This window comes from Dendrobates tinctorius, unplaced genomic scaffold (genome assembly GCF_039654945.1).
Source record: "Dendrobates tinctorius isolate UK_male_01 unplaced genomic scaffold, ASM3965494v1 ptg000036l, whole genome shotgun sequence".
NCBI classification, from domain to species: domain Eukaryota; kingdom Metazoa; phylum Chordata; class Amphibia; order Anura; family Dendrobatidae; genus Dendrobates; species Dendrobates tinctorius.
In genome coordinates this window covers 28579782-28651870 of record NW_027361704.1, presented here as the reverse complement: position 1 = coordinate 28651870, position 72089 = coordinate 28579782, and positions in this window count along the sequence as shown.

Genomic DNA, 72089 nt, shown 5'->3' with positions numbered 1-72089 from the left:
CTTGCATTCTGCCCCATCATGTCTTGCATTCTGCCCCCATGTCTTGCATTCTGCCCCCATCATGTCTTGCAATCTGCCCCGTGTCTGCATTCTGCCCCCATTATGTCTGCATTCTGCCCCCATTATGTCTGCATTCTGCCCCCATTATGTCTGCATTCTGTCCTCATCATGTCTTCATTCTTGCCCCCATCATGTCTGCATTCTGTCCCCGTGTCAGCATTCTGACCCCGTGTCTGCATTCTGCCCCCATCATGTCTTGCATTCTGCCCCCATGCCTTGCAATCTGCCCCCATGCCTTGCAATCTGCCCCCGTGTCTGCATTCTGCCCCCGTGTCTGCATTCTGCCCCCGTGTCTGCATTCTGCCCCCGTGTCTGCATTCTGCCCCCATCATGCCTGCATTCTGCCCCCATCATGTCTTGCATTCTGCCCCATCATGTCTTGCATTCTGCCCCATCATGTCTTGCATTCTGCCCCATCATGTCTTGCATTCTGCCCCATGTCTTGCAATCTTCCCCCCTTGTCTGCATTCTGCCCCATCATGTCTTGCATTCTGCCCCATCATCTCTTGCATTCTGCCCCATCGTGTCTGCATTCTGCCCCCATGTCTTGCATTCTGCCCCCGTCATGTCTGCATTCTGACCCATGTTTTGCATTCTGCCCCCATCATGTCTGCATTCTGCCCCATGTCTTGCATTCTGCCCCCATTTCTCCATATTTGCCCCTGTGTCTCCAATCCTGCCCCTGAGTCTCCATTCTGCCTCTGTGTCTCTCCATCCTGTCAGGGAAACATTTTGCCCCTTTCAATAATAAGATAAAATAAAAACTTTTTTCTTACCTGGCCACGCTCCTGCGTTGAAGATGGGAGCTACTGCTGTGTGAGCTGAAAGGACCTGTGGTGACGTCATCATCATGTGATCAGGGGGCGGGCTGATCAATGGTGAAGGTCTGTGGTAATGATGACTAATAAAGTAACTTGGCACTCAACTGAATGATCCTTTTTGAAAATAATTTTATTGTGTGCAGTCTTAGAAACGTTTCGGCCCACAACAGGCCTTTGTCAGTCTGCTATGACAAATATGAGACAGACATATGAAAATCATGACAAGTCCTCATATACAGTACATAATTGACAAGTGTGTTATATCCAATAAAGAAAAAAATACAAGATCACAGAGATTGCAAAAAATCATTCCATAACATGTAATAATCATGTGACCAAAGGACTAGGTGGAGAGAAAAGAATGAAATAAATAAAAAAGGTGAAAAAAAAGGGTTGGCCTACCCGACTGCAGTCACAGTATGGTGACTAAATGTGAATCCATAAGAAGGAGAATAATTTCATCTATATTGATTCCTAAAATAGGTAAGTGCAATTATGTAAGATAATCGTGACTTATAGCACTCAGTATCCTAAAAGGAATGATAATCTGGATGTACCTGCTATAGAGATTGGTGCAGGTGTGCACTGTGCACTCACTTGATGTTATAGCGTATTATGCTATAATACAAGTAAAAATAACATTAAAAGATACGTCGTGGAGTGTGAAATAAAAGAAACTAGTGGATAATAAGTGTGTACCTGGTAAACCAGCCAAATTCAATATGTGCTGGTTTAGGTGTAATATATGTCTCCTTAGGTTCAGATTGAGATCATGTAAATGTAAGATGCTTGGCCTGGAAAAGTTAAAAGAGGGTCAAGGTAGGGCTCTGGAGCAGTTAAATAGAGTGTAATGATAGAGTATACCTGCTTAATTTTTCTTAATAAGGCTTTATATTCCAAGACGGCCCGTATGGGGCTGAAAATGAGAAAAAACGCATGTCAGGAAAAGTTAAAACATGGCAGTATCAGTTAGTTAGAGACAAAATGTCATATTAATGCTTACCATAAAAGGCAGGCGTTAATTACATAGAGTTATGTGTTCTTGGATCAAATGTCCATATGGGATTGTAGAACAGAGGGAGCACCGGTATGATTACGGTAGTGGCATCCTCTGGAGCTGTAATTTAGTAATAGCACAAGTGAATACTGATGACATCAGTGGTGGTGGTGGTTAGAGAAAAAGCGCACTAATCATCAGAAATGCTTACCATGTGGAGGACGGCTTGGGGTGTGCAGGTCCAAACACGGTATCCACCGCTAGTATGCCAGCCCCATAAGCCATATCCAGCGTGTTTTTATATTAAAGGGGCGGGACAAAGATTGTGCTAACCGGAAGTAGTAGACCAGAAGTGCCCGGCCGAATCTGTCAATCACATTGCGCTGTGTGTGCAGTCATGAAAAGCATAGGAACTGCCATGCTCCAATGAAATGAGTGAATCAGGGTCACATGTCAGGAATAGAGGGAGTAATAGGACTACATGACAGGAGGAAGTGCCTGGCTAAATCTGTCAATCACATTGCGCTGTGTGTTTAGTCATGGAAAGAATAGGAACTGTAACGCTCCAATGAAATGAGTGAATCAGGGTCACATGTCAGGAATAGAGGGAGTAATAGGACTACATGACAGGAGGAAGTGCCTGGCTAAATCTGTCAATCATATTGCGCTGTGTGTTTAGTCATGGAAAGAATAGGAACTGTAACGCTCCAATGAAATGAGTGAATCATGATCACATGTCAGGAATAGGAAGAGTAGTGGGGCTCCATGTCAGGGTTGGTAAATAGCCCATTGTTGTAAAGGGAATGATGTAACATTCCAGGTAAGGGAATATAGCTATGTAAAATAAAGCGCATATGTATTAGAATGAGAAGAAATATGAGGAAATGGTATCAAAATTATAAATATATTTTTTTGAACCATTAATTAGGAAATATACATAATTAAAGGGAGGCTAGGTTTACCAGGTCACCTATAAAAGTAATAAATGGTGAAATATAGGTTATATATTGTATCCCTATATATATACTAACCTATTATGATATTACTACAATAAAGTATAGTGAAGTGAATTCGTAGTAGTCGGGTGAAAACAGTGATACAGTGAAGTCCAGATGGACGTGACTCGTGAAGACAGTCGATTTGATATCAGCAGAGCCGACTCTAAAAGAGAAAGAAACAGTATTAATATTTATAATAACAGACATATAATCATAGGAAATGGAGGTATAGACCCCCTATACAACCCTCTAAATTGGAAGAAAAAGCGGTTGCTGTGAAGATAACATACACATCATTGTACAATGGTGTCACATTATAGACAACAAGTCGTAATCCCTATTTAATTCCTTCAGAGCCAAAGTTTGCAGCTCATGTATCCAGAATGATTCCCTTTGTTTCAAGGTCCTAATGCGGTCACCTCCGTGTCTAGGAATAGGGACATGTTCTATGACTTGAAACTTAAGCTGAGTGACACTGTGTCCATGTGTATGAAAATGATGGGGCCAGGGGAGAAGTAGATTCTGACATCTGATAGTGGACTTATGTTTACTAATCCTATCTCGTATTGCCTGAGCTGTTTCTCCCACGTAGAGGCGCCCACAGGGGCATTTAATCAGATAAATTATGTAGTTCGTGTCACAAGTGGAATAGTCCTTAATCGAGTATTTTTTACCCGAATGTGGATGGAAGAATGCGTCACCTTTCTGTACGTTATTGCATTGGTGACAATGCAGACAAGGATATGTGCCCATGCGAGGATTTTGTAAGAATCTCTGTGTAGATATTCTATGTTTGGGACCAATATCTGCCCTGATGAGAGAATCACGTATGTTGTTCGGTCTTTTGTAGCAAGGAAGGAAAGGATTACGAAATTCAGGAATGTCTTGGTACACAGTAGAGAGAAGGCTCCAATGTTTCCTTATAGTTTTATGAAGGATGTTGACATATGGGTGGTAGGTGTGGATGAATGGTAACTGGGAGGTTACTTCCGTATGAGAGGTTGTATGTGTGTCCAAGGCTTCTGTGAGTATGTTTGGTGGATAGCCACATTCCCTGAATTTAGAATTCATCTGATGTAGGCGTATTGGTCTTTTCTCAGGGTCAGAAACTATCCTTTCTACTCTTTTAAATTTAGGAATTTACTTTTTCACTGCAGGAGGGTGTAGGCTGGAAAAATGAAGGAGACTATTTCTATCTGTTGGTTTCATGTATAGATCCGAACCCAGATTTCCCTGATCATCCTTGATGATCATAGTGTCCAAAAAACTAATTTGCGTCTTGCTACTAGTGATAATAAAAGTGAAACCTGTCCAAGCTACATTTAAACTGTTAAAGAATGTGTCCAGGGAGTCTGGTGAACCTGTCCAGATGCAAAACACATCATCAATGTAGCATTTTCATGCAAGGCAGTGTGTTTGGAAAAGAGTGTTGGTATATACCACCTCCTCCTCAAATATGGCCATATAGCTGAAATAACCAATGCAAATGAAAATCATAACACGGAGGACCGTGAAATTAAGCAATGAAGAACAAAAGAAAAGGTCCTCCAATAAGAATAAAAAATTAATTTTTATTTGGACATATAAGATAAAACAGAAACGGCAAACCATAGTAGAAATGAAATAGCATGAAAAAACGCACAGTCTCTGGGTGAAAAAAACTTTTCATGAATGAGGTAGAATTTAATTTTATACATAAATATGCAAACTGGCAAATCATATAAATCTCACAGAGCACATGTTTTTAAATCGATAAATAGCTTGTATTAAAGTGCATAAATGAGGTAGATTAGCAAAAAAAAATCACATAGATCTCACAGAGCACATATTTTAATAAATAAACAAACTGCATTAAAGTGCATAAATGCGTTTTCAAAACATTGCTGGTTTCTCACATTCAACCAGTTAAAAAATTATTTTGAAAATTTATCAGGGGTAGATAAATGTGAAAAAATGGCACCCCTTCTGAGGAAGATATTCATATCGAAACGCGCGTCAGGGGGTCCCTGGGTGATCCTTTCTGGTAACGACTCTCATCAGTATTTTATTAATGGAGCCATGAGACATATATCTTTTCACATCCATCCTTTCTCCTCTTATTAATCTGTATATTTTTGTATGACTTTTGTATTGTGGGACATATCCCCTGGAGAGGGATGAGGTGTGAGAAATTTATGGTTTGAAATATCTGTGTATTTTGTCTAACACACAAGGTGTATTTTTTCACATTTATCTACCCCTGATAAATTTTCAAAATAATTTTTTAACTTTATATTGCGGGTTATTTCCCGCATGGGAAATGATTGAATGTGAGAAACCAGCAATGTTTTGAAAACGCATTTATGCAGTTTGTTTATTTATTAAAATATGTGCTCTGTGAGAGCTATGTGATTATTTTTTTGCTAAGCTACCACATTTATGCACTTTAATACAAGCTATTTATCGATTTAAAAACATGTGCTCTGTGAGATTTATAGAGATTTATATGATTTTTTGTTGCCAGTTTGCATATTTATGTATAAAATTACATTCTACCTCATTCGTGAAAAGTTTTTTTCACCCAGAGGCTGTGTGTTTTTTCATGCTATTTGATTTCTAGTATGGTTTGCCGATTCTGTTTTATCTTATGTTACATGTCCAAATAAAAATTAATTTTTTATTCTTACTGGAGGACCTTTTCTTTTGTTCTTCATGGCCATATAGCTGTTGGCATACGGAGGTGCCATGTTTGATCCCATGGCAGTACCTCTGGTTTGGAGAAAAAAATTCTCTTCAAACATAAAATAGTTGCGTGTTAGAATGATCTTAAGGAGGCGTAAAGTCAAATCAATGATGTCCTTGTGTATGTTGGCTCTAGTAAGTAAACTGTGGACACAATCGATGCCTTTATTGTGTGGATTGGAGGTATATAAGTCCTTGATGTAAAAAAAAACCAATATAGCTTCCGTTGGAATGGGACCCAAATCATTGATTCCTTTGAGAAAATCGCCTGTATCTAAAAGAAACGAGGATGTATCTCTGATTAAAGGGGTGAGGATTTTTTCAATGACGATGGATAGAGGAGACAGGATAGAGTCTGTGGATGCCACTATAGGGCGTCCAGGGGGGGTTTCAAGATTCTTATGGATCTTAGGTAATAATATATAGAATACCGGAGTGATCAGATGGGAATTGGTCAGAAATTCGACTGTTTTTGTATCGATAATTTTACGATGGCAGAATTTGGTAAGGACTTCCCTGATTAGATTTTTTATGTCCTGTAAGGGATCTTTCTCTAGGTTAGCATAAACTGTAGGATCATTAAGTTGGCGGTATACCTCTTTCATGTAATCGGTTTTGTCCATAACGACAATAGCCCCGCCCTTGTCTGCTGGTTTGATTATGATATTATTATCTGACTGTAGATTTTGTAGGGCCTGAAAATCTGTAGAATCAAGGTTAGAAGGATAATGAAGTTTATTACTTGTAATGTCCTGTCTCAATTTATTGAAGGATTGTCATGATCACGTGTGTCAGGACGCAGATGTTACCGCAAGGCGGACCCATAACACACGTGACCCTGGATACACCGCCTCCAGTGGGGCGCATTTAAATAATAATACGTGCAGGTGGATACGCCGCCTCCACCTGGCGAATTTAGGTATTACACGTTATACATACAATATCTGGAAACACCGCCTCCAGTAAGGCGCATTTAAATAATAAAGGGGGGAACCTGGGTAACTTTAACAATGGTGGGCCCTGCAATAGGGAAAAGGGAATTGGAGACCTCCTGAGCTCCCCTGAGCCAGTGCCCCTGCACTCCTAACGTTCCCTATGCCGGTTTCGCACCGGGCGCCGCACGCGTACCTTAACGCCCTTGCTCACCCTGACCCTAAACCCTTACTAGGGAATGGGTCGGTGCGGAGACTAATCCCACCACTGCACTAATTACACACATGAGGAAAGAGACAATACAGGGGAAACACCACTTAGCTTTGCTCTGTTGCGTGCGCTCCTAGCAACAGAGCCCTCCACCTGAGTGCATCTTCTCCTCCACCCGGATCCATCACATAACAGGATCCTTCACCTTAGTGCCACCTTGGAGCAGAGTCCAACACCAGTTGCAGCTGCTTAGAACCAGAGTCCCAAGGATGAGTTCAGCTGCTGACACGAAGTCGAGCATGCTTGAGTCCAGCTCAGCAGCCAAGTCCCACATGGTGAGTGCCACTCTCCATAGTCGCCACTCCACCAGCCCATGCAGACACTTCCCGCTGACACCATCACTGCGACTCCACCACGCCATGCCAGCCCTTCGTCCAGACACCATAGCTGACACTCTTCCCCCCTGGCTAAGCTGCGCAGGACTCCTCACCAGCTCCATCCTTCATCCAGGCTCTCCAAAAACAGAGTGAACACAAACTCACAATATCACAGGCAGTAATTGCACACCTCTAGCACACCTTTATAGGCTGTCACACCTGATACCTAATTAAGTGCACAAAAACCTAAAGTGCAATACTGCTAACCACCACCGGGGACAGTCAAGACACCTTGGAACTTTCCCAAAGTAAAAAAAGTTCACTTTGTGCTTTTAACACCGCCAGATCCAACACTGGATCATGACAGTACCCCCTCCTTAATGAGGGGCCTCTGGACCCTCAAGACCACCCCTCATTAGGGAAACACCTACAGCGGGGACGCCCAGACCCTGAGTTCACCCCACCATTCCCTGACACTTCAGGTTTATGACAATCACCGCTGATATTGGCAATATATGTTCCTTTTGGAGGCACCACTCATCTCCACAGCGCCGACCTGGGGAACGAGTTAATGTATGTGTAGGTTTGCTCAGAGCTGATCAGACTCCACAACACAATTCCACAAGATGTTTTTTGGTGGCACCCATACATGCTCGTTCACACACAGGTCCGGACCTGAACGTTTATTGCACACATACATATGTCATAACTTCGTGAACTCACTCTGGACTCAGAGGCGTCCCCCTGTGTCACCACACTCACACCCCCACTATTCACCAAGGGACACCACCCTCCAACCCTTTCACCATGAGGACTGCGCCTCCTAGGTTTGGTTAATGGCGAGGGTAGAGATTTGTCCCTACTCCCCCGCAGCACACCTGCTGCACACACCAGGAGGAGAAGGGGACCGGGAAATGGAGGAAAAATACTCTCGCTGGTCGCCTCCACACGACCAGGAGGGCGGCTTCTTCGATGGTATGAAGATTTGGCGTAAAACCCCGCGGACTATCACACCAGTCTGTTCACCACAGGGGCGTACCCCTTCACCTCGGGGAATACCAGGCAGCTCCATGGGGCACCATTCCTCCCACCTGCCTGGGTGCGCCCGCCTGCATGAACCAGTCCTGCTCCCCAGCAGCGACTCTAGGGGGTTTTAGTACCATGCCGCAGGAATATGGAGGAAAATATATATACTCACTGGTCGCCTCCACACGACCAGGAGGGGCGGCATCTTAGATTTGGCATGAGCCCCGCGGACTATTCACCAATCTGCTCACTACAGGGACGTACCCCTTCACCTCGGGGAATACCAGGCAGCTCCGTGGGGCACCATTCCTCCCACCTGCCTGGGTGCGTCCCCTGTAAGAGCAAGTCCCGCTCCCCAGCAGCGACTATACACCTAGTCTGCTCACCACAGGGATGTACCCCTTCACCTCGGGGAATACCAGGCAGCTCCGTGGGGCACCATTCCTCCCACCTGCCTGGGTACCTCCCCGTGCATGAGCAAGTCCCGCTCCCCAGCAGCGACTCTAGGGGCTTTTGCCAGAACGTAGCCGCCATTTTTTTTTTCCCTCTGGTTATCTGAGCAGAGGCCCCAGACCGTGATAACTGCTGCTGCAGCGGCTCTAAACACCTTGCCGCTCCCCACTCACATCAGTGAGGCCCGGCAGCAATTACTCAGCGGTCTCCACATGGCCAAAGCTCACCAGAAAAAAAAAAACTGTATGGCCTGTGATAATGTCATGATCACGTGTGTCAGGACGCAGATGTTACCGCAAGGCGGACCCATAACACACGTGACCCTGGATACACCGCCTCCAGTGGGGCGCATTTAAATAATAATACGTGCAGGTGGATACGCCGCCTCCACCTGGCGAATTTAGGTATTACACGTTATACATACAATATCTGGAAACACCGCCTCCAGTAAGGCGCATTTAAATAATAAAGGGGGGAACCTGGGTAACTTTAACAATGGTGGGCCCTGCAATAGGGAAAAGGGAATTGGAGACCTCCTGAGCTCCCCTGAGCCAGTGCCCCTGCACTCCTAACGTTCCCTATGCCGGTTTCGCACCGGGCGCCGCACGCGTACCTTAACGCCCTTGCTCACCCTGACCCTAAACCCTCACTAGGGAATGGGTCGGTGCGGAGACTAATCCCACCACTGCACTAATTACACACATGAGGAAAGAGACAATACAGGGGAAACACCACTTAGCTTTGCTCTGTTGCGTGCGCTCCTAGCAACAGAGCCCTCCACCTGAGTGCATCTTCTCCTCCACCCGGATCCATCACATAACAGGATCCTTCACCTTAGTGCCACCTTGGAGCAGAGTCCAACACCAGTTGCAGCTGCTTAGAACCAGAGTCCCAAGGATGAGTTCAGCTGCTGACACGAAGTCGAGCATGCTTGAGTCCAGCTCAGCGGCCAAGTCCCACATGGTGAGTGCCACTCTCCATAGTCACCACTCCACCAGCCCATGCAGACACTTCCCGCTGACACCATCACTGCGACTCCACCACGCCATGCCAGCCCTTCGTCCAGACACCATAGCTGACACTCTTCCCCCCTGGCTAAGCTGCGCAGGACTCCTCACCAGCTCCATCCTTCATCCAGGCTCTCCAAAAACAGAGTGAACACAAACTCACAATATCACAGGCAGTGATTGCACACCTCTAGCACACCTTTATAGGCTGTCACACCTGATACCTAATTAAGTGCACAAAAACCTAAAGTGCAATACTGCTAACCACCACCGGGGACAGTCAAGACACCTTGGAACTTTCCCAAAGTAAAAAAAGTTCACTTTGTGCTTTTAACACCGCCAGATCCAACACTGGATCATGACAAGGATGTATTCACAAAATCAATAAAAGTCTCTAGGGCATGTGATCCATGTGGGGGGATGTATGAACTCTTAGATCGTAAGCCAAAACTAGCAGCAGATATAACACATTGGTCAGTATTGGCTGTTGATGGTAAACGCCTCAATGAGTTTTCTTGAGAAAAGCGAACCTTCAATCTGAGTGACCGATAAAATCTTTGTAACTCCATGTCCATTTTAAAAGTGTCAAGCTTATAAGATGGACAGAACGATAGGCCCTTCTGTAACAGGGAATGTTCGGCTATGCTTAGAGCCCTAGAGGAAATGTTTATGACCAACTGGTTATTACCTGTGATCGAGTTACTCTGTTGGAGTCGGGGGCCCTTCTTTCCTCTGCCCCTGCGGATCCTCTTCCGCGAAGTCTTCTTTGTCGCTGTCCTACAAAACGACCTCGGTTGATAGGGCATTGTCAAGGGAGTTTCAGTCTTCCAATTAGAAATCGTCCAGACCTGAATAAGTAAGATGCTTCTTTATTGGACATGCCGGCATGGAGAGAGAATGACAGCCACACCAAGTGTGGGCCGTCCTCCGTCTAACTCAATACATATTCTTAAGAGTTTAAATAGCAAAACCCAAAGGGTGTTGAAACATATTGCGTTTGCAGAATAGTAAATACAATTTGCTTAGCATTGGGCTATCCTTATCTCTGTTGCCAGAGAAGAAAAGGTATGACTTTTATTTTGTACGTTAGATAAGTTTTGCAACCTAAGCACTACACCCATGTATTACATCAGCTGAAAAGAGTGACTAGGGATAATAATAATGGCAGAATCATGTTCGATATATACTGTGTATATACACACACATACACATATGTATATAGATATATAGATACATACATATATATATACTGTATATATATATACATATACACATGCGCATAAAAGAAAGAACTTTATTACAATTATTATAACATTCCCTCATCTTGTAATAAAATCATTTATCTGTACACATTGGGGACAGATTTCTTTTTGTCAGATTTCACAGAAGATCTTCATATAATCTAGAGGGAAAGTAATGTGTTCAGTATATTTATCATTAAGTCCAAAAATTTTCATTCTTTCGTTGGATTCCAAGGTCTCCATTCCTTGATACATAGTTTTTGTTATGGCAGAGTCAGTCAGTCTTTGAACAAGTCCTCTAATGCATGGAATAACACAGCATCCACAAACAATCAGCACTCCGGCCACGATGGTAAGAGATGTCAACACAGAAATGAATACTCCGGACCATTTCCCAAACCATCCTTCAGTCCAGGAATATGTCGTCATATCCAGAGTTCTCTGCTAATTCATTAGACAGGGCAGTCAGTCCATCAAGAGCTTTGGAGATACTTCAATCAGGATCTGAATTAGGGATAAAGGGTGCAACAAAAATCCTCCAAACATTTTATATACACCTCCCTTTTCTGCTAAGAACTTGTCTAATGCCATCCTATTCTACCAAGCCATGAGAGAAGTTTGTCCTAATTGCTCAGCTGTCCCTTTAACTGCATCTCGGGTATAATTAGCAAATCTCTGCTGGTTATGGTATAAGTAGTTTATCCAATCTACATTCATTTTTATAATCACCCACCAAATTATGGATTCCCACCTGGCTGCTACCTGGTTCCTAGCCTTGTACTCGGTGGTCACTCCCCTGGGAACTCCAATGTCATCTCTGTAGATACTAGAATGGAAGGATCCTTGCGGAGTTTCACGCTTCTGTCTCTTCCACTACGTACCTTTGGCCATATCCCTGTTGACAACAGGTGGAACGGCATGATTAGCTGGACCACCGCACAATCCCCTCGGGAACCATGTGGTAGTCTGGCTCTTATGCTTTTATCACCGCATAACCACCATACATCCGCTCTCAGGGTAGTGTGGTCTGACCATATGGCTGAGTAGTCGGCCCTGTGAGAGACAATGATCCATTCTCTACAAGAGTCGCCTTGGAGCTCTCCGAAGTCGTGCCCATGCCCTGGAAGACTAAAACAAGTATAGTTACCAGGATTAGCAATCACCTGTGGTGGGATATCCGGTTTCTCAAGTGGAGGATATAAAAATGATAACATTTTACATTTTCCTTCCCTTTCTGTGCAGACATAAGTTTTACTATATAACTTAATTTTTTTAAGCTTTTTGCAATGTATTTAAGCCATTCTAACCATTCATTCTTCTCCTCACAGCCTCTCCCTAAAGCTAGTTTATCTTCATAAGTTAGGTTAGACAATCTAACTATGAGCCCTATAGACTCTATTAGGGTTTTTTCTGACATACCTTCCTTGGGTCTATGTATGCTATTATTCTGAACTTCTATGTAGGAATGTCCTATTGTGTCTGTTCCTGACATATCAGCTCCTATGGCATATAACTTTTGATCCCTCATCTTAGGGTTTCTTTACAGTTCTCAGTAGCTGATTACAATTATTCTTATTTGTGTAAGGGGATCTCCTTTTTCCTAATGGAGAATCAGGCTTTAAAATCTATGTAGCCATAAGGCTAATACCTATAGTCTCGGGCTACAATTGTCCATGCTGCTTTACTCCAGTCACACACATCCATCCCCTCTGCTATTAGAGCTCATAACACAAACATGCTTATCAGACTCTGCTAGTTTCACAGCTTGTTCCCTGTCTCTGCATCATTTATATAACAGACAGAAATCCACTAACATGGCAGCCTCCTGCCAAATTTCAAAAGTAGGATTTAAAGTGCTAAATCTGATACCATTCGACCACCCTGGACTTTCCTCTCCTGCTGGGTCTATTACCCTCCAATCTCCCATCACCATGGTCATGAAGAATATACCTGTGACTAACCCTGATGTACACATCCTAGATCTGACCGTCTTGTCCGGGTAGGGGGATGAATGGGAGACTTCACCAGTTTGAGACAAGCTTTCCCTTGTGGAAAACCTCCCTTTGTAGCTGGACTTTGACAAGCAAGTCAGATCCTACTCTGTCCCTACCTGTCTGACAAGTTTACAGTGTGAGCGATGGGTCCAGGAGGTGCGCTCAGCAATCTTGACCACAGTAGGAGAAGTCTACAGGACTTGGTAAGGACCTTCCCACTTAGAATGGTGCTGGTGTTTCTTCTTTATCACCTTCACAAGGAGGTTTCACGATCTCAGGTTTTGTTAGTGGGTTTCCTGGAACAAAACTACGAGTAGAAACTTCTTTGTGAGTTAATATCTTAGCCATATATTCTGCTAATGTACAATCAACTTCCTCATCTTTCCTTCTAAAGAGCCTTAGCTGAGGTAACAGAAAAGATCTCCCGTATATGACTTCAAAGCCTGTCAGCACTACCGATGTCCGCGTGACATACATATTTAGTACAACCCATAGGAGACAGTACAACCAATTTTTCCTGTTTCCTGCATGATCTTTGTCAACCTATTTTTCAAGATCCCACTGTGTCCTTCAACCAGTCCGGCTGACAGGATGACAGGCACAGTGGTTTCCCAACTCAATTGACAATGTTTTAGGTAATAATAACATTACTTAGTTTACTATATATTTTCTGGAACCCCAAATCTGGGTATGATTTCCTTTAGAAGGGCCTTCGGTACCATTAATGCACCAGGGTGGACAGCTTCAATCCACCTGCTGAAAGCATCCATAATAACAAGGCCGGACTTTTTCCCTCACACTTGTTCAATAAAATCCATACAAATGTGTTGGAATAAGTATTCAGGGTGAGGACATTGTCCTCTCTCTGGTCTCAGATTCCTTTAGGAATTATTTTTGCACAAGTAATGCAGATTAAACAAAAATTTTAATAGTTAGTAAAGCCATACATCATAACTACGTAAGATATGATCTCTACCATCCCTCCTGTTGAGACATAGCTTATGCCATGGCTCAATACTATGACATATCTTAGGAGGTCACTGGGCAGTTCATACATATAGGTCATCTTCAAAGATAACCCCTTTTGTTACCAATTTTTTTTTTCTTTTATTTTAATGCCAATAGCATGTCATCCACATATAAGAGTATCTGGCTACCTTCTGGTGACTCACATTGAGCTAGGTTAGCCGATTTCACCTGAAAACAATAGTAGGTAGTTCACAGTACCCTTGTGGGATCCTGGTGAATGTATACCTGCTCCCCTTATATGTGAATACAAACCAAACCTGGCTATCTGGATGTACCAGGATGCTGAAGAAGACAAGACCTTATGTTCCGGCCTCCAGTCATTCAGCAGAGTATGGGGGTCTGGCACTGTGGGGGCTCTTGTTATCACTGCCTTGTTTACAGATGGGGGCACCCTCCCTACTGGAAACAAGGTTGTGTTACAAGGTGAGCTGGACAGGGTATAATCACCCCTATTATCAATCCCACCTCTGCAGTTCATGTGGACCACAAAGATTCTGGGTATGTGGTCAATTCTTCCTCTAATTCTAGGAAAGGATCAGCATTTCTCACTCGTTCCCCCGCCTCGCTGCAGGTGGACACTGGGTTTAGAAATGGTGTTCCACTTTAGTACTTGTGACCATACCTGCAGTCTGGCATTGTAAAATGAGCCATCACCCAAATCCTCCCATTGTTACTTTCCTTACACTCTTCAACAAAATCACCAAGGAATTTCCATGATCTACCTTTACATCTGGAAAGGGAAACATGTGGCACGGTACCTCTAAAAAGCAAAAACAACAATTTAATTTGTCCTGACAGATTACAACTGACGGCACAGTTCCCTTTATAATTCCAGTATATGGTGTGCAAAGAACAATCTAGAGCATGAAAATTCTCATATTTTACATCAGGACCCTGAAATACCTGTAGTACATGGTGCAGTGTAGTTCTTCAGGTGTGTGAACATCTACATTTGTATACCTTTATCTATTGCTTCCTTGATGAAGGGACTCAGTAATAAAGGATGGTCCTGCAGTTATTAGATCTAGACTGTCATAATATCTAGATTCCCCATACCCCTGGAGCACCATTGTCTCAGCCATGGATTTCACCTATAGTCCTGCAGCAGTAGGAATTATTCCCAGGCTCAGGGCTTGCATCATATCCCTCCCACACAGCTGATAATATAATTTGTGTATTTTCACTTTTACCTGTGCCGAGGGACCGGAGTCTCCACAGGCGTAGACAATGGCTCTCTGTGTCTTACCACTTGCTCCTTTTACCACTATGCAGGCAGCAGACAGTCCAATAGTCGGTATCTCTTCTGGATGTACTAAGGTTCTAGTGGCTCCTGAATCAACAAGAAAAGTGACCTCTTGGCTTCCCACAAGGAGAGTTACTTCTGGAAATACAGTGTTCTATATATACATTTCTATTTCATCCAAGTTAAATATTACTTCAGGAATCTTACTTTTTTCCTCTGGCAAAAAGGGATCTGATATTTGTGATGTGATGTTGTTTTTATCAGTTGCATTTAGTCATTGGTTTTGTATATTTGGGGCGTATTGTCTATCTGGGCATTGTCGGATAAGGTTTCCAGTTCTCTCACAATGCCAACAAGATAGTCTGTTTCCTACTCTCTTACCTCTCCCCCTTCCTCTTCCTCTACCCCTGTGTCCTTGTCCTTTATTTGGATCTTTTTGGGCAAAGAAGATCTCACACCTATCATCAACTAAAAATAACTGACCCTTTTTAGCTTCTTTCTTGTCTTTGAAGTACCGTTCTGCATGCCTGGCGTAACCTAAAACTTCAGTCAGTCTGGCTGTCCTGTGTGTAACCATGTGTTTGGTAATATACCCACTTATTTGGGACTGACAACCCTTTAAGAAGGCGTTTTTTAATTGCTGTTCATAGGGGGTATCATTCATCATATTAGCAGGTGGGACTATGCCACTATGGATGTCAAATACCTCTTTAATTCTGTGATAATATCTATCGACATCCTCGTTATCCTGCTGTATAGTCGTATTAATTTCTGTCCAATTTGCTGTACCTGTGTACCTTGTCCTTACGCTCTCCATTAAGTTCCCCATGTTCACAGCTTATCTTACAATCTCAAAAACTGTTAGTTTAGATTTTATAGTACCTTCTACTGGTTATTCAAGATGAAAGGGACATCTGAATGTTCTATTTTCAAAGACACAATTTTACACTCTATATGGTGCAAAAGTTAGGCTTATCAATCTATAAGCAAAAAGAACACATTGCACATTTAATCTGAAGACTGTTCTCTCTGGGTACCTGATGAAAAAGGACTATATCCATTTTCATTCAAAAGACACCTCCTTTGTACAATCTTAACAACTTTCTAGCCTTCAGATGAAATGGTCAATAACAATCCTGCCTTACAATGAGGACAAGATCATAAAATATATATCTATGGGATAAAGTCCCATAATGATGTTACATAAAATTCTTACACACAAAAAGACAAACAAGATGAGGACTATACACAATATAAACCCTGGAGCACAATGGATTTCTACCACTTTTAAGAAGTTTGACAAATATCAGTGAAATTCATATGTCAACAAGAAGATAAGAAACCAAGAGCAACAATTCAATTACTGCTACTAATATGCAGGATCTAAATAATCCTCACTGATTGCACTATGTCCGAGGTATTTACCAGCTTGTATCTCTATATCCTGCCACCTCTGTCCAATGAAGACCTGTAAGTGGCGAGTGTGACAACACAGTGTGACAAACGTGAACGGTCCCCAAGGAATGGGGTCACGATGATAAATGTGGTCACTGATATGAACGAGATAAATATGCTCACAGGGACTTCTGACTAGTGTAACAGTACAAACACACAACGTACAACAATCTTCACAGTTAAGGATTGGACAGACACACGTACACAGAGACATAAGACAGGAGAGTAAAGTTCCCTCGTACTCCTATTCCTGAAGTGCTGAGATAAAGTCCAATGACACCGCCTCTTTATATCCAGAGACGTTCCCGTTCTTAAAATCAGGTATTCAGAGCACCACCGGCGCGGACTCTACTAACTCCTCAGTGATCGTGATAAGGTCCCATTTGACCGCCACAAATCTGACTTTGTGTCCACTTTTTAAACGAGGAGGGTTCAGTCACTCTGTGTTATTAAAAGAAAAACATATAACAAAACAACATAGAATATTTTCTATGGGAATCAGGTGTCGTGTACCTAGGTGATTTATACCACTATAATAACCTATGATTTGTCTCCAGTCCACACATGACTGTTGACCACGCCTACTGGACTCCCTAATACAGTCAGGATTTTATATTGCAATCCTCATACATTCACTCAAGATAACATTCAAGGAGTCTCATGTGTAACATAAAACATATATTTATGGCGTTTTAGTTCTATGTAAATTTAACCCCTTCCTGACATGAGACGTACTATCCCGTCCACGGTACCCGGGCCCGTATGACCGGGGACGGGATAGTACGTCTACCGCGATCAGCGGCGCCCACGTGGTGAGCGCCGCTGATCGCGGCCGGGTGTCAGCTGATTATCACAGCTGACACCCGGCACAATGTGTCAGGGGCGGTCACGGACCGCCCCCGACACGTTGACCCCTTGCACACCGCGATCAAACGCGATCGCGGTGTACCGGGAGTTAAAGGGAAGCATCGGCAGGGAGGGGGCTCCCTCCGTGCTTCCCTGAGCCCCCCACGGCAGCGCAATGTGCAGCGCTGCTGCGGGGGGCTCCTTTCCTCCAGGCCCCCGAATCCAAGATGGCGACGGGGGCCTTCGGGGGCCTGGGGAAGCTGGCTTCCTCAGTGCCTGCAAAGCGCAGGCATGAGGAAGCCTTGTGCACTGCCTGTGACAGATTGCTGATCTGTCACAGTGATCTGTGATGTGACATGTGACGAACAGCCCACGGCCGTTCGTCCACTTACGGGCGACGACTAACGGGGGTCCCGCTGCCACCAAAACGCGACGGACAGCGGACCCTGTGTCACCACTATGTCACGATCCCACCACTGACACCGGTGTATCAGCGGACGGAGGGACGTGACACAATGCCGGCACACGGCTATCACAGGCGCAGTGGGGCTTATCTTAGTTATCCCACCACTGGCACCATGTGACAAAAATATCCAGCAAGCTAATCTCGCTCTACAATTTGCCGCAGGGGGAGTTTAATTTGGATGCCCCACCACTGCTATCAATCTTCCAAGTACTGCGGGGATTTATGTATATCCCACTTTCTCAGTTCCACTTTGGAACTCGCAGCTCTCCGGCGCCCCCCTTACCCTCAGGTCAGTCAGGGAACTGCACCTAGGATAATTAGTCGCCGGACGGGCTGCCTGTTGTGAACCGGCAATTAGGCTTCTGCAGTAAGGGAATTATCAATGCTGTGGCTGAAGCCCCTTACTCAGCAATATAAGACCCTTCTAGACTGCCAGCAAGCCGTAATAGCCGTACACAACGCGCTGCCACCAGTCACGGTTACTTAATTCACAGTGTTAAATTAAGAGGGTCCGTGGCAAACCCCTTGAATTAGTAGCGATTATCTATCAAAGGCGTATAGTTCGATTCGTAGAGCATGGAGACAGATCTAAATAATTTCATTTATTTTCCGAAAGAGGACAGTGATTACAGATAAAAGTTGCTATAAAATTGAGACATAAAATATGTACAGTACAGGTATAAAATAAAAGTGGAGAAAACAAAGAGATTACACTCACAGTTCCATATTGTTCCTTAGGCAGACCATGCGGCTTTAAGGGAGGAGGAGCCACACGTCTCCATTCATCTGGAGTTCTTGTCAGCACGGACTCTGCAGCTGTTCTGAGCTGGTTTGCCCAGGAAATGCCTTATAGACTTTCCTATGTGACATCACGGAGAGGTGCATTCTGGGTTGATCCCACCTCTCTTATCCAAGTTATGTTTTGGCTACAAAACTTAGATTAGCTATAACTTTATGGGAGAAGCTGGTATGGACTCATCAGTGGTATCATGTTTCCCAGCGTAATGAGCCCATCAAGAAAACATCAAACATCTATGCGATATGACCGTCCATTTGGGCGCAAATCATATCTCAGGTTCTGGACATCCGAGAGTTTTGCAACAGGCACCACAGCGAAGCTGGGTCTGCTCGGATCGCAGAAATATGATTTTTATATTTCTGCTGGGTATGGTTTTCGCGGGACAATCCCTTATTGTTTTATTCAAACTCCTGGTTTCAAACAAAGAGTTTAGTTCCCGCACTTTTTTTTTCTCTTTCAGCTGAGAGAAGCCAAATGGTGTGAGGAAGATGGTCTAGCTAATTAACATTCCTGCTCTTCCAGAGGAAGTGGCAGGGTTGATCAAACCTGGGGGGAAGGAATTCCTATTACTGACAGTTTACAATGTCCTAGGATGGAGGATTTGTTAGCACATTGCAACAGAAAACATATCTTGCCGACATGGTACATCACACCTCCCCCCTTAAGAGGGCGCTAAGGAGGCATTACCTCTCGGTAATCGGCCATGCGCACCTCAGCGGGTTCGCCCCGGCGGGACAACCCATCGGCATTGCCGTTTTCACTGCCCTTCCTGTGTTTTACAGTAAAATCGTACTGTTGAAGGGCAAGGCTCCAGCGGAGCAATCTTCCATTGGTTCCGGACACTGTGTGCAACCAGCTCAGAGGGTTGTGGTCGGTTACCACCGTGAAGGCGCGCCCGTACAGGTAGGGCTGCAAACGTTGCAGTGCCCACACCATGGCCAGACACTCCTTCTCGATGGTCGAGTATGCCACTTCCCTCGGCAGAAGTTTCCGGCTCAGGTACAACACGGGGTGCTCTTGGTTCCCCGAGTCGACCTGGCTAAGCACAGCACCGAGGCCAAACTCGCTGGCGTCGGTCTGTACCAGAAACGGGCGACTGCTGTCGACTGCTCTCAACACTGGAGAGCTGCACAGGGCTGCTTTCAAAGCTTGGAAAGCCGCCTCACAGTCATCTGTCCAGTTGACTGTTTGGGGTAGCCTCTGCTTGGTGAGGTCAGTCAAGGGTTTGGCAAGGGCGCTATAGTCCTGTACGAACCGCCTATAGTACCCTGCAGTGCCCAAGAAGGACTTCACCTGTTTCTTGGTCCTGGGGGTGGGCCAGGACACGATTGCGTCCACTTTTTCTGGCTCCGGACTCATGGAACCCCCGCCTACCCGGTGCCCCAGGTAGTGGACCTCGCGCATGCCTATCTGGCACTTCCCCGGCTTGATGGTCAGGCCTGCCTGGTGAAGACGCTTGAGCACCTCCTGGAGGTGCTGAAGGTGTTCCTCCCAGGTGGAACTGAAGACGGCAATATCGTCTAAGTACGCCACTGCGTACTCCTCCAGTCCCCGAAGCAGGTGGTTGACCATCCGCTGGAAAGTGGCAGGGGCATTCTTCATGCCGAAGGGCATGACCGTGGACTCGTACAGTCCAAAGGGGGTGATAAAGGCGGATTTCTCCTGCGCCTCAGGGCTCAGGGGAATCTGCCAGTATCCCCGACTCAAATCCATGATGGATATGTAGTTGGCGTTTGTCAACCGCTCGAGCAGATCCTCGATGCGCGGCATCGGGTGGGCATCAGAGGTTGTGATGGCGTTGAGCCCCCTGTAGTCCACGCAGAACCGGGTGGTTCGATCCTTTTTAGGCACGAGGACTACAGGTGAAGCCCACGCACCTTTTGACCGTCGAATCACTCCCAGCCTTAACATCTCATCGACCTCTTGGCGCATGACTTGTTGCACCGTTTCAGAGATCCGATAAGGTGTTCGCCGTAATGGGGCATGATTCCCGGTGTCCACCTCATGAACCGCTAACTCCGTCCTCCCAGGACGGTTGGTGAACACGGGCCGGAAGAGTTCCAGGGTGGCCATCAACTGCAACCGCTGGGACACGGTGAGCGAACCACTTATCTCCATGTCCTCAATGGACCCATTGGCCTTGGCCTGGGCCAGCATGTCCAGGAGGGAATCTTCCTCCCCATCCTCTGGCAGATTGCAGACCGGTAGGACGCAAGCTTCACGTTCGTAGTGCGCCTTCAGCATGTTGACGTGAAAGGCCTTGCGCCTACCCCGAGCATGGTCAAGCGTGACCACGTAGGTGACCGGGTTGAGCTGTTGGTGGACGACGTACGGGCCTTCCCAGGCTGCCTGAAGCTTATCCGTTGGTACAGGGACCAGCGCCCACACCTTTTGACCCACCTGGTAGGTCCGCTCCCGGGCGTTCTGGTCGTACCAGTGCTTCTGGTCAGCCTGAGCCTGCGTCATGTTGTCATGCACCAACTGCGTCAAGGTCTGCATCTTGTCACGGAAGCGCATGACATAATCCACGATGGACACTTCTGTGGGGTTTGGCTCATCTTCCCAGGATTCTCTTATCAACCCAAGGGGTCCCCGGACTCGCCTGCCATACAGGAGCTCGAAGGGGGAGAACCCGGTCGAGGCCTGCGGAACTTCTCTGTAAGCGAACAGCAGGTGTGGGAGGTACCGCTCCCAGTCGCGCCCTTGGGTCTCAACCAGTATGCGGAGCATCTGTTTGAGGGTACCGTTGAAACGTTCACACAAACCATTAGTCTGTGGGTGATACGGACTCGATACCAGCTGCGTCACCTGCATTTTCTCACAGAGAGCCTCCATTAGGCGAGACATGAATTGGGGCCCTTGATCGGTAAGCATCTCCCTGGGAAATCCTACTCTCGAAAAGATGGTCACCAGTGCGTCAGCCACCTTATCTGCCCTGGTTGAGGACAGAGCTACTGCCTCTGGGTACCGGGTAGCGTAGTCTACCACGGTGAGAATGTATCGCTTTCCGGAGCTGCTGGGGACGGACAGCGGTCCTACAATGTCCACCGCGATTCTCTGGAAAGGCTCCTCTATCACCGGCAAAGGAATAAGGGGAGCCTTAAGAGCAGGCCCCGCCTTACCCACTTTTTGACAGGTGGCACAGGAGCGGCAGTAGTGTGTTACATCTGTCCCCATCTTGGGCCAATAGAAGTGTTGAGACAGCCGTGCCTTTGTTTTGCTGATCCCCAAGTGTCCAGCGAGTGGAATCTCATGGGCAATCCGCAACAACTCAGTTCTGAACTGATAGGGGACGACCAGCTGTCTTTCCCTCAACCACTCCTTTTTAGGATCTCCGGGTACTGTCTCCCGGTACAACCTTCCTCGTTCCCAGAACACCCTCTCCTTATCAGACTTGGAGGTGGGCGTCTCGGCGAGACCTCTCAATTTCTCCAGGCTGGCATCTGAGTGCAGAGCAGCCTGGAACTCCATGCTGGAGGCTGCCAGAAGTGACGTCAGGGTCCCCTCTTTACTGGGACCCTCTGGAACCGGCTCTGGGTTCACCTCTGGTTCAGTCTCTCCTGTAGCAGCAGAGGGTCCAGAAGACAGTGCGTTACCTGCGATCTGGGCACTCTGACTGCGTGTGACAGCTGCTATGTATGCTGTCTCCCTGGGGATTTCTGCAGACCCACCAGCTGGTGCTGCCCTGGGCTCTACCTCCCCATCCACCCCCAACACTTCAGGAGCAGTGCTACTTATGGGCCAGTTACCTTCCTCGGTGGCACTGGTCAGCTGCATGGCATTACCTTCCTCATGGTCCCCATGCACCTCCCCATTTCCTTGAGCACCGTTGCTTGCTCCTGCCAGGGGTTCCTCAGCCGTCTCACTCCGCAGAGTGACGGGGCTGAGCACTTCGGTACCTGTGGACACATCTACCGCTTCAAAGAAAGGGTTAACGGGTTCAGTCGGCACAGATACATCAACATTCCTAGGAAAAGAATGGTTGTCAGTTTGCTTTGGTACATTCACATCAGCATCAGCATCGTACCTGGGGAAAGAATGGTTGTTAGTTGCATCATTACTCATCAAGGCATGAGCAGGTAACACATTCAGTTTCCCATCATCAACATCATCAGGGTTAACGTTACCCTTATTATCAGTTTGGGGAAGGGTGTCAGGGACATAGTATGCAACCATCCTCCCCAAGTCCGTCCCCAATAAAACATCAGTGGGCAAATTTTCAGACACTCCCACCTCCCTCAACCCGCTCCCGGCACCCCAGTCAAGAAAAACTCGTGCCACTGGCAAGGGACAACGGGTGCCTCCAATCCCGGTGACAGTCAGGGTTTTCCCCTCAACAAACTCTTCAGGGGCCGCCAGTCCAGGACGGATGAGGGTTCGTTCAGCCCCGGTGTCCTTGAGGCCTGTAGCAAGACGGGCCCCCACCTGAACAGGTTGAACGTTGTCGTCAGCCCTCCCAACCACACCTCCCACCAAAAGAACAGAGGCGTTGGGCCCGGGGGCCTTGGCTGGGGGGTTCTTCGGCCTATCCGGACAGGTGTAAGAGAAGTGACCAGGCCGCTTGCAGTGGTGACACAGGCGACTGTCAGTAGCCGGCCTGTTGTTGGCAACAGGGACAGGGCCTCCGGAGGGACGGCTAGCTGGGGCATTGGGGTTGGTTGCTGGCTTACCCCCTTTCCAGCTGGTGGCGACTGGCCTCCGCGTCTCGGGCTTCCGGTTGGCCTCGTGGTTGTCGGCGATCTGCGCCGCTTTGTCCGCGTTCGTTGGTTCGCGGTCCAGGATGAACTGTCGGACCTCAGCTGGGCAGAGATGCAGGAACTGGTCTTTGATCATCAGGTCCCGTAGCTGCTCAAAGGTTTCAACGGACAGTCCATGGATCCACTGGTCAAAGTGGGTCCTGAGTCCTTGCACCACATCACTGTAGCTATCGTGTGGGCCACGTTGGAGGTGTCGGAACTTCTTTCGGTATACCTCAGGTGTCAGACGGTATTTGGCGATCAGCGCCTGCTTTATGGCGTCATAGTCATCATCATGCGCTTGCGGAAGAGAAGCAAACGCCTCCAGAGCTTTGCCCTTTAGCCCTGGGGTCAAGTACCTGGCCCATTGGTCTTCGGGCAGTCGGTACTGTCTGCAGGCTTTCTCAAAGGCTCGCAGAAACGTGTCCAAGTCCCCATCCTTTTCCATTACGGGAAAATGCTCTGGCCGGGGTTTAGGAGTCTGGACGCTGCTGGGCTCACGGCTTCGGGCTGTGGGGGCATTCCACCCCCGCTGGAGCATCTCCAGCTCATGGGCCCTCTGAGCTTCAGCTTGGCGCTCACGTTCGGCTTGGGCCTCCTGCCGATATTGCTGGATCAGCCTCACCCGCCCATCCCTGTCTTCGGCGGGGAGTTCGTCCAAGGCCATTTGCAGATAGGGGTCCACCCCGTTCTGGTTGAATGTGGGGCCAGCGCTCAGGAGTGGAGCCTCTGCTGCAGCCCCATGGCAACTTGGGCCAACTTCTGCGCTCGCTGGATTCTGGTCGTTGTCCAGCTGCACTAGAGCCGCGATCATTTGAGCTCTGTTTTTGTTCGTGGCGTCAAGGCCTTGGTACGTGCATAACGCAGCAAGAACTTCCTTTGTCTGCCGGGTGTACCAAGGTTCTCCTTTTGCCGCCATGGTTGCCAAATAAAAGATAGAAAAAGAAAAACGAAGAAACGGGAGGGGGATACTTGCAAGTACACACTAATGTCTCAGGACTAGTAACCACTGAGTCTGTTCTCCAAAACCTATGATGCAGGATTCCCGCAGGAACCGTGCAGGTTTTTAGTGAGAGGAATGATTGCTCAAACCAAATCACTAATGCTCTAGGATTATCCCACCGCTCTGCCACCAATATGTGACGAACAGCCCACGGCCGTTCGTCCACTTACGGGCGACGACTAACGGGGGTCCCGCTGCCACCAAAACGCGACGGACAGCGGACCCTGTGTCACCACTATGTCACGATCCCACCACTGACACCGGTGTATCAGCGGACGGAGGGACGTGACACAATGCCGGCACACGGCTATCACAGGCGCAGTGGGGCTTATCTTAGTTATCCCACCACTGGCACCATGTGACAAAAATATCCAGCAAGCTAATCTCGCTCTACAATTTGCCGCAGGGGGAGTTTAATTTGGATGCCCCACCACTGCTATCAATCTTCCAAGTACTGCGGGGATTTATGTATATCCCACTTTCTCAGTTCCACTTTGGAACTCGCAGCTCTCCGGCGCCCCCCTTACCCTCAGGTCAGTCAGGGAACTGCACCTAGGATAATTAGTCGCCGGACGGGCTGCCTGTTGTGAACCGGCAATTAGGCTTCTGCAGTAAGGGAATTATCAATGCTGTGGCTGAAGCCCCTTACTCAGCAATATAAGACCCTTCTAGACTGCCAGCAAGCCGTAATAGCCGTACACAACGCGCTGCCACCAGTCACGGTTACTTAATTCACAGTGTTAAATTAAGAGGGTCCGTGGCAAACCCCTTGAATTAGTAGCGATTATCTATCAAAGGCGTATAGTTCGATTCGTAGAGCATGGAGACAGATCTAAATAATTTCATTTATTTTCCGAAAGAGGACAGTGATTACAGATAAAAGTTGCTATAAAATTGAGACATAAAATATGTACAGTACAGGTATAAAATAAAAGTGGAGAAAACAAAGAGATTACACTCACAGTTCCATATTGTTCCTTAGGCAGACCATGCGGCTTTAAGGGAGGAGGAGCCACACGTCTCCATTCATCTGGAGTTCTTGTCAGCACGGACTCTGCAGCTGTTCTGAGCTGGTTTGCCCAGGAAATGCCTTATAGACTTTCCTATGTGACATCACGGAGAGGTGCATTCTGGGTTGATCCCACCTCTCTTATCCAAGTTATGTTTTGGCTACAAAACTTAGATTAGCTATAACTTTATGGGAGAAGCTGGTATGGACTCATCAGTGGTATCATGTTTCCCAGCGTAATGAGCCCATCAAGAAAACATCAAACATCTATGCGATATGACCGTCCATTTGGGCGCAAATCATATCTCAGGTTCTGGACATCCGAGAGTTTTGCAACAGGCACCACAGCGAAGCTGGGTCTGCTCGGATCGCAGAAATATGATTTTTATATTTCTGCTGGGTATGGTTTTCGCGGGACAATCCCTTATTGTTTTATTCAAACTCCTGGTTTCAAACAAAGAGTTTAGTTCCCGCACTTTTTTTTTCTCTTTCAGCTGAGAGAAGCCAAATGGTGTGAGGAAGATGGTCTAGCTAATTAACATTCCTGCTCTTCCAGAGGAAGTGGCAGGGTTGATCAAACCTGGGGGGAAGGAATTCCTATTACTGACAGTTTACAATGTCCTAGGATGGAGGATTTGTTAGCACATTGCAACAGAAAACATATCTTGCCGACATGGTACATCACATGACAGATCAGCGATCTGTCACAGGACAGTGATGTCCCACCTGGGACTATGTAATAAAGTAAAAAAAAAATTAAAAAAAGTTCAAAAATAAATTTAAAAAAATCGCCAAATAAATTAGTAAAAAAAAAAAAAAATATTCCCCAATAAATTCATTTTTTGAAAATAATAAAAAAACAAAACAATAAAAGTACACATATTAGGTATCGCCGCGTCCGTAACGACCTGCCCTATAAAACTGTCCCATTAGTTAACCCCTTTAGCGAACCCCTTAAAAAATAAAAATAAAAAACGAAGCAAAAAATAATGATTTATTATCATACCGCCAAACAAAAAGTGCAATAACGCGCGATCAAAAAGACGCATATAAATATCCATGGTACCGCTGAAAACGTCATGTTGTCCCGCAAAAAACAAGCCGCCACACAGCATCATCAGCGAAAAAATAAAAAAGTTATAACTCGCAGAATAAAGCGATGCAAAAATAATTATTTTTTATATAAAATAGTTTTCATTGCATAAAACCGACAAATACATAAAAAAAGACCTAAATGAGGTATCGCTGTAACCGTACTGACCCGAAGAATAAAACCGCTTTATCAATTTTACCGCACGCGGAACGGTGTAAACGCACCCCCCCCAAAAGAAATTCATGAAACGCTGGTTTTTGTTCATTCTGCGTCCCAAAAATCGGAATAAAAAGCGATCAAAAAATTTCACGTGCCCGAAAATGGTACCAATAAAAACGTCAACTCGTCCCGCAAAAAATAAGACCTCACATGACTCGGTGGGTCAAAATAAGGAAAAATTATAGCTCTCAATATGTGGTGATGCAAAAACTATTTTTACAATAAAAAGCGTCTTTTAGCGTGCGACAGCCGCCAAACATAAAAACCGCCATAAATAGTAAATCAAACCCCCCGTTATCACCCCCTTAGTTAGGGAAAAATAATAAAATAAAAAAAATGTATTTATTTCCATTTTTCCATTAGGGTTAGGGCTAGGGTTAGGGCTAGGGGTGTGTTGGGGTAGGGTTGGGGTAGGGTTAGGGCTAGGGTTAGGGCTAGGGTTAGGGCTAGGGTTAGGGCTAGGGTTAGGGGCGTGTTGGGGTTCGGGTTGGAGTTAGAATTGGGGGTTTCCACTGTTTGGGCACATCAGGGGCTCTCCAAATGCAACATGGCGTCTGATCTCAATTCCAGCCAATTCTGAGTTGAAAAAGTCAAATGGTGCTCCTTCCCTTCCAAGCTCTGCTATGCGCCCAAACAGTGTTTTACCCCCACATGTAGGGTAGCAGCCTACTCAGGACAAATTGCAAAACAATTTTTGGGGTCCAATTTCTCCTGTTACCCTTAGGAAAATAAAAAATTGGGGGCAAAAATATCATTTTTGTGGAAAAAAATGATTTTTTTATTTTCACATCCGAGTGTTATAAACTTCTGTGAAGCACTTGGGGGTTCAAAGTGCTCACCACACATCTAGATAAGTTCCGTGGGGGGTCTAGTGTCCAAAATGGGGTCACTTGTGGGGAGTTTCAATAGTTTAGGTACATCAGGGGCTCTCCAAACGCACATGACACCCGCAGACCATTCCATCAAAGTCTGCATTCCAAAACGTCACTGCTTTCCTTCCGAGCCCCGACGTGTGTCCATACAGTAGTTTTCTCCCACATATGGGGTGTCAGCGTACTCAGGACAAATTGGACAACAACTTTTGGGGTCCAATTTCTCCTGGTACCCTTGGGAAAATAAAAAAATGGTGACTAAAAGATCATGTTTGTGGAAAAAATACGAATTTTTTATTTTCACGCCCGGGCGTTGTAAACTTCTGTGAAGCACTGGGGGGTCAAAGTGCTCACCACACATCTAGATAAGTTCCTTGGGGGGTCTAGTTTACAAAATGGTGTCATTTGTGGGGGGTTTCCACTGTTTAGGTACATTAGGGGCTCTCCAAAGGCAACATGACACCCGCAGACCATTCCATCAAAGTCTGCATTCCAAAACGTCACTACTTCCCTTCCGAGCCCCGACGTGTGCCCATACAGTAGTTTTCTCCCACATATGGGGTGTCAGCGTACTCAGGACAAATTGGACAACAACTTTTGGGGTCCAATTTCTCCTGGTACCCTTGGGAAAATAAAAAAATGGTGACTAAAAGATCATGTTTGTGGAAAAAATACGAATTTTTTATTTTCACGCCCGGGCTTTGTAAACTTCTGTGAAGCACTGGGGGGGTCAAAGTGCTCACCACACATCTAGATAAGTTCCTTGGGGGGTCTAGTTTACAAAATGGTGTCATTTGTGGGGGGTTTCCACTGTTTAGGTACATTAGGGGCTCTCCAAAGGCAACATGACACCCGCAGACCATTCCATCAAAGTCTGCATTCCAAAACGTCACTACTTCCCTTCCGAGCCCCGACGTGTGCCCATACAGTAGTTTTCTCCCACATATGGGGTAGCAGCGTACTCAGGACAAATTGGACAACAACTTTTGGGGTCCAATTTATCCTGGTACCCTTGGGAAAATAAAAAAATGGTGACTAAAAGATCATGTTTGTGGAAAAAATACGAATTTTTTATTTTCACGCCCGGGCGTTGTAAACTTCTGTGAAGCACTGGGGGGGTCAAAGTCCTCACCACACATCTAGATAAGTTCCTTGGGGGGTCTAGTTTACAAAATGGTGCCATTTGTGGGGGGTTTCCACTGTTTAGGTACATTAGGGGCTCTCCAAAGGCAACATGACACCCGCAGACCATTCCATCAAAGTCTGCATTCCAAAACGTCACTACTTCCCTTCCGAGCCCCGACGTGTGCCCATACAGTAGTTTTCTCCCACATATGGGGTAGCAGCGTACTCAGGACAAATTGGACAACAACTTTTGGGGTCCAATTTATCCTGGTACCCTTGGGAAAATAAAAAAATGGTGACTAAAAGATCATGTTTGTGGAAAAAATACGAATTTTTTATTTTCACGCCCGGGCGTTGTAAACTTCTGTGAAGCACTGGGGGGGTCAAAGTGCTCACCACACATCTAGATAAGTTCCTTGGGGGGTCTAGTTTCCAAAATGGTGTCATTTGTGGGGGGGTTCCACTGTTTTGGTACATCAGGAGTTTTCCAAACGCGACATGGTGTCCGATCTCAATTCCAGCCAAAAACGTCAAATGGCGCTGCTTCCCTGCCGAGCTCTGCCATGCGCCCAAATAGTGGTTTACCCCCACATGTGGGGTATCAGCGTACTCAGGACAAATTGCACAATAACTTTTAGGGTCCTGTTACCCTTGGAAAAATAAGAATTGAGGGTGAAAAGATCATGTTTGTGGAAAAAATATGATTTTTTAATTGTATGGCTTTATGTTATAAACTTCTGTGAAGCCCATGGGGGTTCAAAGTTCTCACCACACATCTAGATAAGTTCCTTAGGGGGTCTAGTTTCCAAAATGGTGTCATTTGTGGGGGGTTTCCACTGTTTTGGTACATCAGGGGTTTTCGAAACGCGACATGGTGTCCGATCTCAATTCCAGCCAAAAACGTCAAATGGCGCTGCTTCCCTTCCGAGCTCTGCCATGCGCCCAAATAGTGGTTTACCCCCACATGTGGGGTATCAGCGTACTCAGGACAAATTGCACAATAACTTTTAGGGTCCTGTTACCCTTGGAAAAATAAGAATTGAGGGTGAAAAGATCATTTTTGTTGAAAAAATATGATTTTTTAATTGTATGGCTTTATGTTATAAACTTCTGTGAAGCCCATGGGGGTTCAAAGTTCTCACCACACATCTAGATAAGTTCCTTAGGGGGTCTATTTTCCAAAATGGTGTCATTTGTGGGGGGTTTCCACTGTTTTGGTACATCAGGGGTTTTCCAAACGCGACATGGTGTCCGATCTCAATTCCAGCCAAAAACGTCAAATGGCGCTGCTTCCCTTCCGAGCTCTGCCATGCGCCCAAATAGTGGTTTACCCCCACATGTGAGGTATCAGCGTACTCAGGACAAATTGCACAATAACTTTTAGGGTCCTGCTTCCCTTGGGAAAATAAAAATTGGGGTGAAAAGATCATTTTTGTGGAAAAAATATGATTTTTTAATTGTACCGCTGTACGTTATAAACTTCTGTAAAGCCCTTGTGGGTTCAAAGTTCTCACCACATATCTAGATAAGTTCCTTGGGGGGTCTAGTTTCCAAAATGGGGTCACTTGTAGGGGGTTTCCACTGTTTAGGTACATCAGGGACTCTCCAAACGTGACATGGCGTCCAATCTGAATTCCAGCCAATTTTGCATTGAAAAAGTCAAACGGCGCTCCTTCCATTCTGAGCTCTGCCATGCGCCGAAACAGTCGTTCCCCCCCACATATCAGGTATCTGCGTACTCAGGACAAATTGCACAATAACTTTTGCAGTTCAATTTCTCCTGTTACCCTTGGTAAAATAAAAAAAATTGAACCTGAAGTATTTTTTTTATGAAAAAAAGTTAGATGTTCATTTTTTTGTGGGAAATGTTAGTTATCAAGTTTTTTGTGTGCCGTATCTCTGTGATTTAAGGGCATAAAAATTCAAGGTTGGAAAATTGCGAAATTTTCAAAATTTTCACCAAATTTCCGTTTTTCTCACAAATAAACGCAAGTTATTTGAATGAAATTTTACCACTATCATGAAGTACAATATGTCACGAGAAAACAATGTCAGAATCACCGGGATCCATGGAAGCGTTCGAGAGTTATGACCTCATAAAGGTACAGTGGTCAGAATCGTAAAAATTGGCCCGGTCATGAACGTGCAAACCACCCTTGGGGGTGAAGGGGTTAAAAGACAGACAAACAGCACACTTAACAGGAAACAACATTCAACAAAGTACAGAAGACAAAACAGAATACCGGCAAAAATTCATCTTATACTGGGTTCTATTTTAGGTTAATCCAGCGGATTCCTTAATCCGACGAGAATCTCCCTCGATTCTCCCATCTAGATCAATTTAACGTGCACACTGAGTTTTTTATTCCACAGTAGCCTTCTCACACTGGCTTTGTACCCATTCAAAAATAAAAATAATAATAAAAAAAAAAAAAGATTACTATTATTCTTCGGATTATTTTACAAGAACAACAAACCCCATTCCTATGGAGCTTAGCAATTTACAGGAGTTCTTATAACTCCAATTGCATGTAAACTACCAACTTACAGGAGCCAATCACAAACTCCAATTGGAAAAGTCTACCATCACAGTCTCCATTCAATTTCAAGAATAACAGTCATAAAATTAAATTAAAAATTAAAAAACAAAGATTATTATTCTACGGAATATCTTACGAGAACAACAAACCCCATACACTATGGAGCTTAGCAACTTACAGGAGTTATTATAACCCCAATTGCATGTAAACAACTTCCAACTTACAAGAGCCTCTCACAAACCCCAATTGGAGATGTCTACAATCACAGTTCCCATTCAATTCCAAGAATAACATTCATACTGGATTAACAAGGTTACCGAATATAATGAAAATTATGAAATGTTCTTACCTGTATTCAGATACAGACGATTCCCAGAGATTCTTAGACTATACGAAATCCGTCACTTTCCCTCAGACCGGGATAACTGATAATGCCCCTGGTGACGCCTAATGTCAAGGCGGAGGACTTACTTAAGGAGTCCCAGACTCCCCCGTGCACGGTTTACAGTACTCACCGGTGAGGGAAAGGTGTTGGATTCCCGGCCAACGCACCAAAATGTCAAGGGAGTTTCAGTCTTCCAATTAGAAATCGTCCAGACCTGAATAAGTAAGATGCTTCTTTATTGGACATGCCGGCATGGAGAGAGAATGACAGCCACACCAAGTGTGGGCCGTCCTCTGTCTAACTCAATACATATTCTTAAGAGTTTAAATAGCAAAACCCAAAGGGTGTTGAAACATATTGCGTTTGCAGAATAGTAAATACAATTTGCTTAGCATTGGGCTATCCTTATCTCTGTTACCAGAGAAGCAAAGGTATGACTTTTATTTTGTACGTTAGATAAGTTTTGCAACCTAAGCACTACACCCATGTATTACATCAGCTGAAAAGAGTGACTAGAGATAATAATAATGGCAGAATCATGTACGGTATATACTGTGTATATACACACACATATGTATATAGATATATAGATACATACATATATATATATATATATATATATACATATACACATGCACATAAAAGAAAGAACTTTATTACAATTATTATAACAGGCATTCTTGTTGTTCCGTCTCAGAGCCGGTTGATGATTGGTCAGTAGAGGACCTAAATGAAAACCTATTGCGAAAGGGACGAGGATTAGAGTTGAATTGCCAACGGTTTACCAGGCCCTGTTCGTAGTCGTCCGTGTCTCGCTGAAATGTAACCCTCTTCCTGCTCTCTGTATCCCTCCTGTGTTGGTCAGTCACTGTTTTGATACGGGCTTTGAGTTCAGAAAGTTCTTCAGTAGTACCTATAGTGTTGAGCTAGGACTCAATGTTTTGGATGGACTCTTTAGATGTTTTGATAGCTTGTTGTAGATGCTCAATAGTCAAAGTCATCAAGTCAAACAGGAAAGATGTACCGTATATCTTTGTACCGTGTTAGCCAGTGGATAGAAAAATATTCAGGATTGAGAGTCCTCAGTAGTTGATACCTTTTAATGGCTAACTGAAAAGATGGTAATACATTGCAAGCTTTCGAAACTCGGTAGTCTCGAAAGCTTGCAATGTATTACCATCTTTTCAGTTAGCCATTAAAAGGTATCAACTACTGAGGACTCTCAATCCTGAATATTTTTCAAGTCAAACAAGCACTTATTTAGTATATACTCAAATTTTTGACAAAATTCTGTATAGTCTCGAAATAGAGTAGGACGTAAAGGGACTCTTAAATCCCTCGGGATCCTCTGTACATGCAGGTATTCGCTTAAAGTAGCGCAATGTAATTCATAATCTATCTGACGACGAAGTTCACGTTCAAGATCTCTCCCTCTGGTCTCCTTTGGTGGTAGTTTGAGGAAGTCACTGGGGAGATTCAACTTGGACAAGATGTTAGATGTTTCATCATTATTATATGAAAACGTATTGGAGGACATTACGTGCAGTGTGCTCACGAAAGGGAAGAAACTGTGATAAGTATAGCGTGGCACTACCACAGGGTGCACAAGTAGGTTACCCAGATCCAAATGAATAATAAAGTAACTTGGCACTCAACTGAATGATCCTTTTTGAAAATAATTTTATTGTGTGCAGTCTTAGAAACGTTTCGGCCCACAACAGGCCTTCGTCAGTCTGCTATGACAAATATGAGACAGACATATGAAAATCATGACAAGTCCTCATATTCAGTACATAATTGACAAGTGTGTTATATCCAATAAAGAAAAAAATACAAGATCACAGAGATCGCAAAAAATCAATCCATAACATGTAATAATCATGTGACCAAAGGACTAGTTGGAGAGAAAAGAATGAAATAAATAAAATAGCTGAAAAAAAGGGGTTGGCCTACCCGACTGCAGTCACAGTATGGTGACTAAATGTGAATCCATAAGAAGGAGAATAATTTCATCTATATTCATCTGTCCCATGTCTTGTAATCTGCCCCTGTGTCTGCATTCTGCCCCATCATGTCTTGCATTCTGCCCCCATGTCTTGCAATCTGCCCTCGTGTCTGCATTCTGCCCTCATCATGTCTGCATTCTGCCCCCATCATGTCTTGCATTCTGCCCCCATATCTTGCATTCTGCCCCATCATGTCTGCATTCTGACCCCATGTCTTGCAATCTTACCCCCTTGTCTGCATTCTGCCCCCATCATGTCTTGCATTCTGCCCCCATCATTTCTTGCATTCTGCCCCCATCATGTCTGCATTCTGCCCCATCATGTCTGCATTCTGCCCTATGTCTTGCATTCTGCCCCCATTACTCCATATTTGCCCCTGTGTCTCCAATCCTGCTCCCGAGTCTCCATTCTGCCCGTGTGTCTCCATCCTGTCAGGGAAACATTTTGCCCCTTTCAATAATAAAATAAAATAAAAACTTTTTTCTTACCTGGCCACGCTCCTGCGTTGAAGATGGGAGCTACTGCTGTGTGACCTGAAAGGACCTGTGGTGACGTCATCGTCATGTGATCAGGGGGAGGGCTGATCAATGGTGAAGGCCTGTGGTAAAGATGACGTCACCACAGGTCCTTCAGCACTTCTGTACCTCTGATGTCGGCCTCTGTGGCGGCTCTGCTGACGCGTGCGCTGCAGGCCCAGCCGCAGCGCACACTGGGGTCCCGCCCAGCGCCGATGACGCACAGCACTTGGGGCCCAATGACTAGAAGCACAGGAGCAGGGCCCTCTTCTGTACTGCTGTTCACGGGGCCCCATACAGCAGTAAGGGCTGTCATGCCCTGATGGCGGCCATGTCGGATTCTAATATCACCATAAGTGCCATTATACACAGGAGATCTGTACTTAGTATGCAGTGTCCGTGTACAGGTAAAACATTGATCAGTGATATTATAAACAGGAGCTCTGTATATAGTGTCAGGGCAGTATAAGAAAAAGACCATGCATATATGTAGGATCACCACACAAAGTACAAATGTATTTAGAAAAATATATTTTATTGTTTACAAAAACCAAAAACACCACACAATTTAAAACCATTTAAAAAACAATAAATGGGGACAAGCATGGTCACCGAGAAAATTTCATAGAAGATGGTCAATATTATATAACCACTGGCTGCAAATATTTTATTATTACACTAGAAAAAAATCACATAGTCAGGCTGATAATGTAACCCAATAGACATAGAAAAAGCAAAAAGCTAATCAATGGCAGACAAATGGATTACTTAAACCACCCATGATTTCCTGTTATATCTCAAGTTCAAATGTCCTAAACAGGTATAAATTATAATCACAACAACATAATTATAGTATATATATATATATATATATATATATATATATATATATATACTGTATATATATATATATATATAAATGAACAAGAGATGAATGATTCGAGCCCCCCAATAGACTCCCATTAGAGGCTCAAACACAAGTGTCCGGAATAAGAGGAGATCATGATGATAAAGAGCTGGTGGAACAAATGCAGGTAAATGAACTAATACATCACCGCAGACCAGTCAGCCAAAAAAGCAGTCACAGTCGCCTCGTCATCTGGAATATATTCATGCAGCCAAAGTGGTATATGGAGACCATAGTGTCAGTGTACATGTAATACAGTGATCACCAGTGACATTATACACATGAGCTCTGTATACAGTGTCAGCATATAGGTAATACAGTGATCACTGGTGACATTGTACACAGGAGCTGTCACAATCCATTTTTGGATTTGTGGCAGATCTGGTTCCATTGAGATAAACCTTTAAAAGGTCACCTGATGCATCAGCTAACTGTTGGTGTTAGAGCAATCTGCAGTGACCAAGCTGGATTTAGAAGCACTCTGGGTGCAGTGGTAATTCTGCTGTATTCATTGATCTGGTGCCTTTATTCTGCTGTGTGGTGTTTTGCAGCAGAGAAAGCCAAGTGTGGAGTTTTGTTTCCTTGTCCCTTTTTGTGTCTGTCACTTCCCCCTGTGTTTACTATCCGCAGAGGTGAGGCTAGTGCTCCTTGCCGGCCAGCGCACTAGCCAGGCCAGAGTTAGGTGACAAATAGGAACGAGGTATCCTGAGGGCGGAGGGGGGGGAAGGACCCGCATAGGGCGTTAGGGGAGTGCAGGGACAGGCTCAGGTTTGAGCTCAGGTGGTGACCATCCCTCATTCCCTAGTGGTAGGACCTTCCTCCCCCCTTATTCCATCCCCGTTGCGTGTTGTGCTGTTAGCTGACTAATCATCCGTAGGGTCATGTAACAGCGTGACAGTCTCTCCGTGACAGGAGCTTTGTATACAGTGTCAGTGTAAAGGTAATACAGTGATCACTGGTGACATTGTACACAGAACCTCTGTATAAAGCATACAGTGTATATTGTCAGTGAACAGGTAACACACTGACTCACCAGTGACATCTCTAGGTGAAGTCCTTCATCTAGTACAGACAGGGCTGCCACTAGGAATTTCGGGGCCCCATACTGGCAACATTTTCGGGGCCCCCTTGAGACTCCACCCAGGCTCCACCCCAGCCCCGCCTCCACCCCTCAAACTGTCCACAGTCCCTCCTCTCTCTTGGAAAAACTGCACTTCTCATCAATCACACATTAACAGTTCCCATTACCAGATCACACATTTAGCCAGCAGCTCTCATTTTGGCCAAAAGATTTTTTAACCCCTTCACGACCTTTGACGCCACATAGGCGTCATGAAAAGTCGTGGCAAAACGACCCATGACGCCTATGCAGCGTCATGAAAAGATCTCCCTCCTGCGGGTCGGGTGAGCGGGTTCAATGAAAGTTCACCCGACCCGCCGGTACAGGGGGACCTAGACTTGACCCCGGGGGGGTGGCTTCGCCCCCCCGGGGATACGATCACTCCCAGTGACCTTTTTGTCACCCCCCTCGCATCTGATTGGAGCTAGCGTCCATGTGACGCTAGCCCTCCAATCAGATGTGGAGGGGCGGGGTAAAATCATGGCTGCCTCGTTCCTCAACTTCATCCTGTCCGTGGAACCTGAGGAACGAGGTGCCAGACTGCCGCCCTGACCTGCGATCGCCGCCACCGCTGTCACCGCTGTCATCGCCACTGCCGCTGCCACCACTGCCTTCCGGTAATATAACTTCCCCTCCACCGCCTAATTCCAGCCCCTCCCACCTCCGCTCACTCACCCCTGCCCCCTGATCCTCCCCCAGCACCCCCGATCTCCCCCCAGCACCCCTGATCTCCCCCCAGCACCCCCGATCTCCCCCAGCACCCCCGATCTCCCCCAGCACTCCCGATCATCCACCTGCTGTTACCTCTTCTGCGCTCCTCAGCCGCCTACTGCCTCCTGTGACTGAGAGCCCCAGTAATCACCCTCATTAACCCCTGCCCCCCCGATTAACCCCTGCCCCCCTGATTAACCCCTGCCCCCCTGATTAACCCCTGCTGCTGCAGGTTCTTTTATTTCTTTATCTCCTCCGCCACCTCCTGCCCCCCAGTGCCTGACAGCCCCCCTCTGCCCCTGGTGATCCCCCAGCACCCTTGATCCTCCCCCAGCACCCTTGATCCTCCCCCAGCACCCCCCGATCTCCCCCAGCACCCCCCGATCTCCCCCAGCACCCCCCGATCATCCACCTGCTGTTACTTCTTCTGCGCTCCTCAGCCGCCTACTGCCTCCTGTGACTGAGAGCCCCAGTAATCACCCTCATTAACCCCTGCCCCCCGATTAACCCCTGCCCCCCTGATTAACCCCTGCCCCCCTGATTAACCCCTGCTGCTGCAGGTTCTTTTATTTCTTTATCTCCTCCGCCACCTTCTGCCCCCCCCCGGTGCCTGACAGCCCCCCTCTGCCCCTGGTGATCCCCCAGCACCCCTGATCATCCCCCAGCACCCCTGATCATCCCCCAGCACCCCTGATCATCCCCCAGCACCCTTGATCCTCCCCCAGCACCCCCGATCTCCCCCAGCACCCCCGATCATCCACCTGCTGATCCACATCTGCGAGCTCCTCAGCCGCCTACTGCCTCCTCTGTCTGAGAGCCCCCTCCTGTGTCCCAGTGATCACCCTCATTAACCTCTGCCCCCCCGATTAACCTCTGCCCCCCCGATTAACCTCTGCCCCCCCTGATTAACCCCTGCCCCCCTGATTAACCCCTGATTATCCCCTGCTGCTGCAGGTTTTTTTATTTCCTTATCTCCTCAGCCACCTCCTGCCCCCCCGGTGCCTGACAGCCCCCCTCTGCCCCTGATCACCCCCCAGCACCCCTTATCACCCCCCAGCACCCCTCATCACCCCCCAGCACCCCTTATCACCCCCCAGCACCCCTCATCACCCCCCACCACCCCTGATCACCCCCACTGTTGCTGCCGCCGATGGTTCCGTCTCCACCTAATTCTCCTCAGCGCCCTCCTGCGCCTGACAGCCCCTTTCTGCCCCCGCGCGCCTGACAGTCCCCTCCTGCCCCCGCGCGCCTGACAGTCCCCTCCTGCCCCCCGCGCACCTGACAGTCCCCTCCTGCCCCCCGCGCACCTGACAGTCCCCTCCTGCCCCCTGCGCGCCTGACAGTCCCCTCCTGACAGCCCATTCTCCAGTAAAAAGTTTCACCAAACACTCGCACATACACACGGACACGCACACTATAATAAAGGATTTTTACACACGCACACACACCACACGCACAATGTCCCAGTCATCCCAGTCCCAAAGGGTCTACTCAGTTGAGGAGGCATATGAAATTATTGCCTCTGATACTGATAGTGAGAGAGATGACCCCACCTTTCTCTATTCCTCCCACGCTTCCTCTTCCAGCGACACAGACTTGCCACCACCGAGATGTCGCAGGACGAGAAATCGTCCGGAGCCCAGGGAGGAAGAGTCGGAGGCCTTAGAGGAAGAGTCGGGTATCTTGGAGGAAGTCTCACAGCCAAGTGTGAGTTTCCCCCAACCTAGTGCTAGTGACGCCCAACCTAGCACTAGTTCTCCCTCTTGGACCCCCGTCCCTGAAAATTTTGCTCCACGGATTCCTGATTTTGTTCCCCAATCAGGAATCCAGTTTGAGACTGCCAACTTCAGGGAAATAGACTTTTTCAAAGTCTTTTTCTCGGAGTCAATCGTCAGTCTCATGGTGGAGCAAACAAACTTGTATGCCCAACAATTTTTGGCGGAACACCCAATTTCTTCATTCTCTACTTGGAGTCCTGTGGACTCTGTAGAAATGATTAAATATTGGGGACTGGTCCTTCACATGGGGATTGTGAAGAAACCAGAAATTCGCCAATACTGGAGTACTGATATTTTATATCAAACTCCAGTATTTGGCATGGTGATGACTCGGAAACGGTTTGAGGCTATTCATAAATTTCTTCAATTCAGGGACAACACTGAAATCCTTCCCCGCGATGACCCGAATTTTGATAGACTGTTCAAAATTCGGCCAGTCGTCGAACACTTCAACAACAAGTTTGCTGAAGTGTACATTCCCGAAAGGGAAATTTGTGTGGATGAACCACTCATCCACTTCAAAGGGAGGCTTCAGTTCCGTCAGTACCTGCCCAGCAAAAGGGCAAGGTACGGGATGAAACTCTACAAGCTGTGTGAGAGTACCTCAGGGTACACTCTCAGCTTTAGAGTTTACCAAGGAAAGGACAGTAGGATCCAGCCCCCAGAATGTCCACTTGCTTTGGGGGTGAGTGGGAAAATAGTGTGGGATTTGGTCCACCCTCTGCTTGATAAAGGTTACCATCTGTACGTTGATAACTTTTATACAAGCATCACACTATTTCAATCCCTCTCTGCCAGAGCTACCGTCGCTTGCGGTACCGTGCGCAGAAACCAGAGGGGTCTCCCTTTGCCGCTAATTGAGCAGCCTCTCCAAAAGGGTGAGACTCGAGCCCAATGTAGTGGCAACATGCTTGTGGTCAAGTTCAAAGACAAAAGAGATGTCTTTGTCTTGACCACAATCCATGGTCCCGGCACCACGGCCACCACCATTCGAGGTACCCCAGTACCGGTCCACAAACCGGACTGTGTCCTGGCGTACAACCATCACATGGGGGGGTTGATCTTTCTGATCAAGTCCTCCAGCCCTATAGTGCCATGCGGAAAACGAAGGTGTGGTACAAAAAACTGGCTGTGTACCTCGTACAAATGGCACTGTATAACGCATGTGTGCTATCACGATGTGCAGGCCAGAACCACTCCTTCCTTGATTTCCAGGAGGCGGTGATAAAGGCCATGATTTTTGGAGAGGAGGAAGGAGCGCGCCCCAGCACCCCTGGAACTCAAGTTTCCCATATGGTACCAGGGCAACATTTTCCCCGTGAGGAGAGAAAAAAAAACCGGTGCCGGGTATGCTATAAAAGGGGGACAAGAAGGGAAACTCGTTTCCAATGTGAAACGTGTCCCGACAAACCTGGACTGTGTTTGAATGAATGCTTCAGAATTCATCACACGTCCATGGACTAAACACATCCTGACACTCCACTACAGAACTCACCCACACCAGCCTGACATACACAACACCACACCACACACACCAACCTGATGTACACCACACCACACACATCAACCTGACGTACACTACACCACACACACCAACCTGATGTAGTATCAGGTTGGTATGTGTGGCGTAGTGTACGTCAGGTTGGTGTGTGTGTGTGGCATTGTGTACTTCAGGTTGGTGTGTGTGGTGTATACTATACCACACACAGCAACCTGACGTACACTACACCACACCACACCACACACCAACCTGACGTACACTACGCCACACACACCAACCTGATGTAGTATCAGGTTGGTATGTGTGGCGTAGTGTACGTCAGGTTGTTGTGTGTGTGTGTGGCATAGTGTACGTCAAGTTGGTGTGTGGTGTATACTATACCACACACAGCAACCTGACGTACACTACACTACACCACACCACACACCAACCTGACGTACACTACGCCACACACACCAACCTGATGTGGTATCAGGTTGGTATGTGTGGCGTAGTGTACGTCAGGTTGTTGTGTGTGTGTGTGGCATAGTGTACGTCAAGTTGGTGTGTGGTGTATACTATACCACACACAGCAACCTGACGTACACTACACTACACCACACCACACACCAACCTGACGTACACTACGCCACACACACCAACCTGATGTAGTATCAGGTTGGTATGTGTGGCGTAGTGTAAGTCAGGTTGGTGTGTGTGTGTGGCGTAGTGTACATCAGGTTGGTGTGTGTGTGTGGTGTGTACTACACCACACATACCAACCTGACGTACACTACACCACACACCAACCTGACGTACACTACGCCACACACACCAACCTGATGTATCAGATTGGTATGTGTGGCGTAGTGTACGTCAGGTTGGTGTGTGTGTGTGTGGCATAGTGTACGTCAGGTTGGTGTGTGTGTGGTGTATACTATACCACACACACCAACCTGACGTACACCACACCACACACCAACCTGATGTACACTACGCCACACACACCAACCTGATGTAGTGTCAGGTTGGTATGTGTGGGGTAGTGTACGTCAGGTTGTTGTGTGTGTGTGGCATAGTGTACGTCAGGTTGGTGTGTGGTGTATACTATACCACACACACCAACCTGACGTACACTACACCACACCACACACCAACCTGATGTACACTACGCCACACACACCAATCTGATGTAGTGTCAGGTTGGTATGTGTGGCGTAGTGTACGTCAGGTTGGTGTGTGTGTGGCGTAGTATACGTCAGGTTGGTGTGTGTGTGTGTGTGGTGTGTACTACACCACACACACCAACCTGACGTACACTACACCACACACCAACCTGACGTACACTACGCCACACACACCAACCTGATGTAGTGTCAGGTTGGTATGTGTGGCGAAGTGTACGTCAGGTGGTGTGTGTGTGTGTGGCGTAGTGTACGTTAGGTTGGTGTGTGTGGTGTATACTATAACACACACAACAACCTGACGTACACTACACCACACCACACACCAACCTGACGCACACTACGCCACACACACCAACCTGATGTAGTGTCAGGTTGGTATGTGTGGCGAAGTGTACGTCAGGTTGGTATGTGTGTGTGTGGCGTAGTGTGCGTCAGGTTTGTGGGTGTGTGGTGCATACCCTACCACACACACCAACCTGATGTACACTACATACTTTCCATAAGCGACCTGGTGTCCGCTAATGATTGGAGCTAACTTTCCATTCAAAAAGTCAAATGGCGCTCCTTCCCTCCAGGGCCCTGCCGTGCGCCCAAACAGTGGTTTATGACTACATATGAGGTATCAGTGTACTCAGGAGAAATTGCCCAACAAATTTTAGGATCCATTTAATCCTGTTGCCCATGAAAAAATGAAAAAATGTAGGCAAAAAGAATTTTTTTGTGAAAAAAAAAGTACTTTTTCATTTTTGCAGATCAATTTGTGAATTACCTGGGGGTTCAAAGTGCTCACTATGCATCTAGATAAGTTCGTTGGGGTGTCTAGTTTCCAAAATGGGGTCACTTGTGGGGGTACTCCAATGTTTAGGCACACAGGGGCAGTCCAAACACGACATGGTGTCCGCTAACTATTGGAGCTAATTTTCCATTCCAAAAGTCAAATCCCGCTCCTTCCCTCCAGGGCCCTGCCGTGCGCCCAAACAGTGGTTTATGACTACATATGAGGTATCAGTGTACTCAGGAGAAATTGCCCAACAAATTTTAGGATCCATTTTATCCTGTTGCCCATGAAAAAATGAAAAAATGTAGGCAAAAAGAAATTTTTTTTGAAAAAAAAAGTACTTTTTCATTTTTACAGATCAATTTGTGAAGTACCTGGGGGTTCAAAGTGCTCACTATGCATCTAGATAAGTTCGTTGGGGTGTCTAGTTTCCAAAATGGGGTCACTTGTGGGGGTACTCCAATGTTTAGGCACACAGGGGCAGTCCAAACACGACATGGTGTCCGCTAACTATTGGAGCTAATTTTCCATTTCAAAAGTCAAATGGCGCTCCTTCCCTCCAGGGCCCTGCCGTGCGCCCAAACAGTGGTTTATGACCACATATGAGGTATCAGTGTACTCAGGAGAAATTGCCCAACAAATTTTAGGATCCATTTTATCCTGTTGCCCATGAAAAAATGAAATAATGTAGGCAAAAAGAAATTTTTTATGAAAAAAAAAGTACTTTTTCATTTTTACAGATCAATTTGTGAAGTACCTGGGGGTTCAAAGTGCTCACTATGTATCTAGGTAAGTTCCTTTGGGTGTCTAGTTTCCAAAATGGGGTCACTTGTGGTGGTACTCCATTGTTTAGGCACACAGGGGCAGTCCAAACAGACATGGTGTCCGCTAACTATTGGAGCTAATTTTCCATTCCAAAAGTCAAATGGCGCTCCTTCCCTTCAGGGCCCTGCCGTGCGCCCAAACAGTGGTTTATGACTACATATGAGGTATCAGTGTACTCAGGAGAAATTGCTCAACAAATTTTAGGATCCATTTTATCCTGTTGCCCAGGTGAAAATGAAAACATTGATGCTAAAAAAAAAATTTTGTTGGAAAAATTAAAATGTCCTTTTTTCCTTCCACGTTGCTTTAGTTCCTGTGAAGCACCTGAAGGGTTAATAATCTTCTTAAATGTAGTTTTGAGTAGCTTGAGGGGTGCAGTTTTTAGAATGGTGTCACTTTTGGGTATTTTCTGCCATATAGACCCCTCAAAGTGACTTTAAATGTGAGGTGGTCCCTAAAAAAATGGTTTTGTAAATTTTGTTGTAAAAATGAGAAATCACTGGTTAACTTTTAACCCTTATAACTTCCTAACAAAAAAAATGTTGTTTCCAAAATTGTGCTGATGTAAAGTAGACATGTTGGAAATGTTATTTATTAACTATTCTGTGTCACATAACTCTCTGGTTTAACAGAATAAAAATTAAAAAATTGAAAATTGCAAAATTTTCAAAATTTTCGCTAAATTTCCATTTTTTTCACAAATAAACGCAAACATTTTCAACCTAAATTTACCACTAACATGAAGCCCAATATGTCACGAAAAAACAATCTCAGAATCGCTAAGATGCGTTGAAGCGTTCCTGAGTTATTACCTCATAAAGGGACACTGGTCAGAAATGCAAAAAATGGCCAGGTCATTAAGGTCAAAATAGGCTGGGTCATGAAGGGGTTAAATCTGCCACCACGACAAGCTAGACTCTTTTGGCCGGGCCCTACTCTACTCTAACCTATTAAACACTTGCTAAAATATCCAATACAATTTAGGGATATTTTTTATTTATTTTTCAATTTTTAAAATGACCAATAATATCACATCCAAAGGGACAAATACCACCACACCATGTCCAGACCACATATTACCACCACATAGTGAGCTATAATACCACATACAAGGAACAAATACAGCCACACCATGACCAGACCACATATTAATACCATAGTGACCAAATAATAGCACATTCAAGGGACAAATACCAGCACACCATGTCCCAAACACATATTACCACCACATGGTGACCAAATAATACCACATACAAGTAACAAATACAGCCACACCATGACCAGACCACAAATTACCACCAGTGACAGAATTATAGCACATACAAGGAACAAATACCACAGCACCATGCCCAGACCATATATTACCACGACATGGTGACTGAATACTACAATACTGATCATTAATAAAAAAACATAATACTATCACCGTAAGTGCTATTATACACAGTAGAGCTGTACTTAGCATGTAGTGTCTGTGTACAGGTAATACAGTGATCGCTGGTGACATTGTACAAAGGCACTCTGTATATAGTGTATAGTGTACAGGTAATACAGTGACCACTGGTGACATTATGCACAGGACCTCTGTATATAGTGCCAGTGTACAGGTAATGCAGTGATCACTGGTGACATTGTACAAAAGCACTCTGTATATAGTGTAAAGTGTACAGGTAATACAGTGACCACTGGTGACATTATACACAAGAGCTCTGTATATAGTGACAATGTACAGGTAATAAAGTGATCACTGGTGACATTATACACAGGAGCTCTGTATATAATGTCAGTGTACAGATAACACAGTGATCACTGGTGACATTGTACAAAGGCACTCAGTATATAATGTATAGTGTCAGTGTACAGGTAACATACTGACTGACCATTGACATCTCTAGGTGAAGTCCTTCATCTTTGTTTTTCATCTTTCATCCAGCACACACCGCCATCACGTCTTCCAGCCAGTGCTTGACTCTTCAGGAAATAACACAGTTATCTAGAGCTCCGCTTGCAGAACACATTACTTATTTTTTTCCCAACTTCTACACTATACCAGATGAAGAAAAAAAGGCGACATAGTGTCGCTCTGCACAGTAACAGGACCGCCCTCCCCATTTAAAACAGTATCCTCAAAAAAATAAAATAAATACATCACTGCAGTAATAATATCCCTTAATTAGCCCCTATGGTAATAATATCCCCCATCCTCGCCCCCGTGTGTCTCATTCCTGGCTTCAGCCATATTTTCTCTCATCCTGCCCTCATGAGTATCCATTCTGCCCCCATACGATCTCCCGATCCTGCCCCGTCTACATCGTATCCATCCTGCCCCATGATCCTGCACCATGTGCCTCTCATCCTGCCCCGTGTCTCACATTCTGCCCCGTCCTGTGTCTCACTTTCACATTCTTCCCCCTCCTGTGTCTTACTGTCACATTCTGCCCCCGTGCCTCACATTCTGCCCCTCCTGTGTCTCACTGTCACATTCTGCCCCTTCCTGTGTCTTACTGTCATATTCTGCCCCCGTGCCTCACATTCTGCCCCCTCCTGTGTCTCACTGTCACATTCTGCATCCTCCTGTGTCTTACTGTCACATTCTGCCATCTCCTGGGTCTCACTGTCACATTCTGCCCCCTCCTGTGTCTTACTGTCACATTCTGCCCCATGTCCATTCTGCCCCCGTGTCTCACATTCTGCCCCCTCCTGTGTCATTACTGTCACATTATGCCCCCTCCTGTGTCTCACTGTCACATTCTGCCCCCTCCTGTGTCTGTCACATTCTGCCCCCTCCTGTGTCTCACTGTCACATTCTGCCCCCGTGTCTGCATTCTGCCCCCATGTCTTGCATTCTGCCCCATCATGTCTTGCATTCTGCCCCCATCATGACTGCATTCTGCTCCCATGTCTTGCATTCTGCCCTCATGTCTTGCATTCTGCCCCATCATGTCTGCATTCTGCCCCCATCATATCTGTATTCTTCCCCCATGTCTTGCATTCTGCCCCATCATGACTGCATTCTGCCCCCATCATGTCTGTATTCTGCCCCCATGTCTTGCATTCTGCCCCCATCATGTCTGCATTCTGCCCCCATGTCTTGCATTCTGCCCCATCATGTCTGCATTCTGCCCCATGTCTTGCATTCTGCCCCATCATGTCCTGCATTCTGCCCCATCATGTCTGCATTCTGCCCCCATCATGTCTGCATTCTGCCCCCATCATGTCTTGCATTCTGCCCCATCTTGTCTGCATTCTGCCCCATCTTGTCTGCATTCTGCCCCATCATGTCTGCATTCCGCCCCATCATGTCTTGCATTCTGCCCCCATCATGTCTGCATTCTGCCCCATCATGTCTTGCATTCTGCCCCATCATGTCTGCATTCTGCCCCATCATGCCTGCATTATGCCCCATGTCTTGCATTCTGCCCCCATCATGTCTGCATTCTGCCCCCATCATGTCTGCATTCTGCCCCCATGTCTTGCATTCTGCCCCCATCATGTCTGCATTCTGCCCCATCATGTCTTGCATTCTGCCCCATCATGTCTGCATTCTGCCCCCATGTCTTGCATTCTGCCCCATCATGTCCTGCATTCTGCCCCATCATGTCTGCATTCTGCCCCCATCATGTCTGCATTCTGCCCCATCATGTCTGCATTCTGCCCCCATCATGTCTTGCATTCTGCCCCATCTTGTCTGCATTCTGCCCCATCATGTCTGCATTCCGCCCCATCATGTCTTGCATTCTGCCCCCATCATGTCTGCATTCTGCCCCATCATGTCTTGCATTCTGCCCCATCATGTCTGCATTCTGCCCCATCATGCCTGCATTATGCCCCATGTCTTGCATTCTGCCCCATCATGTCTGCATTCTGCCCCCATCATGTCTGCATTCTGCCCCCATGTCTTGCATTCTGCCCCCATCATGTCTGCATTCTGCCCCATCATGTCTTGCATTCTGCCCCATCATGTCTGCATTCTGCCCCCATGTCTTGCATTCTGCCCCATCATGTCTGCATTCTGCCCCATGTCTTGCATTCTGCCCCCATCATGTCTGCATTCTGCCCCATCATGTCTTGCATTCTCCCCATCATGTCTGCATTCTGCCCCCATGTCTTGCATTCTGCCCCATCATGTCTGCATTCTGCCCCCATCATGTCTTGCTTTCTGCCCCATCATGTCTGCATTCTGCCCCCTTCATGTCTGCATTCTGCCCCCTTCATGTCTTGCATTCTGCCCCCATGTCTTGCATTCTGCCCCCCATCATGTCTGCATTCTGCCCCATGTCTTGCATTCTGCCCCCATCATGTCTGCATTCTGCCCCCATGTCTTGCATTCTGCCCCCATCATGTCTGCATTCTGCCCCATCATGTCTTGCATTCTGCCCCCATCATGTCTGCATTCTGCCCCCTTCATGTCTTGCATTCTGCCCCCATGTCTTGCATTCTGCCCCAATCATGTCTGCATTCTGCCCCCATGTCTTGCATTCTCCCCCATCATGTCTGCTTTCTGCCCCCATGTCTTGCATTCTGCCCCCATCATGTCTGCATTCTGCCCCCATGTCTTGCATTCTGACCCCATCATGTCTGCATTCTGCCCCCATCATGTCTTGCATTCTGCCCCCATTATGTCTGCATTCTGCTGCCATGTCTTGCATTCTGCCCCATCATGTCTGCATTCTGCCCCCATGTCTTGCATTCTGCCCCATCATGTCTGCATTCTGCCCCATCATGTCTTGCATTCTGCCCCATGTCTTGCATTCTGCCCCCATCATGTCTGCATTCTGCCCCCATCATGTCTTGCATTCTGCCCCCTTCATGTCTGCATTCTGCCCCCATCAAGTCTGCATTCTGCCCTCATGTCTTGCATTCTGCCCCCATCATGTCTGCATTCTGCACTCATGTCTTGCATTTTGCCCCCATGTCTTGCATTCTGCCCCCATGTCTTCCATTCTGCCCCATCATGTCTGCATTCTGCCCCCATGTCTTGCATTCTGCCCCCATCATGTCTGCATTCTGCCCCCATCATGTCTTGCATTCTGCCCCCATCTTGTCTGCATTCTGCCCCATCACGTCTGCATTCTGCCCCCTTCATGTCTGCATTCTGCCCCCATGTCTTGCATTCTGCCCCATCATGTCTGCATTCTGCCCCATGTCTTGCATTCTGCCCCCATCATGTCTGCATTCTGCCCCCATGTCTTGCATTCTGCCCCCATCATGTCTGCATTCTGCCCCATCATGTCTTGCATTCTGCCCCATCATGTCTGCATTCTGCCCCATGTCTTGCATTCTGCCCCCATCATGTCTGCATTCTGCCCCCATCATGTCTTGCATTCTGCCCCCTTCATGTCTGCATTCTGCCCCCATCAAGTCTGCATTCTGCCCTCATGTCTTGCATTCTGCCCCATCATGTCTGCATTCTGCCCCCATCATGTCTGCATTCTGCACTCATGTCTTGCATTCTGCCCCATCATGTCTGCATTCTGCCCCAATGTCTTGCATTCTGCCCCCATGTCTTGCATTCTGCCCCATCATGTCTGCATTCTGCTCCCATGTCTTGCATTCTGCCCCCATCATGTCTGCATTCTGCCCCATCATGTCTTGCATTCTGCCCCCATCTTGTCTGCATTCTGCCCCATCACGTCTGCATTCTGCCCCCTTCATGTCTGCATTCTGCTCCCATGTCTTGCATTCTGCCCCCATCATGTCTGCATTCTGCCCCCATGTCTTGCATTCTGCCCCCATGATGTCTGCATTCTGCCCATATGTCTTGCATTCTGCCCCATCATGTCTGCATTCTGCCCCCATGTCTTGCATTCTGCCCCATCATGTCCTGCATTCTGCCCCCATCATGTCTGCATTATGCCCCCATCATGTCTGAATTCTGCCCCGTGTCTTGCATTCTGCCCCATCATGTCTGCATTCTGCCCCATCATGTCTGCATTCTGCCCCCATGTCTTGCATACTGCCCCCATCATGTCTGCATTCTGCCCCATCATGTCTGCATTCTGCCCCCATGTCTTGCATTCTGCCCCCATCATGTCTGCATTCTGCCCCCATGTCTTGCATTCTGCCCCATCATGTCCTGCATTCTGCCCCATCATGTCTGCATTCTACCCCATCATGTCTGCATTCTGCCCCATCATGTCTGCATTCTGCCCCCATGTCTTGCATTCTGCCCCATCATGTCTGCATTCTGCCCCCATGTCTTGCATTCTTCCCCCCATCATGTCTCCATTCTTCCCCATCATGTCTTGCATTCTGCCCCCATCATGTCTGCATTCTGTCCCATGTCTTGCATTCTGCCCCCATCATGTCTGCATTCTGCCCCCATCATGTCTGCATTCTGCCCCATGTCTTGCATTCTGCCCCATCATGTCTGCATTCTGCCCCATCATGTCTTGCATTCTGCCCCATCATGTCTGCATTCTGCCCCATCATGTCTGCATTCTGCCCCATCACGTCTGCATTCTGCCCCCATGTCTTGCATTCTGCCCCATCATGTCTGCATTCTGCCCCATCATGTCTGCATTCTGCCCCCATGTCTTGCATTCTGCCCCATCATGTCTGCATTCTGCCCCCATCATGTCTGCATTCTGCCCCCATGTCTTGCATTCTGCCCCATCATGTCTGCATTCTGCCCCCATGTCTTGCATTCTGCCCCATCATGTCCTGCATTCTGCCCCATCATGTCTGCATTCTGCCCCCATGTCTTGCATTCTGCCCCCATCATGTCTGCATTCTGCCCCCATGTCTTGCATTCTTCCCCCCATCATGTCTGCATTCTGCCCCCATCATCTCTTGCATTCTGCCCCATCATGTCTGCATTCTGTCCCATGTCTTGCATTCTGCCCCATCATGTCTTGCATGCTGCCCCATCATATCTGCATTCTGCCCCATCATGTCTGCATTCTGCCCCCATTTCTCCATATTTGCCCCTGTGTGTCTCCAATCCTGCCCCCGAGTCTCCATTCTGCCCCTGTGTGTCTCCATCCTGTCAGGGAAACATATTGCCCCTTTCAATAATAAAATAAAATAAAAACTTTTCCTGGCCTCGCTCCTGGGTTGAAAATGGAGCTGTGACTGTCTGACCTGAAAGGACCTGTGGTGACATCATTGTCATGTGATCAGGGGGCGGGCTGATCAATGGTGTAGGCCTGTGGTAATGATGACGTCACCACAGGTCCTTCAGCACTTCTGTAGCTCTGATGTCGGCCGCTGTGGGGGCACTGCTGATGTGTGTGCTGCAGGCCCAGCCGCAGCGTACACTTGGGGCCCGCCTGGCGCCCAATGACACGAAGCACTTGGGGCCCGATGACTGGAAGCACAGGAGCGGGGCCCCTGATCTGCAGGGCCCCCTTCTGCACTACTGTTCATGGGGCCCCATACAGCAGTAAGGGCTGTCATGCCCTGATGGCAGCCCTGAGTACAGACCGCCATCACTTCTTTCAGCAAGGGCTTGTCAACTCAGGAAATAACACAGTTGTTTAGAGCACCGCTTGCAGAGCACATTACTTAATTTTTTCCCAACTTCTACACTAGACCAGATGAAGAAAAAAGGCGACATAGTGTCACTCTGCACAGTAACAGGACCCCCCATTGAAAACAATATCCTCAAAAAATAAAATACATGACTGCAGTAATAACATCCCTCAATTAGCCCCTAGGGTAATAATATTCCCATCCTGGCCCCCTTGTGTCTCATTCCTGGCTCCATCCATATGTTCTCCCATCCTGCCCTCATGAGTATCAATTTTCTCCATGTGATGTCCCATCCTGCCCCATCTTTCCCATGATCCTCCCCCATCAGTCCCATGATCTTGTTCATCTGCCTTTATCGTATTCATCCTGCCCCATGATCCTGCACCATGTGTCTCCATCCTGCCCCATGATCCTGCACTGTTATGATGAGTCACCGAAGGAGGAAAAAACAAAATACTAGCTAAGTCCAGAAAAACCAGAGAGGTTGGCAGCTATCGGATTGCAGACCCCTGAACCTATCCACAACAACTAGCAGTAGCCGTGGGGGGTTCCTACGGTGCCCTAGACCCCTCGATCACAGCCGGAGGACTAAATAGCCTAAAGACAGAAAGGGGAAAAGCTAAACTGCCCCAGAGCAGACCCCAAAGCAATAGGCAGCCCCCAACATATAATGACGGTGAAGCAATATGAAAACACTAACACAGATAGAAAGATAGGTTGAGCAAATGATGGGGCCCAAGCTAACTAAACAGGACAGGATAGGAAAGCTGCTGTCTGCCATCTGCAAAAACCCTATCCAAAATGTGCCAACCGACTGATAGGAAAAACAGGCCCTGAAGTCGCTAGACTTCAAAAGACTATATCAGCACTCAGGTATATTCTGAAGACAGAGCAAAACATCAAAAGATCAGAGACAAAAATTGAATTCAGCTCACCCCCGGCCGGGGATGGCTGAACTCCAAGAAAACAAGGCAAAACAAAGCCAAAATGAAAGAGTACAAAGCAGAGCAGAAAAACTTAGCTTTGAGATGCAGGAATCAGACTGGTCTCCAAGAATCCAGCAGGATCACCAGCAAGGCAGAGTGGCGTCGGCTGCCTTATATCCAGTCATCAATTCCAGCCACCCACTCATTATCTAGCTGCCCAGGTGTTTGGTAATCAGCCTCACTACCTTCCTTCACCAGAAGAGGGAGTTCATCAGACCTCAACGGTGAAGGGAAAAATGAACTCACAACACTGCACCATCTGTCTCCATCCTGCCCCATGATAATGTGGCGCCCCCAGGAGTATGGTCGCCACAGTGGCATTACCTTCCTCCTAGGGAGCGTGATGTCATGCTTGGAAGCAATAAAGGGTCTCTCGATCAGGTAAACACAACACACAGCACAGTTCCCACTCCAGGCCAGCAGAGGGAGCTCTGAACCAAAACTGGGGGAAGAGCCGCTCTCTGGGGGCCAGGAAGGGGAAATTAGTTAGTTCATGTGAGGGGGGAAACGTGTGTGGACGGGAGGAGATGAGCTGGAGGATTGAGCCGAGTACAGGCTCATTTCTAGCTGTAGTGCATGGTCTGGAGTCCGGTCTCCAAGGTTGTATGGATACTGATGTTCCTACAGCAGAAACCGGAGGAATAGGAAGCTGTAAATGCTCTGTTCCCACATAAGACTCAGAGGCACAACAGCAATGTGTGAGCCAGAAGAAGGAGGCTACAGCTGTCTGCCATACAAGGGAGTTCTAAAAGAGAACAAGTAAGTGAAATTTCAGTGTAACACAGTACTGCATGTACCTCAGAAAGTGCTAGAAAGGAGAATACACAACCCATCTGCATAGAGAGATTCCTAAGTTGCTTCCAAGCTGGTCAGCCTTCATTTCCATCTGTAATCTGGAACCTGGACTGCACTTACAAAGCACAGTAAAGGTAACAGAAACTGCACCCTGTTGTGTCATTGCATTCTTCCTGCAAACCCTCCAGCACTGCTACATCTCTGTGCCAGACACTACACCCTCTTCCTCAACACCTGTTACCACTGCCCTGGGACCACAGCTCCACCTGTGGGGAGCTATTACTGTTGTGAGTTCATTTTTCCCCTCACGGTTGAGGTCTGATGAACTCCCTCCTCTGGTGAAGGAAGGTAGTGAGGCTGATTACCAAACACCTGGTCAGCTAGATGATGACTGGGTGGCTGGAATTGAGGACTGGATATAAGGCAGCCGACGCCCTTCTGCCATTATATGTTGGGTGCTGCCTATTGCTTTGGGGTCTGCTCTGGGGAAGTTTAGTTTTTCCCCTTTCTGTCTTTAGGATATGTAGTTCTCCGGCTGTGATCGAGGGGTCTAGGGCACCGTAGGAACCCCCCATGGCTACTGCTAGATGTTGTGGATAGGTTCAGAGGTCTGCAATCCGATAGCTGCCAACTTCTCTGGTTTTTCTGGACTTAGCTAGTATTTTGTTTTTTCCTCCTTCGGTGACTCATCATAACATATTACATCTTGCTGCCTTATACCATCTGTCCTAGAGGATCTGCCTGCAGCATCGGCTTAACCCCTTCATTGCCGATCACCACAGGTGGCGTCATGTATTATCCACATATAAACTTTAATTAGCCACGCTCAACCCCTTTTACATGATCGCCCAGGGCCACGGACCGGGTCACCACTACTGTGACACTTCCCTCTGAGATACCAGCCAGGTACCGAGTACCCCACTGCCCTGGCGGGCGACCCATTTTGGCATCACGAACAGGATTTACGGAGCCCTGTGTCCCCGGGTCCTGTGTGCCAGAGACTGTGTTGTGTGCCATAGACTATCTGTGCAATTGCCACCATTACCCCGCCGCTTGGCGCACGCGGGAAGCCAAAGAGGGGGCCGTCATTGGCGGAGCCAGCCGGAAAGCGCGAAAAAGTGAAGTGCTGCGCGGGAAGAGGCCAGCGCGGGGGAAGTGAGAAGGTGAGGCCTGCAGTCTCGGCATCCCCCCGATCATCCAGCCAGCAAAGCGGCAACCTGTAAGCCAGCGCAACCCAGGGCCTGGCCAAGGTTAACTAGGGGGAGAGGAGAATGTCTGAGGCAGATGCAGGGGCCAGCGCAGCTGTGGCTCCAATGGCACCGCAGAATCCAGCAGCCAACGCTGCCTCCAGAGCACCACAAGAATCAGCGCCAACCGCAGCAGTCCACATAATGCCGCTGTCCATGCCCTATATACCGGTAGCGGCCTGGTTACCGCAGTACTCAGGGGAGTCACATACCCTGAGTGAATTCAAAGCGAGACTGTGCAGTTTGTTTGAGGTGTATCCTCTGTCTGAAAACCAAAAGTGAACATCCTTATTGGGCAGCTAACTGGTGCAGCGCAAAGAGAAGTAAAAGCCTGGCAGGACACTGATAAAGAGACTGTTAAAAACATTATGGCTAAGCTAAGAAACACCTTTGAAACCCGCACTGCAGCTGAAATAAAAATGAGATTCTTTGGGTGTAAGAACAGTATACGGGACTATGCTCTTAACCTGCAGGAGGCGCTGCGAGCCATAAAGCATATTGACCCAGACAGTGTGAAAGATGGAGACAGACTGTAAAGGGAGCAATTTATTGAGGGACTCCTATCCAGTACCCAGAGAGCACAGCTGCGCATCATAGCCCTACAAAACCCTGACCTAGACTTTGCAGACTTTAAAAACAGGGCTATCTGGGTGCTGCATGAACCAAATGTCAGCCGTCCAGCGCCCCCTAGGCGCCTAGCGATCACATACCACCAAGAAGCAGCATCTTTCCCTCCAAGCCCTGTGGGGGCTGAAGCACAGACTCTGGATAATGATCCATCTACAGAACTGCGCCTTCAGGTCCAAGAGCTGACCAAAAGTATGGCTGCACTTGCCAAAACTGTGCAGTCCATACAGGTGTCCTCAAAGGAGAAGATCCAGCTGGCCTCCAGTCCAGAGGATGTCCCATGGCTACGGAAGAATAGGATCCCGCCACGTCGAGGGAGAGACAACGATCACTATGACCAGGACGGACGTCCCATCTGTCGTCACTGCCACAAGGCAGGCCACATCGCAAGATTCTGTCATTTAAAGGAGCAACCCCTGGGGCAGAGGGCCAACCCCCAGGAGTAGGACAACAAGGCCCAAAGAACTGGCGAACCAAGTATGTTGGAGGGTGACCGGTCCTCCCAGTGGTGATTGACGGCATCCCCATGAACGCTTTGCTGGACCCTGGCTCTCAGGTGACAACTATGCCATATATCCTTTACAAGCGGTATTGGACTGACTCCGAACTTACCCGTGGCCCAAATGATGAACTGACAGTAGTTGCCAGCAATGGTCAGTCTTTACCGCAAGTAGGATGTAAAGAGATTACCATTAAAGTGGGGCGAGTAGAGTTAAAATCTCAAGGTCTGATAGTTGTAGACATTGAACAACGAGAATGTAACCCAATGATAACCTTAGGTACTAATGTGATTGAAAATTGTCTTGCCGAGGTTATTGTTTTGTTGCAACAGGTAGCCGAGACTGCTGGTTCCAGTGAACAACGAGTCCAGCAGAAGGAGATCAAGGCCCTGATGCAAAGACAGCAGGTAGAACTGACGGAGAAACTGGCAGCGTCAGAGTGAGTGATTGATGCCCCATTGCGATACCCCCCAGATTGAAATGTTAATTTGGTGTCGGGCAGCCATAGGCCTCAGAGGAAAAGATTACCAAGCATTGGTAGAGCCAGTGTACTCTGATAGCCGGCCCACAGTCCTGACAGCCAGAGGGGTAGTTGATGTCCGCAAAGGGAGAGTACCTGTACGCCTCTTGAATTGTGGGGAAGAGGAGGCCACAATACCTCGGTATGCCACAGTTGCTAAGCTGCTTACTGTCAGTAACAACGCAATACGGGCAGCAGAGCCCTTGGCCTCATCCAACCAGGTGGAGGACAATGGCTCTGTAAAGCAGCTGGAGGAGTGGTGTCAGTAACTGCATGTGGGAACTGACTCCAACCCTTAATACCAAAAGAGTGGGGTTTACCGAGTGACTCAGGAGTATGAGCAGGTATTCAGTAAACACACCCTAGACTTTGGGAAGGCAAAAGGGGTTCAACATTATATCCCCACTGGAGATCATCCACCCATTAAAGAAAGATACCGGTCTATATCCCCAACACAATATCAATGTGCCAAAAGTATGTTGCGGGAAATGAAGGAGGCTGGGGTGATCAGAGACAGTTGTAGCCCCTGAGCAGCCCCAATAGTCTTTGTGAAAAAGAAAGATGGTACCATGAGAATGTGTGTTGATTACAGAAAAATTAACAGCAATACACATAAGGATGCCTACCCATTACCCAGAATTGAGGAGTCATTAGCTGCACTTAAAACTGCTAACTATTTTTCCACCTTAGATCTCACTGATGGGTATTGGCAGGTTCCCGTGGCAGAGGCAGACAAGGAGAAAACAGCGTTTACCACACCAATGGGTCTCTGCAAGTTCAACTACATGCCATTCGGGCTCTGCACCGCCCCAGGGACATTTCAACGGCTAACGGAGTGTTGTCTTGGACACAAGAACTTTGAGACAGTTCTGTTGTACCTTGATGATGTCATTGTTTTCTCCAAGACTTATGAAGACCATCTGAAGCACCTGGCTGAGGTGTTTGAAGCCTTGTCCAACTCTGGCCTGAAAGTGAAGCCATCCAAATGCCACCTCCTGAAGCCCAAGGTACAGTACCTCGGTCATGTAGTGAGTGCAGAAGGTGTGGCACCGGATCCTGACAAAGTCACTGTCATCTGGGACTGGCGGAAGCCCAGTAACCTCCATGAGATCCGTCAATTCCTCGGGTTGGTAGACTACTACCGAAGGTTCATCAAGGGCTTCACTGAGATAGCCACCCCTATGCACAATCTTCTGGTGGGCCAGCCCAAGAAAGCCAGGAAGAAGAGTCCTACATTTGAATGGAATGAGGAACTGGCGAGGTCCTTCACTCAACTGAAAATGGCTCTCACAGGAGATGAAGTTCTGGCCTACCCAGATTATGACCAACCATTTGTTCTGTATACTGATGCCAGCAACGTGGGACTGGGAGCAGTACTGTCACAGGTACAGAATGGCAAAGAAAGAGTGATCTCCTACGCCAGCAGGATGCTTCGTCCCACTGAAAGGAACCCTGACAACTACAGTTCCTTCAAACTGGAGTTCCTCGCCATAGTCTGGGCTGTGACAGAATGATTCAAGCATTACCTAGCTTCAGCCAAGTTTACCATCTTCACGGACAACAACCCGTTGACTCACTTGGAAACTGCAAAACTAGGTGCACTGGTGCAGTGATGGATGGCCCAGCTGTCTAACTATGAATTTACCATCAAGTACCAAGCGAGGCACAAGAACGCCAATGCTGATGCGCTGTCCAGAATGCCCAATCTGCTAGATGCAGGAGAAGACCCTGAGGCACTCGAAGAAATAGAGTTACCTGCCTTCCACCGGCCAATTGTGGCCCAGCGTGCTCAAGGAGTGAGAAACAGATGATCTATCGTGAAAGAGGCCACCCTAAATCCATTGCCTCATCATGACTGGGCAGAAACCCAGGATAGCGACCCCGCAGTCTGCTTGGTAAAGGAGCTACTGTCACAAGCTGACTCACGCCCAGATCCAGATGCTCCTGAAGAAACCCAGCAGTTGTGGAAGGAAAGAGGCAGGCTGTTCATCTATGAGGGAAAGCTGTGTCGGAGGAGTATCAATGCCCACACTCATGAGTTGGTCTGGCAGGTGGTAGTCCCAAAGAGGGAGGAATCAATGGTCTTGGAAGCATACCACAATGGAGCTGGACACTTCGGATGGAAGAAGCTGGAGGCCTTGCTCCGAGAGAGATTCTACTGGGCTGGTATGAGGAAGGCTATTGAAAATTGGTGCCGGGAGTGTGGACAATGCAACCTGCACAGGAAGGACCGTAACAGCCAGCGAGCTCCTTTGCAGCCAATAATAACCAAACAACCCCTTGAGTTGGTCGCCCTGGACCATGTGAAGCTGATCCCAAGCCGTTCAGGCTACGTTTATGCTCTTACCATTGTTGACCACTACACGAGATTCCTGGTAGTCGTGCCTGTCAAGGATCAAACAGCCAGGACAGCAGCCAGAGCATTCCAGCAGCACTTTTGTCGACCACACGGATATCCCGAGCGAGTGCTTACAGATCAAGGTCAAGCCTTTGAGGCAGAAGTGTTCCAGGAATTCTGTAACTTGTACGGTTGCAAGAAGATCAGGACAACACCGTACCATCCACAGACCAATGGCATGTGTGAAAAGATGAATCAGGTGGTGATCGATCTACTGAAGACCTTGCCTTTGGAAGAGAGGAATCTGTGGCCAGAGAAGTTGCCAGATCTGGTAGACCTCTACAATCACATTCCTGTGAATTCCACCAACTGCACTCCAGCCTACCTAATGAGAGCGAGGCCTGGCAAGCTGCCTATTGATTTAAATATGGGAGTCCTTACACCTGAGGTGACATCAAAAGATGCTGACTGGGATACAGAGCAGCAGCAGCAATATCGAAGAGTACAAGAGTGCATAGAAAAGAGTCTAGCTCAGGCGAGATAAAAATAGGAAAAGAACTACAATCAACATGCACCTGCAGTTCCCTTGTCACCAGGAGAACAAGTCCTAAAGAGGAAAAGAAGGATGCATAAATTGGATGACCAATGGGAAGCTGAATCCTACACCGTCCTACCATCAAACTTTGACAACACCAAAGTGTGCCTTATCAGTAAGGATGGAGGAGAAACCTCATCAGCAGTATCGAGGGATCATCTGAAACTGTGCCCTGACCAACTAAAGTCACGAAACAATCACTGACCACAGGGAGACCAGTCAAGGAAGATCTGGCTAGTCCCGTGTTTGAGACTCTTAAATGAGGCTTCACGGGCTTTATTTGCTGACAAACTAAAGGACAGAAGGGAAGAGCAAAACAACCTTCAGCCCATGGAGGAAGAAGAAGAAAAGGTCACGATTGTACTCGGAGAATACCCTGCAAATTGGACTAGAGCGAATCAGGCCATAGTGGTGCCAGTTTTGACCTTTCCCCAACTGGTAGTGCAAGAAGAAGTGACTCAAGACCACCCTGAAAACCAGCAAGTACAGGTAGCGGATGCCACACCAGCAGTGGAACAAGAGAATTCTCACCCTGCCAGTGGTGAATCTGTCATGCCCACGGTGAGTAGAAGTGGTCCTGTGAGATGTAGTATCCCTGTGCTACGCAGAATAACCAGTAGTGTAGCCAGTACAACACACACTACACCAGTAGTTAACACAAGGCATCCAGTAATGTCCCCAACAATACCAGTGCTACGTAGGTCTGTCCATAGTACCCAAGGTATACCACCCCTAAGGTTTCATATATAAATAAGTTATGTACATGGTAAAATGTAAATATGCAACCTTTTCAAGCTTATGTGCCTACAGAGACTCTGTAAGAACTTTTTGAATATCTTATTTTGTTTTTGATGGACAATTGGGCCACAGGACTATGTGTGGCCAAAACTCTACTTGTACATAGTTACCAACTGCTCAGGAAATGGACCATGGACATTGACGCATGGACTAATCGTCACAAGGACTATTTTTGAGCTTTGGTTTTTGTAATTTTTCATTTTTGAAATCTTGATAGTTTCAATTGTTCATCTGTTTTATATGTTTTTGCATGTTTTCTTCAGTCCGGGAGTACTGAATTGCACTAGTGGGGAATATGGTGCCCCCAGGAGTATGGTCGCCACAGTGGCATTACCTTCCTCCTAGGGAGTGTGATGTCATGCTTGGAAGCAATAAAGGGTCTCTCTATCAGTTAAACACAACACACAGCACAGTTCCCACTCCAGGCCAGTAGAGGGAGCTCTGAACCAAAACTGGGGGAAGAGCCGCTCTCTGGGGGCCAAAAGGGGAAATTAGTTAGTTCGTGTGAGGAGGGAAACGTGTGTGGATGGGAGGAGACGAGCTGGAGGATTGAGCAGAGTTCAGGCTCACTTCTAGCTGTAGCACATGGTCTGGAGTCCGGTCTCCAAGGTTGTACGGATACTGATGTTCAAGCAGCAGAAACCGGAGGAATAGGAAGCTGTAAATGCTCTGTTCCCACATAAGACTCAGAGGCACAACAGCAACATGTCAGCCAGGAGAAGGAGGCTACAGCTGTCTGCCATACGAGGGAGTTCTAAAAGAGAACAAGTGGAACTTCAGTGTAACACAGTACTGCAAGTACCTCAGAAAGCACTGGAAAGGAGACTACACAACCCATCTGCATAGAGAGACTCCTACGTTGCTTCCAAGCTGGCCAGCCTCTGTTCTATCTGTAATCTGGACCCTGGACTGCACTTACAAAGCACAGTAAAGGTAACGGAATCTGCACCCTGTTGTGTCATTGCATTCTTCCTGCAAACCCTCCAGCACTGCTACATCTCTGTGCCAGACACTACACCCTCTTCCTCAACACCTATTACCACTGCCCTGGGACCACAGCTCCACCTGTGGGGAGCTATTACATCTTGCTGCCTTATACCATCTGTCCCAGAGGATCTGTCTGCAGCGTCGGCTTAACTCCTTCATTGCCGATCACCACAGGTGGCGTCACGTATCATCCACTTATAAACTTTAATCAGCCACGCTCAACCCCTTTTATATGGTCACACAGGGCCACGGACCGGGTCACCGCTACTGTGACACTTCCCTCTGAGATACCGGCCCGGTACCGAGTACCCCACTACCCTGGCGGTCGACCCAATCCTGTCTCATTTGTCTCCATCCTGCCCCATGATCCTGTCTCATCTATCTCTATCCTGCCCATGATCCTGCACCACGTGTCTGCATCCTGCAACATATCCCCATCCTGCTTCATGATCCTGTCACATCTGTCTCCATCCTGTCCCATGTCTCCATCCCTCCCTGTCTGCATCCTGCCCCTTGATCCTGCAACATGTGTCTCCATCCTGCCCCATGATCCTGCCCATCTATCTCCATCCTGTCCCATTTGTCTGCATCCTGACCCATGATCCTGCACCATGTGTCTCCTTCCTGCCCCATGATCCTGCACCATGTGTCTCCATCCTGCCCCGTGATCCTGCAACATGTGTCTCCATCCTGCCCCATGATCCTGCCCCATCTATCTGCATCCTGTCCCATCTGTTTGCATCCTGCCCCATGATCCTGCACTATGTGTCTCCATCTTGCCCCATGATTCTGTCCCATCTGTCTGCATCCTTCCCCATGATCCTGCACCATGTGTCTCCATCCTGCCCCATGATCCTGCCCCATCTGTCTCCATCCTGCCCCATGTGTCTCCATTGTCTCATGATCCTGCACCATAAGTCAACATCCTGCCCCATCTGTCTCCATACCTCCCTATCTGTCCCCATCCTGCCCATGATCCTGCACAATGTGTCTCCATCCTGCCCCATGATACTGCACCATGTGTCTCCATCCTGCACCATATGTCTCCATCCTGCCTCTTGATCCTGCACCATCTGTCTCCATCCTGCACCATGTGTCTCCATCCTACCCCATGATTCTGCCCCATCAGTCTCCATCCTGCCCCATGATCGTGCAACATGTGTCTCCATCCTGCCCCATGATCCTGCACCATCTGTCTCCATCCTGCCCCATCTGCCTCCATCCTGCCCCATGATCCTGCACCATCTGTCTCCATCCTGCCCCATCTGTCTCCATACCTCCTTATCTGTCCCCATCCTGCCCATGATCCTGCACAATGTGTCTCCATCCTGCCCCATGATCCTGCACCATGTGTCTCCATCCTGCACCATGTGTCTCCATCCTGCCTCTTAATACTGCACCATCTGTCTCCTTCCTGCCCCTTGTCTCAATCCTGCACCATGTGTCTCCATCCTGCCCCATGATTATTCCCCATCTGTCTCCATCCTGCGCCATCTGTCTCCATCCTGCTCCATGATCCTGCACCATGTGTCTCCATCATGCCCCATCTATCTCCATCCTGTCCCATCTGTCTGCATCCTGCTCCATGATCCTACCATGTTTCCATATTGCCACATGATCCTGTACCATGTGTCTTCATTCTGCCCCATCTGTCTCCATCCTGCCTCATGATCCTGCATCATCTGCCTCCATCCTGCCCATTGTCTCCATCCTGCCCCATCTGTCTCCATCCTGCCCTATGATTCTGTCCCATCCGTCTCCATCCTGCCCGATGATCCAGCACCATCTGTCTCCATCCTGCCCCATATCTCCATCCTGCCCATGATCCTGCAACACCTGTCTCTATCCTGCCCCATGTCTCCATCCTGCACCTTGATCTTGCACCATGTGTCTCCATCCTGTACCATGTCACATGGTACAGGATAATGAGGCAGGAAGGAGACAGATGGGGCAGGATGGAGACACATGTTCTTTGTGGCTTCATCTTGCCGCCCAAATATATGGAGACTTGCCGCTTTCAATGAAAATTAAAAACAACTTTCTCCTTACCTGGCCATGGTGCAGCAACAACATCCACCCCAGGCATTTCAAGCGCATACTTGTCGGTGATTGACAATGATGTCATATGCCGGCGACGCGCACACTGACATCAGCTACTAGCCTCCTATTGGCTGACGGCTTTTAACTATTGCCGTGCGTGCCCGCACAGCAATAGAATTAAACTGAACCTGCATCTTGGACGCAGATTCAGTTACTGCACCAGCAGAATCTTGCCGCTGGGGCCCGGTGGGCAGAAGTGAGAGGCCCGATGCGGGCCCCATCTGCTCATCGGGCCCCATACGCCAGTCAGGGCAGTAATGCCCTGATGGAAGCCCTACCCTCGTCATCTGCAAAAGAGGTATCCATGGCCCCTTCCTATGCTTTTAACATCAGCCTGCAGCTGTCTGCATAGCCTTTGCTGGTTATTAATTATAGGGGACCTCACATCATTTTTTCGCGGGGTCCCCCATTTTAATAGCCAATAAAGACTAAATATACAGCTGTGAGCTAATATTAATAGCCTGGGTAGCTCCAAGGGTATTACCCCCTTCCCAGGCTGTAAATATCGGCCCCCAGCTGTCAGCTTTCCCTCTGCTGGTTGCGAAAATTGTGCAGGAGCCCACGCCATTTTTTTCTGAAAAATAATCTTATTAATTAAATACATGTACAGTAAACTGCACACATTGTACTAATTGTACATGTCACAGACATCTACATATCTACTGATTCTATTTGTATTTACTGTATGTAATCCATCTCTTCTGTCCTGTCGGCGCCTGACGTGATTTTACAGTACACAGCAATATATATATTATATATATATAGACACACACACACATTTGGAATGCAGTGACCCCTGTGACACCTAGGGGGTGCTGTATGGGCTTCCCAGGACATGCATGCAGGTGTTTCCTTTGTTGTGATGGGGAAATGGTGAGCGGCAGGGTTGTAAATGGCTGATATGTATCAAAGGGGTGGGTGCCCTGTGATGGAACCTCAACATGTTTTAAGCAGCAGATCTACTGCTGCTGGTTCTGTTTTACATTGGGAGGCTTCCAGGTGACTTGGAGAGATGGGTGGGTCCAATCACCCACAAACCTACCCAGGGGCGTGTGTCTGAACACACAAGATAAAGCCTGTATGTGTGTGACTGTGTGTAAAAGGACCTGCAGTGAGGTCATGAGCATGTGATCCATACCTCACCTGTGGGTGTGGTTACGGACCATATAATGCAACCAGGGAGGGTCACAAGGGCAGAGTGTGTGTACCTGAATGCCTCCGGGTGCAAGGTCCTGTATGGTCTGTTGGGAGATCCTGGGAGAAGGATCAGATCCCTGGATGGCATCCGGTGAGGCTCTGGACCTGGTGGCCTGGGTGTTGGACAAATGTGTCCTGAGTAGCACCTAGACAGGCCATGCATCTTTGTGGAGTCTGAAGGCATTGCATTTGGGGAGCCACCCTCTGTCTGAGGATCTGGACTGTCAGTAGTGCATTGGACACAAAGACGTTGATCCCAGTTCAGAAGCTTCCCCAGGAATCAGGACTGACAGGAGGTAAGTCTGTGGAGCAGGAGCTCCTGAGAGGTGACCCCGGACAGAGGGAAATAACTGTGTTTAGGCTATAGAGCCTGCATGCTGGACATGGCACAGCCTGTGTGACCACAGGTCTGCAAGAGTGGAGCTCTATTATGAACATTGAGTAATCATTTGTCTAGTGTAAGACTGTTGCCTTTTGTTCATGCTTCCATGGTTTATGACATGTAAATAAACCACAGACTGTTTAAGCGGAAACTGTTTCTGTGTGCCTTAAATCTCTCAGCCAAGTGAGTGTCCCCCAACACAGACAGTAGGTGCTGCTCTACAATATATACAGTGGGGAAAAAAAGTATTTAGTCAGTCAGCAATAGTGCAAGTTCCACCACTTAAAAAGATGAGAGGCGTCTGTAATTTACATCATAGGTAGACCTCAACTATGGGAGACAAACTGAGAAAAAAAAATCCAGAAAATCACATTGTCTGTTTTTTTTTCATTTTATTTGCATATTATGGTGGAAAATAAGTATTTGGTCAGAAACAAGCAATCAAGATTTCTGGCTCTCACAGACCTGTAACTTCTTCTTTAAGAGTCTCCTCTTTCCTCCACTCATTACCTGTAGTAATGGCACCTGTTTAAACTTGTTATCAGTATAAAAAGACACCCGTGCACACCCTCAAACAGTCTGACTCCAAACTCCACTATGGTGAAGACCAAAGAGCTGTCAAAGGACACCAGAAACAAAATTGTAGCCCTGCACCAGGCTGGGAAGACTGAATCTGCAATAGCCAACCAGCTTGGAGTGAAGAAATCAACTGTGGGAGCAATAATTAGAAAATGGAAGACATACAAGACCACTGATAATCTCCCTCGATCTGGTGCTCCACGCAAAATCCCACCCCGTGGGGTCAGAATGATCACAAGAACGGTGAGCAAAAATCCCAGAACCACGCGGGGGGACCTAGTGAATGAACTGCAGAGAGCTGGGACCAATGTAACAAGGCCTACCATAAGTAACACACTACGCCACCATGGACTCAGATCCTGCAGTGCCAGACGTGTCCCACTGCTTAAGCCTGTACATGTCCGGGCCCATCTGAAGTTTGCTAGAGAGCATTTGGATGATCCAGAGGAGTTTTGGGAGAATGTCCTATGGTCTGATGAAACCAAACTGGAACTGTTTGGTAGAAACACAACTTGTCGTGTTTGGAGGAAAAAGAATACTGAGTTGCATCCATCAAACACCATACCTACTGTAAAGCATGGTGGTGGAAACATCATGCTTTGGGGCTGTTTCTCTGCAAAGGGGCCAGGACGACTGATCCGGGTACATGAAAAAATGAATGGGGCCATGTATCGTGAGATTTTGAGTGCAAACCTCCTTCCATCAGCAAGGGCATTGAAGATGAAACGTGGCTGGGTCTTTCAACATGACAATGATCCAAAGCACACCGCCAGGGCAACGAAGGAGTGGCTTCGTAAGAAGCATTTCAAGGTCCTGGAGTGGCCTAGCCAGTCTCCAGATCTCAACCCTATAGAAAACCTTTGGAGGGAGTTGAAAGTCCGTGTTGCCAAGCGAAAAGCCAAAAACATCACTGCTCTAGAGGAGATCTGCATGGAGGAATGGGCCAACATACCAACAACAGTGTGTGGCAACCTTGTGAAGACTTACAGAAAACGTTTGACCTCTGTAATTGCCAACAAAGGATATATCACAAAGTATTGAGATGAAATTTTGTTTCTGACCAAATACTTATTTTCCACCATAATATGCAAATAAAATGAAAAAAATACAGACAATGTGATTTTCTGGATTTTTTTTTCTCAGTTTGTCTCCCATAGTTGAGGTCTACCTATGATGTAAATTACAAATGCCTCTCATCTTTTTAAGTGGTGGAACTTGCACTATTGCTGACTGACTAAATACTTTTTTTCCCCACTGTATATATATATATACACACACACATATATATATATGTGTAACTGACATCTATACTTATATGTATACTTGTTAGGCGTCGGGTTCCGGGTGCTGCACAGCGGGAATCCCAAGCCTTTCCGTCGGCGGTCTCCCATTCCCCTCCGGCCACAGTGGAGCCTGCTCAGCAGACTCTACAATGCCAGCGTTCTGCCCACACCAGCATTGTGGGTTCGGTTGCTGCTGCCACCTCTGGTCCAGTTATGGCAATGCAACCTGTCCAGCAGCAAAAGACTCCAGAGTCTAAGTCCTTCCTTCAGTCTACTGAGCATGCTCATGAGACGATCTCCCATTGGGGATCGGGAGTCACATGATCAGGTCCTTCTCCAGTTCTGATTGGTCCATCTGGAGGATCAGGAAGGTCCCGAATGGGCACAGCTATAAAAGGCTCACATGGCCGCCCCGCCATGCGCTATGATAGACTCTGAGACTTATGTATTTAGTGTATGTATGATGATGGATGAATGAGCCTTGTGACTGACGCATTATAATTCCCCCCTCCTTGGATATTACGCATGAGTTAGGGTTAAGAATTAGAGTCAGCACATTAGCGCTAACACTGCATAGCGCCGCAGTGTTGCTCCTCATCTACCGCTAGCGCCTAGGGTGTCGGCCAGTATAGGCCTCCTTGGCCACTGCTACCGCAGCGTCCGCTACAGTAGCGCCGTGCGTGCGCTTTCCAGCACCATTGTTTGGCTGGTTAGTGGTATCCGTCAGGGCGGACACTGCACACGTTGCAAGCAGTGGTTCACACCACCGTAACCTGTGATGTTAACAGGTTGCGGTTGTTACGTGAGGTAACGGAGCTCGTGCCTGCTAGCACCGGCTCAGTGGTTACGCACTGGTGTCTGGCTTTCCTCCTACACGCCTTTCCCTCATTGTTCAGCAGCAGTTGGTCACTTCTGCACGGTGGGCCCGGGCTGCAAATGCACCTCTTCTATTATTTCATCTTTATTTATTGGGTGCGTTCCGCCAGCCCTAACAATTCTACAGTGCCCTGAGAAATTATTCGGCTCCCTGGAACTTTTCAACCTTTTTCCACATATCATGCTTCAAACATAAAGATACCAAATGTTAATTTTTGGTGAAGAATCATTAACAAGTGGGACACACTTGTGAAGTTGAACAAAATTTATTGGTTATTTTAATACAGGAAAGATGTATATCTTTGTACCGTGTTAGCCAGTAGATAGAAAAATATTCAGGATTGAGAGTCCTCAGTAGTTGATACCTTTTAATGGCTAACTGAAAAGATGGTAACACATTGCAAACTTTCGAGACTACTCAGGTCTCTTCATCAGGCTAGACTAATACAAAATCTGAAGTCACATATTTATGCACAATACAGCCTAGAAAAAATGCAATAGATAAGACAAGTGACGTGAAGCAGAACTATCAATATGGGAGAGGGAGAAACATAAATGTAAACATTGGACCAGTTCATAGATAAGGAGTTCGGATGTTTTATGGTCCTCTGATTGGGGTCTAGTTCTGTGTTGTGAAGCCCCCACGGTTTTAAAAGGAAATTCCTTAATTGATGTAAAAAGACATAAATCCATGCGACACATTCATTCCAGCACTGAGAGTGTCAAAGTTCGTCATAAATTCATAAATTTGTACTCCCAAACTCGTCTCTCTCTCTCTGAGAATTGAAGTTACCTTTCAATACCAGTAATTTCATATCCACGCTGCTGTGATCAGGGATACAGAAATGTTTTGCCACAGGTAGATCCATTCTTTTTTCTCTTATTGTGTGACGACGAGCATTCATCCTTGTTCTAAGCTTTTGCCCTGTCTCCCCCACATACAGACCCCCCAGTTGGACATTTAGTACAAATAATTAAGTACACCACATTAGATGTAATGCAGCTGAAAGTACCTGGGATCTTGTAGTCCTGATGTGAGTTGGGGATCTTTATCTTGTTTGTGGTCATTATAAATGGACAGGTTTTACATTTTTTCTGGTTGCAAGGAAAGGTTCCTGCAGCTGTTGGAGAGGACAGGGAGCTTCTAACAATGATGCTTCTTAAATTTGGGGGCTGCCTAAAACACAGCAGTGGGGGGTCTGGAAAAATGGATTTTAATCGGGCATCTTTTTGTAGTAAAGGTTGTAATTTCCGTGCAGCTCCCCTTAGCACCTCCAGATTTGGATTGTAGGTGACCACTAGAGGCACTCGGTTATTTTCTTCTTTAGCTTTGTAATTTAGCAGGTGATTCCTTGACAATCTGGTGGCTCTTGTAATTTGGTTTTCAATTGTTCTTGGATGGTAACCCTGATTCAAAAAGGTCTTTTTGAGGCGACCAAGGTGTTTGTCTCTATCCATGGGGTTGGAACATATACGATTGTATCTGATGGCTTGGCTATAGATAATAGAGTTCTTTATGTGTTTTGGATGGAAACTGTCCCATTTAAGGTATGTTGGACGGTCGATTGGCTTCTGATACAGGGATGTCTCTATTTCATTGTTTTTTAGCTTAATGATGGTGTCCAAAAAATTAATCTCAGTACTGGAGTAGTTGAGTGTTAAATAGATGGTGGGATGAAATTGATTAAACTGTTCGTGGAACGTCTTTAGCTGTTGCTCAGACTCCGTCCAGATGATTAAAATATCATCAATGACGCGGTAGTAGGCCAGGGGCCTGATGGGGCATGAGGACAAAAAGTCGCTTTCAAGCTTTGCCATGAAAAGATTTGCATACTGTGGAGCCATTTTACGTCCCATAGCTGTGCCAGTCTCCTGTAGATAGATCCTGTTGTCAAATTCAAAGTAATTGTGGGTAAGGATGAATTTTATAAGTTTCACCACAGCATCAGCATCAGTCCCTGTGTTTTCCATGAAGAATTTGCAGGCATTTAAACCATCTTGGTGTGGGATATTAGAGTACAAAGATTCCACATCCATGGTGGCCAGGATGGTTCCTTCTGGTAGAGGACCTATTGCTGCTAGTTTATTCAATAGGTCAGTTGTGTCCTGAATGTAGCTGGATGTATCCTTCACCAGTGGTTTAAGAATACCCTCTACCCATCCAGATACCTGCTCAGTGAGGGTGCCCACACATGAAATAATTGGTCTTCCTGGATTTCCAGATTTGTAGATTTTGGGAAGCATGTAGAATGTCCCTATTCTTGGAGTCTCTGGTATCAGGTCATCGCCAGCTCTTATGGACTGGTCAGGCAGACAAGAAACCAACTTGTTTAGTTCCTTGTAATAGTCCTGTGTAGGATCCGACTCCAATTTTCTATAGTAGCGTGTGTCCATAAGTTGCCTGTTTGCTTCCTTCATGTAGTCTGACGTATTCATCATGACTATTGCACCTCCCTTGTCAGCAGGTTTAATGATGATTTCTTTGTTGGTTTTTAAAGACTGTGTGGCCTTTCTCTCCTGGGCACTGATGTTGGATGCTTGTCTCCTGTTAGTGTCTATGATTGTGGATTTTATCAAATGTCTGAAGGAGTCTATATATTTATCCAAATGAGGGTTGCGTCCAGGTGGAGGTGTCCAGTCTGACCTTTTCCTAGTTGTTACGATCCCTTTTCCTTCGGTCTGAGTGTTTTCTGAATCTTCTGTATCATTGAAATATTCCCTCAGGCGCAGTCTCCTGAAATAATGTTCCATATCACTGCAGAGTTCAGTTTTATCTAGGGCCTTAGTGGGAAAAAAAATGAGAGTCCTCTAGAAAGCATGGCCAGTTCCACTTTGTTGGTTTTATAATCTGAGAGATTGATGACACAGTTAGATGCTTTTGTGTCTGGAGTGGAGTGGTTGTCCAAGTTGTCAGGTTTTGGATTTGTTTTGTATCTGTTTGTATAGAGTCCTGAATTGAGACGCAGTCTGTGTAGTTTCTTTTCCTTGTTATGAACCAGAAAGGTCCGTAGTTTGTTGTAGTATTGTTGTAATTTTTGCTCTGTGCTTTCTGTAAGTGTTTTCCTCAGAGTTTCAAATTGCCCCTGGACTTTACTCCTTATGCTGTAGCAGACATGTAAAAGGTGGTTCCTTAGTCTCTCAGAAGTCCTGTGACAAAGGTTTTGTGAATAATGGGTATTGTAGGTATGAAGAATTGGGTTTGTAATCCAGAGTCCTTTGGGAATTAGATTCTCCTTTTTGCATTTAGATAAGAAAAAAATGTCGCTGTCCATTTGTGCACGTTTCTTCAGAAGTGGTTTTAGTTCCATAAAGATGCGGTACATTCTGGTATCCTCCATTTTGATACAGGAAAGATATATATCTTTGCACCATGTTAGCCAGTAGATAGAAAAATATAAAATAACCAAATATTCAGGATTGAGAGTCCTCAGTAGTTGATACCTTTTAATGGCTAACTGAAAAGATGGTAACACATTGCAAGCTTTCGAGACTACTCAGGTCTCTTCATCAGGCTAGACTAATACAAAATCTGAAGTCACATATTTATGCACAATACAGCCTAGAAAAAATGCAATAGATAAGACAAGTGACGTGAAGCAGAACTATCAATATGGGAGAGGCAGAAACATAAATATAAACATTGGACCAGTTCATAAATAAGGAGTTCGGATGTTTTATGGTCCTCTGATTGGGGTCTAGTTCTGTGTTGTGAAGCCCCCACGGTTTTAAAAGGAAATTCCTTAATTGATGTAAAAAGACATAAATTCATGCGACACATTCATTCCAGCACTGAGAGTGTCAAAGTTCGTCATAAATTTGTACTCCCAAACTCGTCTCTCTCTCTGAGAACACATAAAGAACTCTATTATCTATAGCCAAGCCATCAGATACAATCGTATATGTTCCAACCCCATGGATAGAGACAAACACCTTGGTCGCCTCAAAAAGACCTTTTTGAATCAGGGTTACCATCCAAGAACAATTGAAAACCAAATTACAAGAGCCACCAGATTGTCAAGGAATCACCTGCTAAATTACAAAGCTAAAGAAGAAAATAACCGAGTGCCTCTAGTGGTCACCTACAATCCAAATCTGGAGGTGCTAAGGGGAGCTGCACGGAAATTACAACCTTTACTACAAAAAGATGCCCGATTAAAATCCATTTTTCCAGACCCCCCACTGCTGTATTTTAGGCAGCCCCCAAATTTAAGAAGCATCATTGTTAGAAGCTCCCTGTCCTCTCCAACAGCTGCAGGAACCTTTCCTTGCAACCAGAAAAAATGTAAAACCTGTCCATTTATAATGACCACAGACAAGATAAAGATCCCCAACTCACATCAGGACTACAAGATCCCAGGTACTTTCAGCTGCATTACATCTAATGTGGTGTACTTAATTATTTGTACTAAATGTCCAACTGGGGGTCTGTATGTGGGGGAGACAGGGCAAAAGCTTAGAACAAGGATGAATGATCATCGTTACACAATAAGAGAAAAAAGAATGGATCTACCTGTGGCAAAACATTTCTGTATCCCTGATCACAGCAGCGTGGATATGAAATTACTGGTATTGAAAGGTAACTTCAATTCTCAGAGAGAGAGACGAGTTTGGGAGTACAAATTTATGACGAACTTTGACACTCTCAGTGCTGGAATGAATGTGTCGCATGGATTTATGTCTTTTTACATCAATTAAGGAATTTCCTTTTAAAACCGTGGGGGCTTCACAACACAGAACTAGACCCCAATCAGAGGACCATAAAACATCCGAACTCCTTATCTATGAACTGGTCCAATGTTTATATTTATGTTTCTCCCTCTCCCATATTGATAATTCTGCTTTACGTCACTTGTCTTATCTATTGCATTTTTTCTAGGCTGTATTGTGCATAAATATGTGACTTCAGATTTTGTATTAGTCTAGCCTGATGAAGAGACCTGAGTAGTCTCGAAAGCTTGCAATGTGTTACCATCTTTTCAGTTAGCCATTAAAAGGTATCAACTACTGAGGACTCTCAATCCTGAATATTTGGTTATTTTATATTTTTTTGGAAATACAAAAACTGAAAAGTGGGGCGTGCAATACTATTCGGCCCCTTTACTTTCTGTGCAGCAAACTCACTCCAGAAGTTCATTGTGGATCTCTGAATGATCCAATGTTCTCCTAAATGAATAAGGATGATAAATATAATCCACCTGTGTGTAATCAAGTCTCCGTATAAATGCACCTGCACTGAGATAGTCTCAGGGTTCTGTTTGAACCACAGAGCGTATCATGAAGACCAAGGAACACAACAGGCAGGTCCGTGATACTGTTGTAGAGAAGTTTAAAGCTGGATTTGGATACAAAATGATTTCCAAAACTTTAAACATCCCAAGGAGCACTGTGCAAGCGATCATATTGAAATGGAAGGAGTATCATACTACTGCAAATCTACCAAGACGCGGCCGTCCCTCTAAACCAGTGTTTCTCAAAATCCAGTCTTCACGGACCCCAACAGGTCATGTTTTCAAGATTTCCTTAGTATTTTACAGGTGATGGAAGTATCATCAAGGCATCTGGAATTCTCTCACATGTGTAACACTATGGAAATCCTGAAAACATGACCTGTTGGAGTCCGTGAGGACTGGAGTTTGGGAACCACTGCTCTAAACTTTCATCTCAAACAAGGAGAAGACTGATCATAGATGCAGCCAAGAGGAACATGATCACTCTGGATCAACTGCAGAGATCTACAGCTTAGGTGGGACAGTCTGTCCATAGGAAAACAATCAGTCGTACACTGCACAAATCTGGCCTTTATGGAAGAGTGGCAAGAAGAAAGCCATTTCTCAAAGATAT